The sequence below is a fragment of the Mirounga angustirostris genome, unplaced genomic scaffold (genome assembly GCF_029215605.1).
Source record: "Mirounga angustirostris isolate CCGP_5_RB_7025 unplaced genomic scaffold, mMirAng1.0.hap1 SCAF_3, whole genome shotgun sequence".
Classification (NCBI taxonomy): domain Eukaryota; kingdom Metazoa; phylum Chordata; class Mammalia; order Carnivora; family Phocidae; genus Mirounga; species Mirounga angustirostris.
The window spans coordinates 171,776,113-171,848,201 of record NW_026991711.1 but is presented as its reverse complement, the minus strand read 5'-3'; positions in this window follow the sequence as shown (position 1 = coordinate 171,848,201).

The following is a 72,089-nucleotide window of genomic DNA, read 5'->3' as shown; positions in this document are numbered from 1 at the left end:
AGCCTGAGGCGGCTGGATCCAACATGGAGATCACAACCTGAGCCAAAATCAAGAGTCGAACGTTCAACTGACTGAGCCACCTGGATGCCCTGAGCCTAGACTATAAATGACATTTGCAATGTAATCTTGTCAGCTCTTTAAAAAATAATAACTTAAATTAGTAAATGCTTGTGATTCATTTCTAATGAAAAATAAAGCATAAGAATGAAGATATATTTTGTTTCAATCATATCTAAATAATTCTAAGAGTTATAATTATCATTCCTATTTTGTTTAGAAATCAAGGTCTGGATAGAGTAAATAGCCTGTGAAAACACATCCTAATTGACTAAGTTAAATTTTGCCTGAAACACTTTAGAGATATTTGATGAGAAGTATATATAAAGGAGATAGATAATAAATGTAGCCTTAATGAAATATTAACCCAAGATTCATCTATTTACTTTTTGTGTATGGTAGCAAGAGGATGGGACTTGGAGAGAAATATGAAAACGAAGAATACTGAGAATGTTACAATGTTTGTAGCATAAAGATGACCAAATTTGGAGCTGGAAGTCCTACATTCAAATTCTGACTCTTCCACTTATTATTAACTCTCTGACCTTGGGCAAGTCACTTGATCTCTAAGTCTCTTATTCCTTTATCAAGTGGGAATAATGAGAACTTCTACGTTTACAAAGATAAGATATTAATATGAGTATTTTATAAATTAAAATTAATATACACATGTAAAGCAATAATAATAGTAATAATAATAATAATTACAATAATATAGAAAAGGGGGGAAGTCCTTATCTATAATGAAATAAAAAATCATGGAATTTGAGCCCATGTTATTTGCTTATTGTAGTTGTTTAATATCACAGTTTAGTTTTTCCTCATCCTTATGAAATACAAATTTATCAAAACATAAGATGTAAATTATTTCAAAAATTGTTTTTTGAAAAAAAGTATAAAAATCATTACTTATTTCTCCATCTTCGTGTCATTTTTACAAAAAGAGATAACACTTGCCTTATCTTGCTTGTTCTAAATTTAAAACTTCTTTCACACCTTAGAAAAGTAATTAATTTAATAAGATGGACAATGGCCTTTCAAATAAAGTGTTCCTTCAGGGGGAAAAAGAAAAAAAAGGGGGGTAGAAGGAAGAAAGGAAGAAAATAAGTCATTCAATTGGAAACCAGCTGATACCTGCCAGAACAATCCATGGAAATCACTCCATTGGTGTGTGTATTGTGTTTATGCTATAATTAAAAACAGATTAAAAAGAACTAGAGCATAGCACCTCTGATTGCTGTTCGCCTTCATACTCAAGAACAAGAAAGCCAGGGTATTAAATTTAGCCAGTGGCACTCAACTAAGCACAATCTGTCTAGCCTGGACTGTGGGCTAGGAATGCTTTGACAAATAGGTAGATGGTCCCAATAAAATGGGGGGAGGGGGCATTGATTTTTTTAAGCCAGAAATGTTACATGCAACTAGGAAACTTGAGACATTCCCTCCTCTCTCCGTCTTCTCTTAATGTGATGGCTTGAGCTTTAGAATTGGTAATTCTGACTATACTGGGTCTTTTCACGTACCTTATTGAGGTTTCAGATACTATATTCTCATTCTCTCAAAGAACATATGACACTGTACAGGGGCCCTGCGAACCCTTAAGTCCCAGGGAAGGTAAAACCTTTTCCCAGGCTATGAAGTGCTAGCTGCCTACCATTTTCCCTGAACGGGAAGTCTGCTTCTCTGTTCTTTGTCTTTTCCCTCTCCTCCTTTCAAAATGAGTTCCATTGTGTTTAACCAGAAATGGGGCTTTGTGGCAATTAAAAGATTCCAAAGTGGCAGAGGCTAACACACCAGTAGAGCAGGATTCCAGCTTTCCATGGTAACACCCAACTTCCCTTCTCTAACCGCCTCCTCCTCTAGTCCACCCAGACAATTCTAATCCTACTTCTGTGGTTACTCTGAAAAGGCATCCAGTTCGCTTATCAGAAAGGATCTTTCTTAAACAAATATTTACCAATGTCTGTTTTACTCTTTTGGGGAGTGAGCAAAGGAATGGCCTGAGTCCCTTAATCCCTTTGGATCATGAATTACGTAGATGATGATAGAATGTAGTCAGGGCTACAAGCACTTGGAGCCCAAACTGTGCAGAGACTGACACTTCATTGCCTTCATGATTGTAAACCTTAAGTGGCTTGGTTAGCTACTCATCACATGAGTGACTCTTATTCCTTATTGCCATCCACTGCAAGTTCCTTCCTCTGTATGGCAGAAATCCAGGAACATTCCATGAGAGTTATGGCATTTTCCTTTTACAATAGTGGGCCTTACCTTTCTCTTGGTTTCATGAACTCTGTAAATGTCAAAGTGATTCAGACGGGAGGAAATGATCCTATAGTCCTCATTGAAAAGTTCAAAGATAACAAGATATTTTCTCTCAAGTAATGGTGCAATGCTTATCTTTATGGTAATAATGCACTGTATGCTTATTAACAACACCTTATCAATCTACATGTAGTCAAGCAGTCTGTTGGATAAAAAGGCATAAGGAATGTATAATATTGGGAGAAAATTATTTTCACACGTTTCCTACCTGTTTCAGGATCCCCTGAACTGTTGTGAAGAACATCCCAAAAAAGAGTTAATTCTCTGTGTCCTTATGTTGTTGGATATATCATTAACCATGTCTTAATTTGAGGATAGTTTGCAGCAGTATCAGACCAAAAGCAATTTGCCTTTCACACAGTCTAAGTACATTTCCCATAAACATTAATGAAAGTTGAAAAGGTGAAAGTTCATTCCTTTGAGATGCTCACACTAATTCTGAACTATATTTTGAATTGCCCCTTTTACAAAGGAACAAGTTGGAATATATAGACACATACAAGAGAATAGTGAGACATTAAAATCTCAAGAAAGAATTGGGGTGCCTGCCTGGCTCAGTTGGTAGAGCATGTGACTCTTGATCTCAAAGTTGTGAGTTCAAGCCCCACGTTTGGTGTAGAGATTACTTAAAAATGAAATATTTTATTTGAGAGATAGAGAGAATGAGTGGTGGGGAGGGGCTGAGGGGGGAGAGAAAGAGAGAGAGAAGCGACTTCCTGCTGAGCAGGAAGCCTGATGTGGGGCTCAATCCCTGAGATCATGACCTAAGCTAAAGGCAGACACTTAACCGACTGAGCCACCCAGGTACCCCAAAATAAAATCTTAAAAAAAAAAAAAATCCTGAGAAAAGAACGTACTAAACATTTTAAAATTTATTCACAACTATTTATTGAGAGTCTTCTCTGCTATTACTGTCTGGTCTCCAAACAGGGGCCAACTCTCCCACCTAGGACCTACAGCCTATCGCCTGTTACCTCCTCAGGGATATCATCCCAGTGGTTGTTCTCTCTCTTGCCTGTATCACCAATTTTTCCCTCTGTTCTGGATCTTTTTTATCTGCATACAAACAGGCTGTTATTCTCTCACCTTAAGAAGCTCTTTTTGGACCTGATGTACCCCATCTAATGTCCCATTTCTCTCCTTCCTTTTTTAGACAAAGTCCTTGGAAGTGTTGAATACACGTGCAGCCTCTAACTTCTCCCCCTCTCGAACTTACTCTAACCAGTCTTTTGCCCCCACCACTAGAAGGAAATGACTACTCTTGTCAAAGTTACTAACAATCTTCATGTTGCTAAATCCAAAGATCTATTCTCAATCCTCACTTTAACTTTTACTTTTTAAATATTTACTTTTACCTTAACATTATTGGTTTTAAAATTTATCTGAGTTGAAACTGTGGTGCACTTTTTCTAGGATCCACAGCTTCAGCTGGCTAATGACCCCAAATCTATTTCTCCAATCCAGACCTCCTATTTGATGGAGGTATGGCTGGATGAATAAATTATTTTTCTACATTTCATCTTAGGTGTTCTACTAATAGTATCATTAAATATAAGGGAAAAATAGAGCATACAGTTATGCCTTTGCTTAACTACTTTCAGAAATATTTCCTTGCTAAAGCTTATTGATAAGATTCTGAAATGTGGTCTTCTTATGAGTGAAGTTCCTTTATTGGTTATAACAATACACTACAACTTATCCTTATATTTCAGGAAGAATGAAAGTTATATCTGTATAGTTTGTCATACCAAGTCTATAATTTTTTAATCTATGAAAAGAATGAACTCTGAGGCCAATCATCACAAATACATTTTCAGTTTATGCCACAAGATGTTTAATTAATGTAAATTATTAATCTAGGCTATTTCATACATAGTGATAAAAATTTATCGTGTTTAAAACTTGTATCTGTGGCTTCATGAAAGAGTCACGAATAAAATATTTTTCTCATGCATTTGCTTTCCAACTTGGCCCTGACCTCTCCCACTCATTCATCCTGCTGTGGGCCCAGCGCTGAGCTCCTACGATTGGCTTGTATTCTTACAACCAGGAAGCATGATGCCCAGAGATTCTTAGCCTGTCTGATCCTGCCCCAATGCTTTGTAACCAAGTCCTGCTTTACTGATTGTGGTCTATTTTACCATGCTTCCTGGTTCCTGATCCTGGCTACAAACTGGTTTTTAAAATATTCCTAATAAATTTTTGATTTAAGAAGTGAACTTACTGTAATAAGAGGATCCTGACTGTAAGATTTTTATTTCCTTATTAATGTAGAAGTTAAACTTCTGTCCAGAGTTGCAGTATGGATTCTTCCTCTGGCTATAAATGTATATATCAGTAACACAGTATCCTATGTCTTTTATCATAATAAACCCCTCTTTACTCTATGGAATTTATAATGGCCTAGAGTGACTTAGATTGACATTGATAGTCGCTGCATTATAGGAGAATTATTATCTGTGTCATAATGTACTTGTTTCTTGGTTAAGAATGAGACAGCAGGGAGAGTATGAGTAGGGATGTGACGGAAGGAATCTATATTACTATATACAGAGTAATTTATAATAATGTGGTAGTTTGATATGACAACCACTTTTATAAAGGTAATGAGATCCTCTGTCTTAATAAGCAATAAGACCAAAAAGGAAGAAGAGATGAGGAGGAGAAACAGAAGGAGGAGAAAGAAAAGGAAGAAAGGAAGGAAGGAAAAAAAGAAGGAAGGGAGGGGGAGATGGAGAGAGAGAAAAAGACAAAAATTATTCTCTTTCCATAGGACCCATTAATCAAATATTTCAGATAATTTAAAAATTTATTTAGAGACTTTAGTATTCTCCCTGTAGAGATTGTTTAATTCTAGAGGGTCCTAATGCAGTGTCAAATAAAAATTAACTTGTATTGCATAGAATATAGAGAGGCTTAAATGGGAGAAATTGATTAAGCTCCTAAGAACTCTTAATATGATAAAGAAATATCAGGCCTGGAGTTGAAGTCCTATTCATGACTCTTTTCAAAAGGGTATGATTTACTGTGGTCAGTTTAAAATAATAGGGTAGGCATTTTTTTCTACTGGTTCTGCCTCTGGTAAACCATATGACCTTAAGTCATCTATCTGTGTTCTTATTTCCACTTATGAAAAACAGAAATCCTGTATTTTATCAAAATTTGGGGTACTTTATAAATTATAAATGCTAATTTATAAATATCAATGCCAATAATACCAGAAAAGTTGCTCATTTAAAGAAAAGTAATAGTTCTACTAGTGTCTACTAACCAGACCTGCACATTAAAAAAACTATCATTGTATATAGCATTTGTTTATGCCCATATATCAGAATTCTCAGAAGACAAGCCAACATTTGACTCAGCAGAAAGGTTGATCCCTATTGCTGGATCCTCCCCTTTGGAAAAATGTTCCAGACAGTTTGTACTACCACTCCCTGTGCTGAATCAATATATGAACTCTGTTTTAATCACACATCAATCTTTCCTTATGTGAAATTCCCAGATATGTAGGATAGAAAGTCTTTGAGAGTTATTTTAGAAGAATCAAGGATTAGTCCTTATAGCTTAAATTTTGGAAAGCTGTCCTTTTGCCTAGCGTTTCACATTGACAGCTTAACATGAACGGACAGCTGATGGTATAAAAGAAACTTAAAGCAAAGAAATATTTGTCAAAAATAGGCCTAAACTATACTTGTTGCAGGTTTTGAGCTTCCACTTGCTAGGATTGATTTAAGCATGAAGATGGGGAGAAATATTAGCAGGTAGGGGTTAATTAAAGTTGACATTTCCAGTGCTATAAAAATATAGAAAAATCAAAGGGTCAAACATTTTTGCTACTGAATTCTCGAGTATGCACATGTGTGTGTTCATGCACGTGTGTGAGTTGATGACATTGGAATCTGAATCAGCGGACTTTTTGTGTAAATTATTTCTGTGAGTTACATTCATATTGATTCTCCCTCATCAATCTTGGAATAATTCCCCATAGTATTTAAGAAAAGTATACCTAGATTCTTAATACTTGATTGCTCTAGCATGTGGTGACCCTTGTTTTAATAGACTCAAATATGCACTACATGATTTTTATGTCTCTATTGTCTTTCACGGTATTTTTGGATTCCCTACTAAAACCGAGTGCTTCTAAAATAGATCATCAGGAATCACGGGCCTGGTTTAATCTGTCATCACAGCATCAACACTCTTTATAGCAAAAAGTTTAGGAACTCAGTTTTCCTTGCTTTTGAGCAACCCATTGGCTCCAGGAAAGAAAGGCAGGCAAGCTTAAGCCCCGAGGTCACATATTTCTGAGAAAGAAATGCAGGTTTATCAGATAAACTAAAATCAGAGAAAGTTAAAATTATTTATAAAGAAATACATCTTGGAAAGTTTCTGTAAGAATAACACAGAGCTCTGTCATCAACAAGGTGTAAGTCATTCATAATTAGGATTCTGTGAGAGATGACTCATGTCTCTTGGATAAATGAACATAAAAGCAATTAGCAGGATGTGAGTTATTTGGTTTCTAAATGGTCTGACAGTTATGACAATCAAATTTAGATTTTTATCTACCCGATGCTGGTTCAATGTATTCAGCATTAAATTAACTCTTTTTTTTCTCTTAGACTCAGTGAAAAACTTTTTAAAACAAACAAAAGTACATAGGATTTCACTTCCTGTTTTAGGAAAAAGAACATGACAAAATGATGTGATTCCGAGAAGAAGCCACCAAATTGGATGTGTCATTCCAGTCAGCATGCCCAGTCCAATATAATGTGAAACCTCAAGTCTCATGATGGACAGCCAAGCACCTGCTGTGTGCATACCATGCACATAAAAAATCGAGAGAGCGGGCAAACTTAATTGTTCTGAATTCTGCAAAGGACACTTCACATACTCAAGGTTGTCTCATTTCCTTGCTCAAGTGAAATTTATAACCTAAGATGAACACATTGACACAGGAATACAGATCTGAGGACCATGAAGAGATTAAGAAATTAATCATATCCTGGTGATTTATTTCTTGGGTTTATCTGAGTGTTTACATAACAGCATAGGAGGCGGATAGACTACTGCTTAAAAATAGTCTTGGAAATATGACTGAGAAAGGTCCAAATACTGGCCTTATAAATTTCTAGCTGGATAACCTCAGTTAAGGTTAACCTAATTAAGTTGGGTTAACTTAATACTTCCCTCCCATGCCTCACTTTCCTACCAGTTAGGGTTATTGTGAGGATTAAAAGCAGCAATGCGTACTAGATTACAAACTTCTTGAAAAGAACATCTATGTTCAACAGTATTATTCACTGTTGAATCTGTACATAGCATAGTATCTAGAGCATAGCAGATGCTCAATAAATGTTAGGTGAATAATTATATAAAATGTTTACCATAGTCCCTGGTACAAAGTAAGTAAATATGATGATAGTGATAATGGTCACATTTAAGAATCCCTTTAATGGTTTCCCATTATTAGAATACTTTCAATAACTTCCAATTTTTTTAGGCCATATATGATTTGACTCATTTCTATCTTTCCAATCTCATCTTGAATTAATCTTTTACTCTTTTTTCTATTTCCAACTCCACTGCTCTTCTTCACTGTCTTAAATAAGCCAAAAACTGTTTTCCTACCTTGGGAATTTTACACACACTTTTTTCATTGTGTTCTTGCCTTTTCCCCTTCTGTGTCAAGTTCTTCCCAACTCTTGCCACTACTGATCAAGAGCTATGCCAGGCCCACCACCAGATGCTTTGTTGTGAAAGTACAAAAGCAATGGCCATAAAGGACCACAAACCTCCCACGGATGTTTGCACCAGCCTACTTTGTGGTCCACAGCAGCAGGTGGGCATGCCTCCTAAAAACTCAATTGGTTCACTCATGCCAGGGGTATTCAGTGACATTTTTTCTGGTCTTTTGCAGACCTTTATTCCTCAGCTTCTTCCACAACGTATAAGGTGTAATTACTATAATAAATTTTTATCTGTAATATCAAAGTTGTTCTGCTTCCCTAATTACACATTAAATGCTGAAGTCATTGGTTATGAAAACTTTAAGGTTCCAGGGCAACAGAACTCTAAAGATGAGTATCTAGAATTGGTTCTCTGATCTTACTGGATTTAAAGGCATCAGTGTTCGCGAAGGCCCGCGGCAGGTGTTGATGCGATGTGATTTCTGTCCAGTGTTCTAAATGTCAAAGTGAAGAAATTCAATGAAACGTGGGTAAACAGTGGGAGTAACTGACTCTCTTAAGAGAGCCAAATGCCTCATCGTCTAATTAGTGACGTGTATGAATGGATGAACAAGATTCCCACTATCCCTACCTACTATCCAGTGAAACCACAGCCAAGGGAATGGGTTTGGCAGAATCAGTGGGAAAGACGACCCTGTTGAGCTTGACTCTAGTCTGGCACAGTGAAGAGACATGAGAGGTGTAGAATAAGTGGGAGGACCCCGGCGCCCCTCCATCCCCATGAGGGGGTGGGGTGGGGTCCGTGGGCCTTGCCATTTAGAATGGATGGAGAGATGCAGAGCTTCCAGGACCAGCAGAAACTGAAAGAATATGTGACCACTAAGCCGGCCCTGCAAGAAATATTAAGGGGGTTCTATAAAAAGAGAAAGATGCCAAGAGTGATATAGAACAGAAATTTACAGAGACAATCTATAGAAACAAGGACTTCACAGGCAACATGATGACAATAAATTCATATCTTTCAATAATCACTCTCAACGTGAATGGCCTAAATGCTCCCATAAAATGGCACAGGGTTGCAGACTGGATAAAAAGACAGGACCCATCCATATGCTGTCTACAAGAGACTCATTTTGAACCTAAAGATACATCCAAACTGAAGGTGAAGGAATGGAGATCCATCTTCCATGCCAACGGACCTCAAAAGAAAGCTGGGGTAGCAATTCTCATATCAGAAAAATTAGATTTTAAACTAAAGACTGTAGTTAGAGACACAGAAGGACACTATATCATTCTTAAAGGGTCTATCCAACAAGAAGATCTAACAATTGTAAATATCTATGCTCCCAACATGGGAGCACCCAACTACACAAGCCAACTGTTAACCAAAATAAAGAGTCATATTGATAATATGTTAATTGTAGGAGACCTCAATACTTCACTCTCAGCAATAGACAGATCATCTAAGCAGAAAATCAACAAAGAAACAAGAGCTTTGAATGACACACTGGACCAGATGGACCTCATAGATATATAGAGAACATTCCACCCTAAAAAAACAGAAAACTCATTCTTCTTGAGCGCACATGGAACTTTCTCCAGAATAGACCACATACTGGGTCACAAATCAGGTTTCAACCAACACCAAAAGATTGAGATTATTCCCTGCATTTTCTCAGACCATAATGTTTTAAAACTGGAACTCAATCACAAGAAAAAATTTGGAAGAAATTCAAACACTTGGAAGCCAAAGACCACTCTGCTTAAGAATGTTTGGGTCAACCAGAAAATCAAAGAAGAACTTAAACAATTCATGGAAACCAATGAGAATGAAAACACATTGATCCAAAACCTATGGGATACTGCAAAGGCGGTCCTACGGGGGAAATACATAGCCATCCAAGCCTCACTCAAAAAAATAGAAAAATGCCAAATTTATCAACTATCTTTACAACTTAAAGAACTGGAGAAAAAACAACAAATGATGCCTAAGTCACGCATTAGAAGAGAAATAATTAAGATTAGAGCAGAGATCAATGAATTAGAAACCAGAAATACAGTAGAGCAGATCAATGAAACTAGAAACTGGTTCTTTGAAAGAATTAATAAGATCAATAAACCACGGGCCAGACTTATCCAAAAGAAAAGAGAAAGGACCCAAATTAATAAAATTATGAATGAAAGGGGAGAGATCACGACTAACACCAAGGAAATAGAAAAAATTATTAGAAATTATTATCAACAACTATATGCCAATAAATTAAGCAACCTGGAAGAAATGGATGCCTTCCTGGAAACCTATAAACTACCAAGACTGAAACAGGAAGAAATAGACAACCTGAATAGACCAATAACCAGTAATGAGATTGAAGCAGTGATCAAAAACCTCCCCAAAAATAGGAGTCCAGAGCCTGATGGATTCCATGAGGAATTCCACCAAACATTCAAAGAAGAAATAATACCTATTCTCCTGAAGCTGTTTCAAAAAACAGAAACAGAAGGAAAGCTTCCAGACTCATTCTATGAGGCCAGCATTACCTTAATCCCCAAACCAGGCAAAGAGCCCATCAAAAAGGAGAATTTCAGACCAATATCCCTGATTAATATGGATTACAAAATCCTCAACAAAATCCTAGCTAATAGGATCCAACAATACATTAAAAGGATCATCCACCATGACCAAGTGGGATCTATCCCTGGGATGCAAGGGTGGTTCAACATACGCAAATCAATCAGTGTGATAGAACACATTAATAAGAGGAGAGAGAAGAATCATATGGTCCTCTCAATTGATGCAGAAAAAGCATTTGACAAAATACAGCATCCTTTCCTGATTAAAACTCTTCAGAGTATAGGAATAGAAGGAACAGTCCTCAAGTTCATAAAATCCATCTATGAAAAACCCACAGCGAATATCATCATTAATGGGGAAAAGCTGAGAGCCTTTCCCTTAAGATCAGGAACACATCAAGGATGCCCACTCTCGCCACTATTGTTCAACATAGTACTAGAAGTCCTAACAACAGCAATCAGACAACAAAAAGAAATAAAAGGTATTCAAATTGGCAAAGAAGAAGTCAAACTCTCTCTTCACAGATGACATAATACTTTATGTGGAAAACCCAAAAGACTCCACCCCCAAACTACTAGAACTCATGCAGCAATTCAGTAATATGGCAGGATACAAAATCAATGCACAGAAATCAGTTGCTTTCTTATACACTAACAATGTAACTGTAGAAAGAGAAATTAGAGAATCTATTCCACTTACAATAGCACCAAAAACCATAAGATACCTTGGAACAAACCTAACCAAAAAGGTAAAGGATCTATACTTTAGGAACTACAGAAAACTCATGAAAGAAATTGAAGAAGACACAAAAAGATGGAAAAGCATTCCATATTCATGGATCGGAAGAATAAGCATTGTTAAAATGTCTATGCTCCCCAGAGCAATCTATACCTTCAATGCCATCCCGATCAAAATTCCAATGACATTTTTCAAAATGCTGGAACAAACAATCCTAAAATTTGTATGGAATCAGAAAAGACCCCAAATTGCCAAAGAAATGTTGAAAAAGAAAAACAAAGCTGGGGGCATCACGTTGCCTCATTTCAAGCTATATTACAAAGCCGTGATCACCAAGACAGCATGGTACTGGCACAAAAACAGACATATAGACCAATGGAACAGAATAGAGAGCTCAGATAGGGACCCTCAACTCTATGGTCAAATAATCTTTGACAAAGCAGGAAAAAATATGCAATGGAAAAAAGACAGTCTCTTCAATAAATGGTGCTGGGAAAATTGGACAGCCACATGCAGAAGAATGAAACTCGACTATTCTCTAACACCATACACAAAGATAAACTCAAAATGGATGATAGACCTCAATGTGAGACAGGAATCCATCAAAATCCTAGAAGAGAACATAGGCAGTAACCTCTTCGACATCAGCCACAGCAACTTCTTTCAAGACACGTCCCCAAAGGCAAGGGAAACAAAAGGGAAAATGAACTTTTGGGACTTCATCAAGATAAAAAGCTTCTGCACAGCAAAGGAAACAGTCAACAAAACAAAGAGGCAACCAAAGAATGGGAGAAGAGTTTTGCAAATGACACTACAGATAAAGGGCTGGTATCCAAGATCTATAAAGAACTTCTCAAACTCAACACCCAAAAAACAAATAATCAAGTCAAAGAACGGGCAGAAGACATGAACAGACACTTCTCCAAAGAAGACATACAAATGGCTAACAGACACATGAAAAAATGTTCATCATCATTAGCCATCAGGGAAATTCAAATCAAAACCACACTGAGATGCTACCTTATACCAGTTAGAATGACAAAAATTGACAAGGCAAGAAACAACAAATGTTGGAGAGGTTGTGGAGAAAGGGGGACCCTCTTACACTGTTGGTGGGAATGCAAGTAGGTACAGCCACTTTGGAAAACAGTGTGGAGGTGCCTCAAAAAATTAAAAATAGAGCTACCCTATGACCCGGCAATTGCACTACTGGGTATTTACCCCAAAGACACAGATGTAGTGAAAAGAAGGGCCATATGCATCCCAGTGTTCATAGCAGCAATGTCCGCAATAGCCAAACTGTGGAAAGAGCTGAGATGCCCTTCAACAGATGAATGGATAAAGAAGATGTGGTCTATATATACAGTGGAATATTACTCAACCATCAGAAAGGATGAATACCCAACTTTTGCATCAACATGGATGGGACTGGAGGAGATTATGCTAAGTGAAGTAAGTCAAGCAGAGAAAGTCAATTACCGTATGGTTTCACTTATTTGTGGAACATAAGGAATAGCATGGAGGATATTAGGAGAAGGAAGGGGAAAATGAAGGGGGGGAAATTGGAGGGGGAGATGAACCATGAGAGCCTATGGACTCCGAGAAACAAACTGACGGTTTTAGAGGGGAGGGGAGTGGGGAGATGGGTTAGCCTGGTGATGGGTATTAAGGAGGGCATGTACTGCATGGAGCACTGGGTGTTATACACAAACAATGAATCATGGAACACTACATCAAAAACTAATGATGTGCTGTATGGTAACTAACATAGCATAATAAAATAAAATTAAAACAAATAAATAAAGGCATCAGTGTTACTGTGGGCTTTTACTAAAAGGAATGACAGTAATCCATTGACAAACAGTTATTTAAATGTTCACTTTTGACATCTATAGTCAAGTGGCTATAGGAGGCAAGGCTTTATGGTGATCAAGTTTCTGCTATGGAATATGTTAGTGAAAATGAGGTACATAATGGGATAGAGTGCTTGCTCTTAAGTGCAGTGCAAAACTTGGAAAAAGAAAATGATGTGGTTGAAATTTTAAGTTCCCAGCTAAGCAAATTGGATTAGGGTAGAAGGAAATACTATTGAATCAAGCTGAATTTGTTGCTAAGAGCGTACTGTGTAAGAAATTCTGGGTTCATGGTTATACCTTGAACAGTGAAGATGGAGTCTAACAATTGGGTTAATTGGTTGACTGAAAACTAGACCCAAAGTTAACTTACACTAAATAAAATTGTAATACTAGAGCTTTCTTTGTGAACTGTAGAGAAAGATACTAAACGCTTAGGAAGATTGGAAAGCTAAAATGAATTTATTATATAAGACCTCCTCATACACCCCTTAACTTGGGAAGGTACAGAGGACACTCCCTCTATCAAGGTTGTCCAAGGCTGCAATTATACTCATGAGAAGAGCTCTGGAATCCATGAAGAGCTCTGTGTTGGATATTCTCTATAGGCCAGGAATGATAAGGGAATTCTCGCAATAAAACTGAACTTCTGGAATTCGGTGGAGATAATGGGAGTTCCTAGATGGCAACAGGTAAGTGGCAACATAATCATCAAAGACAGTGTGGATATGATGATCATAATGGGTAGCAGAGCTAGGGTAGTAATTACGATGACTTAACCAACAGAGGTCTTTGGCATTGACTAGATGATGATAATGTTCCTAGGACTGAAATCAATTGGAAGTTTACTAAAGTCTTACTTAATAAAGTGGAAAAGCTCTAAATATTGTGACCAAAAGTCTGACTTGAGTCACCACAAGAGGGAAGAATGATTAACCCTTCAGCCAATTCCCAGATTTGAGCTGATTAAGACTCATTATCTTGAACAAAGGGAGGATTAGATCCCCTAAAGGAAGAACCACTGCTATACAGCCAAAATTTATAGGATGTTCAGCCTCCTAGCCTTCCCTAAAGGGAACTAAGGATACTTACTTGTATGAATATTCACTGGAGAAGGGTAAATAATCAGATTGTTTGGGGATTACTAGACACTGTCTCTGAAATGACATTAATTCCAGGAAACCCAATGTTCTATCACTCAGAATAGGGATTTAGGGAAGTCAGGTAATTGATAGAGTATTGGCTTGGGCTCACAGTGTCCCTAGTGCAATGAGCCCAGCATTTTAACCCATTTACTGAGAAACCTAAAAAGCTTCTCTCAAATGCTCCCTGTGAGGTTTCCTCCCAGGTTCAGAATATATAGTCAGAATGGATATACTCAGCAACCTTTGGAATCCTTATATTGGCTATGAAGGCAAGAAAGGCCATGTGGAAGCCATTGCAACTGGCTCTGTATAAAAAGATAGTAAACCAAAAGCAATATTGCATTCTTGGAGAGATTGCAGAGATTAGTGACACCACCAGGTACTTGAAAGATGCAGAGGTGGTGATTCCTACCATATCCCCATTCAACTTGTCTTATGCAGAAGACAGATATATCTGGAGGAATCAGTGGATTATAACAAATTTAATTAGCTGGTGACCCCAATGGTAGCTGCTGTTGGAGCAAGCATTCACATCCCCTGGCACCTATATATAGATATCAATCAGGCAAATGCTATATTCTCTGAAGATACATTTTGCTACCATCAGAATGAAGCAGTTTGCATTCAATGGGCATAGCCAACAATACACTGTTACCGTCCTATCTTAGGGCTGTATCAACTCTATAATTCTTGTTCATAACTTCACCGTCAGACTTTGATTAGCTTTCAATTCTAGGAGATATAATACTATTCATTACATTGAGAATATCACACTGTTAGGACCTGGAAAGTATGAAGTACTTAAGATGCTTTGCATGAGCTATTTATGACCCCTTGGTAAGACACATGTGTGCCAGAACATGGGAAATCCTACAAAAATTCAAAACCCTGCCATCTTGGAGAAATTTCTAGGGATCCGTTGGTCTGGAGCATATCCATATATCCATCTCAAGGTGAAGGACAGTTGCTATATTTAGCATCTCCTACCAATAAGAAAGAGGTACAATATCTGGTAGGCCTATTTGGGTATGTTACTTTAACCCATTTAGTAAGAAACCTGAAAGGTTGCCAGTTTTGAATGGGGTGCAGAACAAAAGAAGTATTTGCCATGTGTCCAGGATACTGTGTGAGCTGTTCTGTGACTTGGTCTATCTGACCAGCAGATCCAGTGGTGTCTGAAATGTCTGTGGCAGGTATGGTCTTTAGTAAGCCTGTATAGATGTATCATAGTGCAGACCTTTAGGATTTTGGAAGAAAGGTGTACCACCCTCTGTAGATAGATATTCTTTTGAGAAACAACTTCTAGTTTGATTTGAGCCTTAGTAGAGACTGGACATTTGAGCCACTTAGAGGACCAAGAGCCACTAAGTCACCATATAAACTAAACTGTGTGTTTTGTGACTCAGCCAGCAAGCACTCACTTGAGTGTGTACAGTAGCACACATCATGATATAGAGGTGATATATACAATATAAGCCTCAAGTAGGTCCTGACTGAATAAATTGCATGAGTAAGTGGTAGATGCCCATGGCCCCTACACTGGCTACATTGCCTTTCCTCTCAATTTACACCTATGATCTCATGTGGAGTTCCCTATGACCAGTTGACAAAGAAAGAAAAGTGAAGACCAGTTTACAGATGGTTCTATACAATATACTAGAATTCTCTGAAAATGGATAGCTGGAGCACTACTGCCTTGTCTGGGATGAACTGTGAAGGACAGTAGAGAAGAGAAATCCTCCCAGTGGGCTGAGCACTGACCAGTGTTCCTGGTTGTTAATTTTGCCTAGAAGGAGAGATAGCCAGAGATGTGGATCAACATTGCTTCATGAATAGAGGCCAATATTTTAGTTGAATGGTCATGGATTTGGAAGGAATACAATGCAAGAACTTTGAAAACTGGAGATTAGGAGGACTGGGAAAAGTATATGTGGATAGACTTCTCTGAATGGGCACAAGGTGTGAAGATATTTATGTCAAATGAGAATGCTCACCAATGAGCAGCGTTCCAGAGGACGGTGGACAAAATGACTTGTTCTGTAAATATCAGTCAGCCTCTTTCCAGCCATCTCTATCCTTGCCCAGTGGGCTCATGAACAAAGTGACCACAGCAGCAGGATGAATGCTATGCATGGACTCAGCAACATGAACTTCCATTCACCAAGGCTAATCTGGCTGTTGTCACTGCTAAATGTCCAGCCAGCCAAGAGCAGAAACCAATATTGAGCTTTGACATGGCATCATTCCTCAGAGAAATCATCCAGTCACATGGTAGCAGGTAGATTACACTGGATTACTTCCATTATGGAATGGAATATCCACTTCTCTAGATATGGATTTACCTTTCCTGTCTCCAGTACTTCAGCTAAAACCACCATCCATGTACTTACAGGATGCATAAATTATAACCATGACATTTCACACAGCATTGCTTCTTACCAAAAACCTCGTTTTATACTAAATGAAGTGCAGCAATGGGTTCATGCCTTACCATGTTCCCAATCACCCTGAAGCAGCTGACTTGATAGAATGGTAGAGAGGTCTTTTGATGGCTCAGCTATACCACCAGCTAATGGCACACCGTGAGGCTATGGAAATGTCTTTCAAGGTGTAGTATATATTCTAAATCACTGAAAAATATTGCTACTTCTCCCATAGCCAGGATTCTTGGCTTTGGGAACTAAGGGGTAGAAAGGGAAATAGCTCCTCTCACTCTTACTCTAATGATTCACTAGCAGAATTTTTGCTCCATCTCCACAACCTTGGGGTTTGTTGGTCTAGAGATCTTTGTTCCCAAGGGAGAAATGCTTTCACTAGGGAATGGAGAAATGTTTTCATTACATTAGAAGTTGAACATGTCATTTTTCTATCTTGGAATTTTCATGTCAGTGAACAAAAAAGCAAAAAAATCTGGTTTTTCTCTCCTGGCTGGAGGGACTGATCATGACTATCAAGGGAAAGTGGGCTGTGGCTACACAAGGTGGGTAAGGAGAATGTCTGGAATTCAGGAGATCCCTTGTGGAGTCCTTTAGCACTTCCATTCTATGATAAAAAATTAATGAAAAAATATAGCAACCCATAATACAAACAAGACTGCTCATAGCCCAGACCCACCTCCCCTCTCATTTCCCTACCAAATAAGATATGTTAATATGATTTAACACTATATATCAGTTTATCAATTTAAAGCACAAGATATCAAAACCAAAAGACAGCTGACAGAATGGGAGAAGATATTTATAAATGACATATCAGATAAAGGGCTAGTATCCAAAATCTATAAAGAACTTATCAAACTCAACACCCAAAGAACGAATAATCCAGTCAAGAAATGGGCAGAAGACATGAACAGACACTTCTGCAAAGAAGACATCCAAATGGCCAACAGACACATGAAAAAGTGCTCAATATCACTTGGCATCAGGGAAATACAAATCAAAACCACAATGAGATACCACCTCACACCAGTCAGAATGGCTAAAATTAACGTCAGGAAACGATAGATGTTGGCGAGGATGCAGAGAAAGGGGAACCCTCCTACACTGTTGGTGGGAATGCAAGCTGGGGCAGCCACTCTGGAAAACAGTATAGAGGTTCCTCAGAAAGTTGAAAATAGAGCTAACCTATGCCTAGCAATTGCACTACTGGGTATTTACCCCAAAGATACAAATGTAGTGATCTGAAGGGGCACCTGCACCCCAATGTTTATAGCAGCAATGTCCACAATAGCCAACTATGGAAAGAGCCCAGATTTCCATCGACCAATGAATGGATAAAAATGTGGAGTACTACGCAGCCATCAAAAATGAAATCTTGACATTGGCAACAATGTGGATAGAACTAGAGGGTATTATGCTAAGCAAAAAAAGTTATCATATGATCTCACTGATATGTGGAATTTAAGAAACAAGGCAGAGGATCATAGGGGAAGAGAGGAAAAAATGAAACAAGACAAAACCAGAGAAGGAGACAAACCATAAGAGACTCTTAACTATAGGACACAAACTGAGGGATGCTGGAGGGGAGGGGGTTGGGGGGATGGGGTGGTTGGATGATGGACATTGGGGAGGGTGTGTGTTGTGGTGAGTGATGTGTACTGTGTAAGACTGATGAATTACAGACCTGTACCCTTGAAACAAATAATACATTATATGTTAATAATAAAAAATAAATAAAATTTAAAAAAATTAAAAAAGTATCTTTTCTATATTTCTCAGATTAAGATTGGTTACTAGATAGACATTTTGTGTGAAATTTGGTTGGCAGCAGTGAAGCAGCTATTATACTCCTTAGGTCATTGCTTAAATGCAAAAAAGAACAGATGCAGAGATGCTAGGAGGTTCCAGGTTGTCCTTACCTTGCCCCACTCAGATTCTCTTTCTTCTTCCCAAATGCCTATTTTATTCCTAGGCACAGATTTAAGAATAGGGTAAACTCCTCTAGGACAAGATCTAGGTGTTATTCATTGTTAGATCACAGGGCTAGGCAGTTAGTAAATGTTTGTTGATTTTTTTTTAATTATTTTTGTATTTTTCCTTTCTATTGTCTACTAATGTGCTAAAAGTGCAATTAATTTGGGGCTGGAAAGAATCAGAGATTTTAATTCTCTTATTTTACAGATAAGCAGAGATTTAGTACTTACTCATATTTAAACAATTAGTTTATGGAAGAAAAAAATAATAGAATTCAAGCCTCTTGGCTCCTAGCCCCCTGCCTTGTCTTCTTTAGTATATATGGCTTCATTGCAATGAAAATAACTTGCCTTTGTAAAGTAATTTATACACTGAAACATGTCACATATGTTATCTTAAGTAATCTTTTCAATAACTCTCTGAGGTAATCAGGGTGATTATTTCATTTTTTAAATAAAGTAGAGAAAAAATAAATCAGGTTACTTGTCCAAAGTATATATTTTTATATATGAATAAAACAATTTTTCCATTTATGCTTTTTAAAAGATATTATAAAAACTAATTTTGATTTGTCTTGCACATGGCTGAATTTGTAAAATGTATGAATTAATGCATCTGTGAAGAATAGATTAAGAATCACTTATTTCACTATTTTCATGATGAATATGTATTTTCACAGAATCCATCTAACTCTAGTGGCCAGTGTAGATGGTGAAAGGATTATTACTGTGAAAGACTTGATATGGGCAAGAAAAAGATTACCGAGTGTCCTTTCAGTAGAATACTGAGAGTTATCTTGCAGGCTCTCTGGAAATTGTCTGATTCTAAGGAAGTGTGAACATTTGATGGTCTTTTGTCGGTCTATGCAACAGTTTTGTAGAGATGGGCATTAGCTTGTGGAAGGCTGATGATGATGCAGATGTTTCATGGCCATGTTGAAGCAAAAGAGTCCTGTTCATTGCTACAAAGCAAATGGATTTTGTCTAGTAGAGAATTTAAGTCTCATATCAGCACATAGGTTATATGAGGGCAGGGAATCTTGATCAATGGTGCCATCAGATGATCAAATGGGGAAGAGAAAACCCAAGCTGTTTTCCTAAAATATGTGGAATGAATGTTAGACAGCCAAAAGCAACCACACAAAACCAAGAAATATCCAACACAGCTGCCTAAAAACGTACAGCATAGCTATGGTTCAAAAACAATATAATGAAATTAAAATACAATTGACAGGAAGAAAATATTTTCAACATACACCTTATACACACACAGATATATACAATCCATAATTTATAAAGAGGCCCTTCAAATAAGAAACAAAAATCATCCACAACAACCAAAAAGTAGAAAAGGTAGCAAAGGATACAAAGAAGAAAAAATATAGAAATAAGAATCCTGTGATGGAAGACTTAATGTCACTACCAATCAGGTGGATGCAAATTAAATGACAATTTTTTTTGCCATTAGATTACAAACATTAAAAAGGATGACATCCTCACTTTCATTGCAGCATTATTCACAATAGCCAAGGTATGAAAGCAACCTAAATGTCCATCAACAAATAAATGCATAAAGAAAATGTAACATAATATGTATATGTTACACACACATATATACACACACAATGTAAATACATATATATATATATATATACACACACACAAAATGGAATATTAAATAAGACAAGACAAATACTGCATGGTATTACTGATATGTGGAATTTAAAAAAAAAAAAAGTTGAACCCAAAAACAGAGAGTTAAAAAGTGGTTGCCAGGACTGGAAAACGGGGAAAATAGGGAGAGGCTGAATAAAAGGGTACAAACCTTCAGTTATAAGATTAATAAGGTCTGAGGATCTCATTATAACATGGAGACTATATTTTTCTGTATCATATATTTGAAATTTGCTTAAATGTTCTCACCAAAAAAAAAAAAAGAGGTAAATATGTGATGTGATGGATGTGTTATTTAACTAGATGGGGGGATCCTTTCATAGTGCATATGTATATCAAATCATCACATCATACACTTTAAATATCTTACACATTTATTTGTCCCTTATACCTCAATAAAGCTGGGGAAAAAAAGGATGATAGTCACATGCAAGAGGCAGTATAAAGTGGTACATACTTTTGGGAGGGCAATTTTAGTATTCAATATGTACAAAAATATTGATGTGCAGTTTTAAACTTAGACATCTATTGTGCAGTAATTCTTATGTATGTGCACAAAAAATATGAACAAAAAGATATTTGTTATGGGACTGTTTATAATATCAAGAAATTGTAAAATAAAATTAACACATAAAATGAACTTTTGGAGTAATCTGCACCAAAGAGTGTTTACCTGTTCATGAAGCTTACCAGTGTTTACCTGTGGTGAAGAAAGTAGTCCAGGTAAGACAACTATGTTTTTCTCACATTCTTTTCCATTGTTTGAATTTATTACCAAAAAATCAGGTATATATTTATGACTTCTATAATATATAAATTTAAAAAGGGGAAAATAAAACTGACTGTTCCAAGCCCAAATCTTACACAAAGAAAATTTTCAATTCTACTCATAATACTTAACCGATATGATTATTTCCATGTTTTTCCGTTTGGGGGAAAGAAAAGAGCAGAAAAACTCAGAAGGAGTTATTTCTTACTAAAGTGTTAGTTCTGGAGCTTTTTAAAAATTTTGAAGTAGGGACACTCTTATACCCAAATTGCCATTATTTTTTAGGTTGAAAAGAGCTGGGTAACTCTGGGCAAGTGGCTTAAATACAAAAACCTATGTTAAGAGGTGCTGTTTCTCTACTGGAGACTCTTGTATGGGACAGCTAACAAAACCAACAGCTTCCTCAAATGTTTCATTTTTAAAAATGGCTACATGAAAATGATAGGCAGTGTGATATAAGGAAAGGAGTTTTGAGAGACCTGAGCCCTGCTCCTGCCCCCATGTTCCCCTAGCTACATGACCTTGTGAAATACACTTAGCCTTAGAGTCTCTGGTCCTTCATCTAGGCAGTGATGTTAATAACCACTCTCCCTTCTTCACAGGGTTGTCCTTTGTACTTAATGAGATTTCACATGGGAAGGCATTTCATAAACTGCATAAAAATGAAAGATGATACCATATCGGGTCCTTAAAGATCTTATTTATTTATTTTTGAGAGAGAGAGCAAAAGAGCACACCAGCAGGGTGGGAGGAGAGGCAGAGGGAGAAGCAGACTCCCCGCTGAGCAGGGAGCCCTACGTGGGACTCGATCCCAGAACTCTGGTATCATGACCTGGGCCAAAGGCAGACACGTAACCGACTGAGCCACCCAGGCACCCTGGGTCCTGTTTTATATATTTTCTTCTCACCCAGTACTTTCCTCTCTTAGACCTTAATCCAACTCAAAAATAATGAACTGAGGTATATTTGTACAATGTTTGGTGTCTGCCTCAATCTCTGGGTTATAGACTTTAGGATAGCAGAGAACACATCTTCCTTTCTTCCTTCCTTCATTCCTTCCTTCTTTCCCTCCTTCCATTCCTCCCTCCCAAATCTCTTTCCTTCCTCCCACCCTTCCTCCCTCCTTTCCTTTCCCTCCCTTCCTTTCCTTCCTCCCTCCCTCCCTTCCTTCCTCCCTCCCTCCCTCCCTCCCTCCCTCCCTCCCTTCCTTCCTTCCTTCCTTCCTCCCTTCCATGTGTTGTCTATTATCTAGCAAAGTACCTGACACTTAGTATTGGTTCAAAAAATAGTTGACTAAGTGAATGAATGAATGAATGAATAAAATCAGGTTACTTTTACCTCTGTGTACCCTCATGCTTTTCTAGTAATGTACGAGTTAACTGAAATAGGTGAAAGAGTTTGTTTAGGAAAACAAAAATCATCATATTCCCTAGATTTCAGAGCAATAATTTCTTAGGGAGAGGGCGCAGAGAACACTTCCCTCACCCCCACTCAGCTCAGAGAAATTTCACTAGGGCGTTAAGACCATAATCCACCAAAGCCACCATACTTCTGCTGTGCAGTAAAACACTTACAGGATTAGCTCAGTCCTGTAGCCTAATGGATTTCTGAAGAGTTAGGAGCACCTACTTCAGAATTTTTTATTTAGGTTTGGCCAGAGAATTTAGAAAAGCTCTTGACTTTAAAGGGACAGAACACCAAGCAAAAAGCCTCTTTTGAAGCACAGACATCATTGTTCTTTTACTGTAACAACAAATACTTAAGTACCAATAGGAGAATGAGACAAGTTGCACTAACAACCAAATCAAACCAAACCAAAACCGAAAAGGTTTTTCTTACCCTTGCTTCATGTTGATAGAATAGAATTTGTGGTGAACTTACCTATGCTGTACTCATGACTGTACTTGGCATGTTTGAAAAGTAGTTTGATCCTCAGTTAATTATTTCTCCAACAGCCTTTCATTACCTTTCTTTGACTTTATAAGCATCTTTCTTTATACTTCGTTAAGGATATATAGGCAATCTAAAATTAAATAATAAAGAGGCTATGAACCAAGTTCTAGCTCCAGGTGGTAAAATCTTAAAACACTTAATTTTTTTCTTTTTTTAACAAAGGGGAAATAATGACTTCTTGAGTTCTAAGAGATAGTGAAGGCATCTTGAGATGTATTCCAAGCTTAAAGGCTCACTCAAAATGTATTTACTTCTCTTGCAAAAAAGTAAACAAATCTGATTTTTCTTCACTTGGATATTCCATAAGTCTGGTGATAGGAAGAAAGTTAATTTGGAAGACAGTTAGAATTAAATGTGAGAGTGCCAGAGAGAGAAAACAGGAGGGAGTGTAACTGCCTTTACCTTGATTCCCTGCTTCCTCCTCCCTCATCTTTGGGTATGGAATTCATGCAGATTTAATCAGCCCTATCTGCGGTTTTTATTCATTCTGTCAACAGATGGTGCCTCACTATATGATGGGTCTGTGTGTAGCTCTTCTCTCTGGCAATCAGGGAGCTGTGGTCTTAACTAGAACTCAGTTAAGAGCATGACAGAGCTACTAAGTAGAAGGTGGGCTTTCATTTCCCGTCAGCCTGTCTATATTTATGCCTCTGCTTGCAATGTAGTGTTGTATTTTTCTCAGTCCTCTAAGGCAGTTAGTTACCTTTTATTTTGTCTCAGTCATCATTACATATTACGCTGTGATAAAAAATAGTTTAACAATTTTGGTTTCTTTTTTCAAATTGTAATGTGTCTTCTCTGATTTTTTGCACCCTGCTAATTTATGGTTTAATAGGAAATGCAAAAGTGAAACTTATGCCATATTAGATGTGTTATGGGAATTCTGATAATCTCTACCTCTGTAGATATTAAGGATAAATATGGGAAAATGAAACTTGCATAAAATAATGACATATCAGAGTTTATTAGAACTGGCAATACTTTCTTTAAGAAGTCACTATACCAGTAATTTTTGTTGCTCTCATAGAATATAGGGTACACTCCTTAGGGGAAATATAAGTACAATATATTAAAATTAAACAAAACAAACCAATATTTATTTTGTAAAGTAAATTGCAAAGGGAATATTCCAAACCAAATAAATTGTGGGATTTTGATGTAAGATCTCTCTTAACACACATAAGAAAAAAAATACTACATAAAGGGACACTTTGGCCTCTGAACTATGGTAGTCTAATATTCTGATGATTTTGTCAAAGCTATATGAGTATTCTTATTTCAGATATTATGCTCCATAGTCTCTTAAGCATATACACTTGTAATAAGTAAGCCATCTGTCCCCATCTTATTTTTCATCCAAAAGCCTCCTGATGAACCCTTTTCCTTTACTGCTTTACATCTTCTCTTGTTCTCTTCCTTTTTTAAGCAAAGATCCTGTATACCTGCTAAAGCACAGTTCTTGAATTTCTACTTATCATAACTGATTTATCTGACTACACAGTTTTTTTTTCCCTTTGCCTTTCATAATCATAAAATATTCTTTTAAAAGTTTATGACAATAGCTTAGGTTGTGTTAGAACTTCCCTGTCTTAACACAGATTAATGTACATTAAGAGCTAGTAGAGGAATCATTAAATCTTCAGAGTATTTTGATAATCCATAGCTATTGTCTGTCTTTCTTCTTACATTCCAGCAGCTGGACCCTGAGTCCTCAATCTAATCCCCTTGTGAACACCTTGGTCTAGTGGCTACATTTTGATATAATTTCTGTTTATAGTAATCCAAATTTCAATAAAATCTGAATTTGCAAAAGATAGGAAATATCAGTTTGGTAGCTCTTTTTGTGAAAACTTATAACACTGGGTCCATGTAGAGAAAAATAGATATGATGCAAGAAATAGTAATTACCTCCTTTGGGAGGAGGGTGGTTCCTATGAGGAAGCATTATCTTTGAAGGTCACAATATTCTAAGATAACCTGTATAGTAGTGGTTTAGGTAGTTAAGAATGTCTCTTTAATACAGATTAAACTTTGAATATTTACTAGGTGATGATTATATTGCCAAGGTTTCATTTAACTGTGAGGTAAAAATGAATTAAAAAACTCTTTCAGGATACATTATTTTTAATCTTTCTCAATTAAATAAAAGGGAAAGAGAAAACTTGATGAAGTTGCCTATGAATTAACTTAAAAGTACCAAGAGTAAATGTGTTTGATAGTATTAAATAATGTACAAAAATCACTCATGTAGGAAAATAATTATAACAAATAATTTAACTGGGCTTAAAGGATTAAACAGTTTTATAAGCATTAATGGCATAAGTAACCTGTTGGTGATAGAGACAAAACGAAAAGATATAGAGGCCATATGTTCCATTATGAGTTACTTTCATTTTGACATATTTCTAGGATATGTGTGTATATGGTGCTCTTCCAACAGAGGAAAGAATTTTGAGAACCTTAGTGTCATTAAATAGTAGCTTTTCTTATGAGTTCATCAATGAAGGCCCACTTAGACCAAAGGAGGTCATATGAGGCGGTACCATGGGGAGAGGCACCGAAGGATTAGATATCCAAATAACTTATTACCAAATTGTCACTTGCAACTTGGCTTATCAGTGAATAAGGCAATAGTCCTATAATAAGTATAAATAAATCATCATTTTCGAACAGATAGCAGATTCCAACCCCAGTTAAATTTCACCAAACTGGATTACTGAGGAAACAAGGGATGAGTTGAGATTGCTGCTAGTATAGTTCAAGAACTAGTTTCAAGATTTCCTAGTGACTCAGACTTTATCTGGTGAATAGTTAAAAAAAAAAAAAAGGCTAGATGCTTGCTGATCTAACTTCTATTTGATCACTCCATTTTCAAAAATATGTTTCTTTTCTTGCTTTGAAGATATATCATAAGAATGAGGGTTTTTTTGCATCCAAAGATCACGTTTTTCTGGCACATTTTTAGAGGTGCTATTGCTTACATGGATATATGAATATTTCTTAAGTAAAATATGCACGCTAGAAGGTATCTTATATGTGTGCATATAAGGTTTCAAAAGTCATATTATAAACTACTGAGTTCATAATAAAAAGAGCAGAACCCTGACACATCCATTCCTATTCTATTTCCCTGTACTCTAAGGCAACTATCAGCAACATTTTTAGCTATATATTCTGGTATTTAATTCTATATTTCCAAGTAACATGCTTTATTACTATTCTTGATTTTTAAATTTTAGACACTATCTATGAACTTCCTGTTACAAAAGACAAGAATTTAGCTCTGTACACCCCTATTCTGTCACACTTGCCACCCTTCCTCCAATTCATATTTACACCTTCTTCACTTTTTCCTGTTCTTCAATTGAGATATTTCACCATTTGGAGTTAAATAAATATTCAGAGCTCATATTATCAAAATTATTATTATATAAATATAATTTAGAGATGATCAATATAGTGATAATTGCATTTTTATAGAACTTTTTATTTTTCCTGAAGTTTATATTTGCCTTTGTGTTTACTTTTCTATATACCGACCATTAATTTATCTCCTAACTTTCTAACAAAGCTAAATTCTCCACTTAACATATTGTAAAAATGAAATATCATTTTATTCTTTAATTTATACCTTTTGGACACTTGTTTTATCCAGTTACAATCTGGACTTTACATCTCTAGGCCTTCAATGACAGTAGCATCCCAAGGCTTCCCTTAAAGAACATCCTCATACATTCCTTCACCTTTTTCTTGGTTGTCACTCTCATTTTGGTGGAAAATACCATCCAATAACTTCCTGAGAATTATTCATGAGATAAATGTCTTGAGTTCATGTCTAAAAAATGCTTTTATTCTACTCTCATCCTTGATTAATAGTTGGTGTGAGTATAGATTTACAGATAGGAGATAATTTTTCCTCAAAACATTGAAGAGATTGTGCTATTACCTTCCAATTTTCAATGTTGCTGTTACTAAGTTTTATGTTCATATGTTCTGATTTTTTTTTCTGTCTCCAAAAGTTTTTAAGATTTTCTCTTTATCCATGATTTTCTGACATTACACAGGAATCCCTTAGTATAAATCTTTTCTAAATCATTTTGTGGAATCTTGAAAGTGATTTCAATCTGGGAATTGGCATTATTTAGCTCTGGGAAATTTTGTACAGTTTTAATTTATTCTCTCTCATCAAAATTCCCAGTTTTGAAACTTATGTCTCCTAGACTTCCTATACAATTGTCTCACTTTTCCCCCAACTTTATTTTCATGAAATTTGAATTTCTGCTTTTATATATATATTTCTCTCTTTTTGTTAATTAACATATAATGTGTTATTTGTTTCAGGGGTACAGGTCTGTGATTCATCAGTCTTACACAATTCACAGCACTCACCATAGCACATACCCTCCCCAATGTCCATCACCCAGCCATCCCATCCCTCCCACCCCCCTCCACTCCAGCAACCCTCAGTTTGTTTCCTGAGACTGAGTCTCTTATGGTTTGTCTCCCTGTTTTTTTCATTTTCAATATTTATTTTATGATCTCTGGTTTTGCTTTTAAAAAATTATAGGTCTTATTCTCATTTCCTGAATGTAATAGCTAATAATTTTTTCTATATGTTTTGTTTTGATTCTGTTTTATCTGTTTTTTTTTTTTTTTTTCTTTTTGTTTTGGACTTTTTTGAGACTTTTCTCAAAGGTCTAATGATCCTTTGGTATTTGTTTGTGTTAAGTTGATTCATATGAAATTGCTATTTTTGTAGGTTAGAAATGGTTGAATATTGGTAATTTCATAAGGTTTATTAAAAGTAAGCTCTGGGTGCCTGGGTGGCTCAGTCAGTTAAGTATCTTCCTTCAGCTCAGGTCATGATCCTGGGGTCCTAGGATTGAGCCCCACGTTAGGATCCCTGCTCAGTGGGGAGTCTGCTTCTTGCTCTCCCTCTGCCCTTTCCCCTGCATGTTCTCTCTCTCTCTTGCTTTCTCTCTCAAATAAATGAAATCTTTAAAAAAAAGTAAGCTCTTAAAAAGCTGAAAGCCCTACATTTAGAGTGGAGGGGGTGTTGAGAGTTTGATCATTTAGTATGTAGCTTTTATTTAATATTTTTTGTCACCTTACTTCCACCCTTAGTGTCTGATTCATTGAATACAGATCCTGTCTTGTGCAACTTTTCCAGAAAGCAAATCTCAAGTCTACTGTTGGACTAAAACTGGGTTAGTAGCCTGAGAATATAAACAAAGGAAGGAAGGAAGAGGACCAGAGATGTAACTATTTAAAAATGTCAACCAATCCTATTTTCCAGTATACCCTGTAGTTTTAGAAGGACCTGAAGTGGGAAATTCCTAAGCCTTTCCAACATTCTGCAAGGGGTATCAGCTTACTTCTTGTTCACCTTGACTGTCCCCTCCTTGTATTTTGCTAAGTCAATTACCATTCATCCATTCACTTCCCAAAATTTTGACTTCTGATGTTTTCTATACTTTCTTCTCCTGTATTATATGAGGGCATATGCCTACTTCATATCATTCATTTTGGGGAAAAAGCAGAAATAAATGAATGTACTCAATCCCCAAGGTTTAACCCAAAGTTTTAGATTAAAAATTGAGAATATTTGGTTTCACCATTTATTTTGTAAGAACACAAAATCCCAGAAAAATAGTTTGGCCACGTCATTGTAAGTTCAGTTACAGAATTAGGACTAGACTCCAAATCACTAATTCTCAGTGTTATTTCTGCTACACAATTATCTCTCATTACAGACCATTATTCTTTTCTCTTCGTTACACAAATGACCATATTTTTACTCAAGGGACTTAACTGTACTTCTTTAAATAATTCAGTAGCCACAAGACTATAGCAAATTCATTCCCTAGTTCACTATTTGTATAAAGTGTTTTACAATTATTGTCCCAATATCTGTATGCCCCACTAGTGAATGATGAAGTATTTAAATTTTCACAAGTAGTGAAAATAAAAGTAGACCGTTATTATTTTTACATATGGAATTAATATGTATAACCTAGAAAAAAAGATTTGTTCTGGGTTGGAGATGACAAGTCTTCTTTTCTTTTAAACAATTTTAAGAACAGAACAAATGAATCAAATGAATGATATGATCTTCTCATTCCCATCCCCACTTCACCATTTTATCTTTTATTATAATAATGAATTTATAGTTTATTGAAATGATACAAATGCCATAATTTGAAATCAATCAATACAGAAAAGTATAAAGAAAAAGAGCAACAAGTCATTATACACGCCAAAACACAAATGTACTACTGTTACCATTTTGTAAACGAAATTCCAGGTATACCTCATGTATATATAGAGAAAGGAGATATATTGAGAGAAAGGAGATTTGTCAAAATAACTTTATAACAATGGAATATTTAAGTAAAATGTATTTGATTTAACTGTAATTGAAAGGAATTCAATTAAAAAAAGGAAATCAGATTAAAACTGTAGTAGTTATTGAACTTCAGATAAACATGGCTTTGTAAAGAAAGCATTAAGAAGGTCTTTTAAGATCATGCTTCAATTTCACTCAGTATAAATTGAATCCTTGTTTTAAAAGATTTTCATCCTTTTCAGAGACTAGCCCTTTGCATAATTAAAAGTTGTGAACTCTGAAATGCAATGCGAAATTAAAATTCTACCTTTATCACTCAAAGGTGTAAAAATTTGGGCACATTTCTTAAGCTCTCCATGCTTCAGTTTCCCCAACTGTATTATAAAGCAAGGATAATAACAGATACCTCAAAAGTGCTTTGTGAGGATTGAGTCCCTAGAAAGCTAAAGAAAAACTAGTGAGCAAGTGTTACATACTATAACTCACTTTTGCCCTTCAAAATCCTTTGATTTGACTCTTGCTGGTCATATTTTTTTTCATTTATCATATTTGTATCATTTTCATATTCTGTTTTGTAAACTTAATTTTACCAGTTTTTTAGCTTTGAGATCTACGTATAAATTAATTCAATATGCATAGCAAATTATTTTGCTATAGATTCTTTATTTCTAATTTTGATTTATTTTATAGAAGGCTAGTTGCTTTAAACCCCTTCATGGCTCATAATCCCTCTCCAACCTAAAGGATCAAATCCAATCTCAGGAAACTAATTCTTGGCAACATCTTTAGCCCCATGTCAACCTATGCTATCCTATCCAGTACTATCCATGTCTTCCATTTCTCCAATAATATAACCAACATGTTTTCTTTCCATGGATCTGCCAGGCTTTTTATAACCTTTACGCCTTGGCACGTGATGTTGTTTTTGTTTGGAATACCATTTTTCTCCAGACTGCTTAGCAAATATCTACTTAACTTGCAATACAAAGTTTTCCAATTTTAATAAGTGACATCATAGTTCTTCTAATCATTCAACCCCTAAACCTAGGAGTTATCCTCTACTTCTCTCTCTATGTCATACTCCATATCTAATCCTTCAGTAAGTCACCTCACCTCCAAACTGTATCTTAAATCCAACCACTTTTCATACTCTCCACTGTTAGGATCCTGGTCCAAGCCATCATCATGTCTTGCATGGGTGACCCCATGAAATTCCTAAATTGTCTCCCTTCCTCTAATTTGGCCCTTTATAGTGTCTGCTCTTTATACAACCAGAACAATTCTCACCTCCCTTCTGTTGCAAACTTGTGTTGGTTTTATGAGAATCCTGAGGCTTTTCTAATGTTATTTTTGTTGGATGATGCCATAAAATATTTTTTAAAGTTATAATACCCAGTAAGTGTGCAATGAAAGTTAGAGATAATCTTAGAGATTGAATTTCTTCATTATCTAGCAAAAAGTCTTTGTTTTCTAATCAGGAAATATTATTGTCTTTTTTTTTTTTTTACACTAGAAGGCAACTTCACTACCTTTATTTCCAAAATTCAAGGTGCATTCTAAAAATGAATATGCATTTTCTTAGTAAATTTTGAAGATTTTGTAGCTTATGCATCAATGACTATGAGTTGGGAAATTCACTTTAGATTCTTAGATGTGTGAGTCATTTTACATAATTATATTTCTGAAGAATCCTTTGGTATTTAAAATTTGTCTTGTCTTTATTCTCTGTGAAACAGGTGCCATCTTTTTCTATCAGACCTAAGATTATTATATTATGAACTATAGCAGTTTTATTTCTGGTGTTTCAACTGATAAGAAAGGAATAAAGGAAGAAAAATAAAGAAGAAAGGAAGGAAAAAAGGTTGGAAGGAAGGAAGGAAGAAAGGAAGGAAGGGTGGGAGGGAAGGAGGGATAGGTGGATGGAGAGAGGAAAGAAATGAATGTATGTAAAAACTCCCCATCACTGAAACCAAAGTGAAAGATTAATACTTTACTGGTAATAATACTACCTTTCCCAGCATTAGTACCAATAATAATAACAGCAACAACAGCCATTTATTGAATACTCTATGTGCCAGGCTCACACCAAAACATTTTACAAGTATCTTCTCATTTAATATCCAAGGTCCAATTTAATACTAGTCCTACAAGATGTTAAGTAAATTGCTCTAGGTCACTCAGCTAGTAGATAGCATTGCCAAAACTTAAACCCAGGTCTCCTAACCTGATGCTCTGACACTATCTGATACTCTTTTACAGTATCCCTCATCATTAAATAATGAATAAAAATGCAAAAATATCCTTCAAGGTTGAGTTAAGAAACTGGAAATATTTGTGGTCATGGTTTTTGTTTCCTCCATTGAAAAATAGATTGTGTTTCACAGTTTTAAATCACAACAATTCCATTAGCATTCAGCTTTTGCTGTGAAAGAGCTTGGATCTTTGCCATAAAATGCCCTTTAAAGTGAAATTTGGCCAAACTGTAGCCTAGGAACAATAGTGGGGCAGAATTGATCTATTAAAATGAAATTGCCAGACTTGAGTGGTCTAGCAATCATAATGCATTATGCTGACTACATGGATTCCAAAGTGTTTTTTTAATGCCTTATAAAGCACTAATTTTTCATGTTCAGAGATGTTCACAAATAATTTACCTAATTTATTTCACTTATTTTGGAAGCATGCAATAATACCAGTTATAAACCACAGCTAGAAGATGCACTTCCCCCAATTCCCTACCCAACCCAAAGGCATAGGAATTTAGGGTAGGGAATAGGTAGCCTGAAATGTAGCTTACAGAATTATTGCCATATTTGTCATTTTAGTACTCCTGGTTGTAAGTGACAGAAATTCAAAAGAGTTTAAACACAAAATGAATTTATTAATTCCTGTAAATATAAATTTTGGGGAGTATTTGCCACTAGGTATGCCTGGATCCAGATGATCAATGCTGTTGTCAGGAACTTGCCTCATTTCAGCTCCCAGATTTGCTTTTTCTATGTTTTCTAAATTCTCAGGCAGACAACATTTAAATAGTGGCAATGACTGTAAATATTCTGTGTTTAATTTAGAAACATCATAAGAATAAAAGTGCCTCTGTCCTTGTCACTTCAGTTAAAGTTTCTGGAATGGCTACCATTGGCTCCTTTTATGCCATGTACCCATCCCTGAGTAATTACCAAGGCCAAGGCTATGGAGTGCTCTGAAAGACCACTTGAGTTTGGGCAAGTTCATTTCAATAGGTCAACTGTACTCCGCTATTGCCCCTAGGGTACAACTTGGCCAAATTTCATTTTAAAGGGCATCCATCCACTCCTGAGGCTGAGGACTTGAGTCATTTCCACTCTAAACTCATGGTGGGGAAGTAGAAGAGGTATTGTTCCTGTTACTAGAAGAAAGGGAGATAGAGGTTAGCCACACAGAAGAAAAGGAATATAGGTATCTGGACTTTTTTTTAAGTAACAGAGAAATACAGTAATCGCTCACCAACATCTCACTTTATTGGCATGAAATTCTATTTTATGCTAGTTTACTTCAGTTTAACTTTACCATATTTGGGCTTATTTAGGTCCTAACATAAGCCTGGATTTCCAGTCATTTCTCTTGGCAAGAATCAGAAAGAGAACTAAATATCAGCATAGAAAATGGAGACAAAGTGAGCTATAGAACAGGAATAGAACTGTTTAGGATAAACTCAGGAAACATAAGAAATGATAAATTCTGCATTAGAGATCTTCCAACTTCAGTTACACGTGGTGTGTCAAGAGGACGGATGATATCTGCCTTGGGGTGACTTTATCTTGGATAAAATCAACATCTTATGCCTCCCTATGTATTAAGAGAGAGTTGATAAATTTAGCAGCTCAACTAAGGTTCTTCCATCACAAGCATCAAAGTTACTCTGTCTCTGGGATTGTGGTGAAATGTAGGAGGTAAGAATAAATAATTATAAATCATAAAATCAGAAAAATATTAAACATTTAGTTGAAGGATTAGGTATAGAGAGTAAATTTTAGCTTTCATATTACAATAAGACAAAAAAGTTAATCAATGAGTGTCTGGTTGAAATTGCAGGGAAGAAAAAGTAAATTCTTAAATGTTTATCATGAAGAATAAAATGCAAATGAAAATTAACTGTACAGTGCTTATTATTATTATTAATAACCAGGAATAATAATAGCATCTCACTTGTAGGACTGCTGTGAAGATATAATGAGATGATGATGTGCAGTGCTAGGCTCAGAGGAAGTCCTCAATAATTGTTAGATAGTATATGGAACTTAAATAGCCGTTCATACTGTTTTATTTTAATTACAGTAAAAAAAAAAAAACACTAACAGTTTTCATAACTTCATTTATGACCTTGTGGCCTGGCTTTAATTTTTCCTGAAGGTCTTTAGTTTCTCAGTCATGAATTTTCCAATGCAAGTAGTTTTCATGAACCAAGTCACTAAAGCCAATGGGGACAGTACATTGGACGTATTCCACAGACTTTAAAGGAAAATTGTAGCGAAGTCTGGGCTAAGAAGGCCTCAAAAGAAACTCCCTTCTCTGTATAGCCATGGACACCCAGGCGAAGGGGGAATAAGAGAGAGGGAGAGTTTTAGGCTCTCTGATGCTGCAATGAAGCTCAGATTCCAGTCTATAGCCTAGAAGACTTAGTCTGCCAGCCCCTGGGAAGCTTAAACTCACCCACAGAGTTGCAGTGCATGTATAGGGAAGCCTCTACATTCACAGAAAACACCCTGTTAGCAGTCTTCTAGTCTCTCAGCAGTCTTTTCGTCTCTCAGCCTCTAGTCTCCACTCCAATCCATTCTTAGGTCTGTAACCCCCTCTCTTTAAGATGCATTTTCTGTTAGTCTTGATTCATGTACTGCCTAAACATTGGCATTTAAGGCGAGTCTAGGTTTTTCTTTCTCCCTATTTATCACTCTCCATACCCATTAGACCTGTTAATTTTTTCTCATGACTATTCTAAGCATCTGTCATCCTGGTTTCCACAACCCAGGTGTAGACTCTGTCTTCCCCTGAGACTATGATGTGGGCATTTATAATTTTGTTTCTTTTCTCTTCCTTTTCAAAGTCTTCCTGCATAGAGCAATAGGAAGTACTCTTCATCAAAGGTAAATTTGGCATTTTACTTCCCAGTTCAACATTCTTCAACAACCTTTCACCTACAGGACAAAATCTATAATCCTTCATAAGATTCTCAAGGATCTTGATGATGTCTTCTGCCAACTACCCAACCTAAATTCCTTAGCTCCAGGCCCTCCCAGTAGTTTGGATCTTTAACCTCCAGCCATCTAAATGATGTGTGGTTTCCTGAACTTGCCATGCTCTCTACCCTCTGAATCTGTACCTGTTTTCCCTTCTTCTTAGGATCCTCTCCTTCTACATTCCCATAAAACTCTTGCTTTTCTCAAGTTTCAGTTCAAATGTTATTTTTTTCTGTGAAAACTTCCCTGACATCGAAGGTCTTTAATTCATTTACTTACTCAATCATTTATGCTTTTTTTTAAAGATGTTATTTATTCATTTGACAGAGACACAGCAAGAGAGGGAACACAAGCAGGGGGAGAGGGTTCAATATTTATTGGGTCCCTAATATGCACTGGCCCTTAAATACTCCTTCTGTTATGTTTCCACTGAACTTCTCTAAGAAGAGTTCTTATTGTGTCATATGTGTGTGTACATATATATATATATAATTTTTTATTTTTAGTTTTTTTAGAGAGAGTGCAAGCTGGGAGGGGTAGAAGGAGAGGGAGAGAGAGAATCTTAAGCAGGCTCCACACCCAGTGTAGAGCCCGATGCAGGGCTCCATCTCACGACCCTGAGATCATGACCTGAGCCTAAATCAAGAGGTGGACGCTTAACTGACCAAGCCACCCAGGCGCCCCTGTGCCATATTATTTGCTGTTGTTTTCTGACTCTTTCTAAGAACACTTGAAGACTCAAAAGAACAAGAGTTATGCATTTTAATCCAATCCCTACAGCATAGAATGGTATATAGCACATAACAGGTGCACACTCAAATAACTGCTGAATGAAAACTTACTTGGAAGAGTAGGCAAATTAAAGAGGAAGATGTGTTGGGACAGTAAAATGGGAATCACCCTACTGGGAGTTATCTAAACTGTGATCCTTGCCTATCCCTCTTCAGAGGAGCACAGGGCAATCATCCTGGGTAGCTGTTGTTTTTGTGCTGCTCCCTTCCTCCTGTTTTCTCTCCTGCTTCTGCATGAGATAGCTGTTCACTCCAATGCACTGGGCCCACCCACTTAATGCTCTGAATAGTGAATGGGCTAATTTTGTAGAACCCCTACTAATGAAGATAAAATTGAGATAAAATAATGTCAGGACATAATGAGTAATAGTGCACAGACCCAAAGAAACTCTGAGAGCAATTTATTCTCTTCTCATTCCAGGGAAAATAAAACTTAAGCTACATTTTGTATTATTACTTTGTCCCTCCACAGCCCATAAGGAGGCAACTTGTTGCCATGAGGAGTAACTATTTTCCTGATTAATTGGACCCTCTAGGAGATGGGCATGCTAATGCACAATGAAAAACTTGAAATGTATTACAGACTCCTGTTTCCAAAATATTCTGTTGGTTTGCTTTCTTTATTTTTAAGGAATCTCATGGAATACTGAAGCACACATGGAATTTTACATGGTGGTTTCATTCATTTTACAGCTACAATTTTGCACTTTTGTATTTGTGGTAATATTGAGATGGTTCCAACATGATTCCTATACTACATTTTAAAGTTTTGACTCCAGAACGAATTTGAAAAATACCGGTATCTGATGCCATTTGTGTAACTTCTAATATGCTATTATTATGGCATTATGGATAATAAAAAACATTGAATTCATGAATGTAGGCAAAAGAATAAAATTATTTTTTTACTATCATACTATTTTAAAGATCACCTTTGTTCAAGTTTTACTTTGGGTTTAATAGTAACAATCCCTCAGTCCATGACTATTTTGGAGTGCTCACTGTGTACCAGGCATTGTATCAGGCACTCAAAGTAGGAAGGACATAAATTTTTACTGATTGACCACCATGGGCCAAGCACCATGCCAGGGACATAATATATACTAACTCGTTTACCCCTTAAAACAAGTGCCATTCTCTGTAATTTACACAATAGGTAGTATTATCTCTATTCCAAAAATGAAGAAACTGAGCTCAAAGAGGATTGAAAAGATAAATATGACCTATTTCTTCCTCTCAAATGCTTCCTAATTCTTATGACCAGAAATTACAACTTTGGGAGATTCTTGGAAAATGGCATGCTTTTCTTGAAACATGGCATATCTCACCATTCCCATTCTCCCCTTCTGAGCCAAACTAATGGTGAGGCTTATAGGTCTGCAGAGGTGGTCTTCACAGTGCAATTGAGGCTGCAGTCCATCAGTGTTCTGACAGAACTAATGGTGTACTTTCACTGCTAGAGGCTGGATGGGGGCCTGGAGATTGGCCTGCAAGAATATATTGGATTCTGAGGAGGAGCTGGGCTGCAGGGTTCTGAGAACTCCTGAGATGAAATTTGATATCAACTTGTTTGAGTGAGTGTGGTCTCCTGAAATGTCATGGAATTGGGGACCAGCTAAACAAGTGACTGAGTTCACATTCTCCCTTGGGTCAGGAGGGCATGAAGATACTGGGAAGCTGTGCATCTTCTTCCTAGTGTCTCAGTGGGGGATCAGCAACCTTTTTGGCTACACTGTGGGCCCATGAGGGCAGCAACAATTGTGTTTTAGACAATACACGGGATTGGAGCATCTGAAAGTTCTCCAAAGCTTGCTTGAGCCCCCATGAGCAGACACACGGACATAAAAAAATGCCTATGGGAACCCAGATTCCAGGGATGAGAAGAATGAGAGAAACTTAGGATAGGTGTCTTGATGAAAACTCTTGGGGAAAAAAAATGATAGAAAGGACGAATAGCAATGTGAACAATTATAAAGCACACAACAGCATTTAAGGAGATTAATACAGTATAATGAAGGCTTTCCACTTAAAAAAAAAGATAGGCAACCTAAAAAAAAATATATATATATATATATATCTCAGTGCAGGATCTGAAGAACATTGAAATCTAAATTTGTGACCTTGAAGATCAAAGGTGAGAAATATCATAAAGCACAGAGCAAAAAATTCTGATTAAAATCATGAGGAAAAAGATTGCTGGGATAAAAAGCAAAATCATTATAGAACTGCTACTAGTGATTCCCTCATTAAATAATGGTCATTATAGAAAGAGAAGTAGAAAAGGAAGGAAAGATGCAGTTTAGAGGAGGATGGAGCAGTGCACAGGTAGAGATGAGAGAGTGGGAGAGTGGGTGAAGGACAAAGAAAAAGACTGCCTTGGAAAGTGGTATGATAAATCCTACTCAAAGATCATTTAATATGTGACTGCATGTGAGTGTATACTATTTTGTGTATATGTATTATTTAATAGAAAAAGTTAATTTCTATAGCGTTTGGGGGTGGCCATAAGTGGAAAAAAAAGAACACCTAGGGTAACATGTAGAATATGATGCTATTTTGATTTAAAAAGAGAAAAATCTGAACTTTTGGGACTTCATCAAGATAAAAAGCTTCTGCACAGCAAAGGAAACAATCAACAAAACAAAGAGGCAACCCACAGAATGGGAGAAGATATTTGCAAATGACACTACAGATAAAGGGTTGGTATCCAAGATCTATAAAGAACTTCTCAAACTCAACACCCAAAAAACAAATAATCAAGTCAAAAAGTGGGCAGAAGATATGAAAAGACACTTCTCTGAAGGAGACATATAAATGGCTAACAGACACATGAAAAAATGTTCATCATCATTAGCCGTCAGGGAAATTCAAATCAAAACCACATTGAGATACCACCTTACACCAGTTAGAATGGCAAAAATGGACAGGGAAAGAAACAACAAATGTTGGAGGGGTTGTGGAGAAAGGGGAACCCTCTTACACCGTTGGTGGGAATGCAAGTTGGTACAGCCACTTTGGAAAACAGTGTGGAGATTCCTCAAAAAATTAAAAATAGAGCTACCCTATGACCCAGCAATTGCACTACTGGGTATTTACCCCAAAGACAGAGATGTAGTGAAAAGAAGGGCCATATGCACCCCAATGTTCATAGCAGCAATGTCCGCAATAGCCAAACTCTGGAAAGAGCTGAGATGCCCTTCAACAGATGAATGGATAAAGAAGATGTGGTCCCTATATACAATGGAATATTACTCAACCATCAGAAAGGATGAATACCCAACTTTTGCATCAACATGGATGGGACTGGAGGAGATTATGCTAAGTGAAATAAGTCAAGCAGAGAAAGTCAATTATCATATGGTTTCACTTATTTGTGGAACATAAGGAATACCTAGGAGATGGAAGGGAAAAATGAAGGGGAGGGGGAATTGGAGGGAGAGATGAACCATGAGAGACTATGGACTCTGAGAAACAAACAGGGTTTTAGAGGGGACCGGGAAGGGGGGATTGGTTAGCCTGGTGATGGGTATTAAGGAGGGCAGGTACTGCCTGAAGCACTGGGTGTTATACGAAAACAATGGATAGTGGATCACCACATCAAAAACTAATGAGGTATTGTATGGTGACTAACATAACATAATAAAATTAAAAAAACAAAACAAAACAAAAAACAACCTGCCACTTAACCTAGGGGTTGCTATTTGTCAAAAAAATAAAATAAAATAAAAAATAAAAAGAGAAAAATCAAAGCCCTGTGTGTACGTGTGATATACGTGTGTGTATGGGAGTGTGTGCATTTATGTAAGTGGGTGCGTGTGTCTATATATAGGACAGGAAATTAAATAAGAGAACAGAGAAATTATCTTTATATTGTTTAACTTGTTACCAGAGTTGTGTATTGCTTCTGCAATTTGGAAAACATCAAGTTAATAAATTACAATAAGAAGGTTTAAGGTGCTAATATCTGGGGAATTTAACAATTGGAATGAGGTTCAATGTATAATAAGGATGACCTTTTGGTGATATCAAATCAATGATTTTAATCCTCAGAAATCTCTGCCTGCAATTATCCAGTGGGTTTCCATATCAAGAGCCATACCTGGAAATTATCGGTGGTTCTTTTTATGGTGAGAGAGAAGCAGATACCCCTCCACAATGACCACTGCACCATAAGCCTTGCTTCTTAAGTGAGGAAGGAGGATATGATGCAGAGAAGTAATTCTTATGAGGTAGAACATCACCCCTGAGGGGGCATTTTGGAAAACTGTGGGGCTCTTTCGTTACTGTTGTCACACAATGCTTGGAGGCAGCATCTTATATATATAATGAGTAGAGTCCAGGGATTCTAGACAGCTAGAGTGAGTGGCCCAATCCTTTGAAATAAAGTAGTACCCTAAGCCACAGACAGACATTCGTGTGGGTAGAACACTTGTTTAAAGTCATCTTGAGCCTGGAACCTAATTCCATCTGACATTAAAGACAAAGTATTTTTTGTGCTATTTTAATACATACTGAACTTTCTTTTTTTTTTTTTAAAGATTTTATTTATTTATTTGAGAGAGAGAATGAGAGAGAGCATGAGAGGGGGGAGGGTCAGAGGGAGAAGCAGACTCCCTGCCGAGCAGGGAGCCCGATGCGGGACTCGATCCCGGGACCCCAGGATCATGACCTGAGCCGAAGGCAGTCGCTTAACCAACTGAGCCACCCAGGCGCCCCATACTGAACTTTCTAAAAGTGTTACAACCTAAAGAAAAAGTAGGAAAAATCATACTTTGTTTCACTTGCAACTTTACTGTGACTTGGTCAGTGTTTCAGAATATCATCAACAAAGTTCTCATGGAATTTGAGTCTCCAGTACAGAATTTATAATAATCACATGCAGGTGATTCTGCATATAGACTGAACCAATGGACTGATTCAGTAGGTCTTTCCTTGTAATTATGACTAAGCACTTGTTCACATTTTGAAATACATAGAGGATAAACTACTTTTGCTTTATTTCTCTTTTTATTATAGTTAGGATATAATATTGATTTCTTTGAAGTTATGTGAAGAGAGTTACATTATCTATGATTTTCATTTCAGAAGAGCAAAGGCAGTGGCACAAATTATTTATTATTGAAAGGGTATATTGCATCTGATTGGATGAGAATGACTGCAGCCCTTGGAGCCTGGGTATGAGAAAGCAGCACAGAGTAAGGAAGCAGATGCCAGATAGAGTCCTTGGTTTCCCTCCACTTTGGGGCTCACGTTTTCAGCCCAGTGTGTCATAGAAACATCCAGATGGGTGGGGGAGCTTCACATCACTGTGTCAGTGGCATGCTTCCCTGAGTTGCCAATATCTAGGAGAATCCTCACACCCAGCATGGCCCAGTAGCTAGGGAGCTGAAACGGTGGTAGGAGATAGAGAAGCCCGAGGCAGCATTTAGGCTTCTTCATTTTCTACGTTCAGAAGTTTCTACATTCTCAACTGAGAAACCACAGAGCTTCCAAGAGGGCTGATGAATCTGCAGAGGGCTAATCTTAGAGCAAAGAGAAGCAACAGGCTGGAAAGTTGAGACAGAGAGGCGAGCAGTGGGTACCGCCTGTCACCCCCACCAAGAAGAGGCAGACAGGTCTTTGAAACTGAACAATCACCAATCCAAGAAACAGAATAAATTAATTACTCTGAAGTCAGAACTTGTGAAAATGCAGAAGAAAATGCAGAAGAGATCGGGCATCTCTTCCCCTCTTCTGGCATGGGGTCATACACATCTACACACCAAAAGGGAGGAAAATATGACACTGGGCATTTTACCTAGAGATGCTAAGTATTTATGTGCAAATACTTATTGAAGATACTGGGTTCACTTGAGCTTCCTGAACTGGATTAAGTCTAATATTTTTCCTTGCTATCCAGTGGAAGAGCAGATCAGTTACTAGGAAAATTCAAAATTTGTATAGTTTTTACTACTTAAATGCAGTAAAAGTGAAATGACAACCTGCTGCAAATGTACATATCGTAAGACATGTTTTTATTTTTTGATAGAGGGAAGATTTCAGAAGTAAGAGTTTACTGGGCACTTGAGGTCAAAGGGGGATATCTCCAAGTTGGGAGATAGCAGAGAAAGGGGAATTTCCAGACACAGGCCAAGTGTTTTCACTTGACAGTTTTGCCTTGGGCCTATCCCATTTGCCTTTATCTAGGCTCAGATAACTAGAAGCTGAGGCCAAAGGCTTGTCCTTTGTTCTGCATGACAGGGCACAGTCCAGTCTAAGCAAGAGTTATATTAGAATCTATTACAGAGAAAGGGGAGGAAGAGAGAGGACACAGCTTTTAGAAGTGTTTTTCTTCTAAAATTCTTCTGCATGATTTTGTTTCCCAAACACAATTCTAAGATGTGTATGAGTTCCTTTAATTTTTTTCTTCTTTTATTATCTGTTTTTTCTTCTTTCCTGCTCTAAGCATTCTTATTTTTATTGATTTTGGACTTCAACCACGGTGCATTTTGTGGGAAATGGAAAGAGTTTTAAGAGTGAGTCAATAAATTTAGTGCTAGGACAGAGGAAACACATTCAATAGAGGGTTATGGCCAACCTATTTGCCGAAATTCTCAATTTACTGTGCTAGGGATTTGGTTTAAGTTGTGGATAAAGATGTTTAATGATTTTAGGAAAGCATATGCAGATGATGATCACAGGAATTCAGACATCAAAAGAAGGGTTTTATTTAGTCATTCAACAAATATTTATTGCACAATAAATACTGCTAGCGGCTGGTGATACAGCGGTGAAAAGAAAAAAACAGATACTGTTCCTGTTCTCATGTGGCTTTAATTTTATGTGGGGAAGAGAAACAATAAGCAAATAAGCAAACAAACAAATAATATGTGCCTCTCCAGTGGCACTAAGCTCTATAAAGAAAAATACAGGAGGTTAGTGGATTAATAGTGATTGCCAAGAAGGGGAAGAGCATGTAGCCATTTTTAAGATGTCCTCTTCTAAGAATATGACATTTGGGAAGAGACCTAAATGAAATAGGGAGCCAGTCACTCTGATGTTTAGAGAGTATCTTTTCAGAGAGAGAGACCAGCAAGTACAAAGGTCCTGAGGCAAGAGTGTGCCTGGCATATTCAACGACAGTAAGGAGTCTATGTGGCTGGAGCAGAGTGACCAAAGAAGGGAGTGGTGACTAATTTGGCAATAAACAAATCAGGGTAGTGCCTTAGAAATCACTGAAAGGATGGTCCCTGCCCCCCCCCCCCCCCCGCCGAGTAATTATAGGATGCCATGGAGTTTTGTTGAGCAAAGCAGTGAAATAATCTGATTGATGATTTAACCAAATCAATTTGGCTGCTGTATTGAGAATATCAGGAAAAACACAGAAGTTAGGAGGACATTGATATGGGAGCAGGATGGAAATAGCTATCTTAGATGCTGACAATATAAAATGTGTAGAGAAGGAAGCAGTGGTCAACTATGTTAAATGCTGCTACGAAGGCAAGTAAGTTTGTCCACTGGATTTGGCAACATGGAAAAACATGGTGTTGACAAGGACTGTTTCCACAGAGCTGGGGTAGAAAGACTGCTTGGAGTGCTTTCAGGACAGACTGGGAGGGGAGGAAGTGGAGACATTAATATAGACAAATTTTTTTTTATCAGTTTTGTGTAAAAGAGCAGAAATGAAAAAGTGAATGGAGAAATAGAAATGGGATCTAAAATAGAAATAAAATCAAGGAAAGTTTGCTTTGATTTGTTTGTTTTAAGATGGGAGTTAGAGCATGTTCGTGTATTGATTACCCCATTAGATAAGGGGTAAGTGATGATTCAAGAGAGGCTGGGGACATTTATAAAACAAAGCCCTTGAGTAAGGCAAGTGGGAATGGGGTCTAGTGCATACACCCTGGCAAGGTTGTATGGAGGAGTTGACTTTATCTTTTTTTTCAGCTTTATTGGGGTATAATTGACAAATAAAAATTGTATATATTTCAGGTGTACAACTTAATGTTTTGATATATTTAGACACTGTGAAATGATCACCACAATCAAGCTGGTTAACATATCTATCACCTCACATAGTTATTGTTGTTCTGTGTGTAATAAGAACACTTAAGATCTACTCTCTTGGCAAATTTCAAGCATACAATATAGTATTAACAATATAGTATTATTAACTATAGTCACCATACTGTATATAAGGTCTGTAAAACTTATTCATCTTTCACCATCAAAACTTTGTACCCTTTGACCAACATCTCCCATTTCCCCCAACTCCTGGAAACCACCATCTACTCTGTTTGTATGAGTTCAATTATTTTAGATTCTATGTGTAAGTGAGATCCTGCAGTATTTGTCTTTTGTGTCTGGCTTATTTCACTTAGCATAATGTCCTCCAGGTTCATCCAGGCTATCACAAATGTCAAGATTTCTTTCCTTTTTTAATGGCTGATGATGTGTGTGTGTGTGTGTGTGTGTGTAACTTTTTTTTATCCATTCATCTGTAGACAGACACTTAAATGGTTTCCATATCTTGGCTATTGGGAATAATGTTGCAATGAACAAAGGGTACATACAGCTCTTTGAATTAACTACTTTTATTTCTTTTGGATACACACCCAGAGTGGAATTGCTGGATCATATGGTAGTTCTATTTTTAACATTTTGAGTAATTTACATACTGTTTGCCATAATGGCTGTCCCAATTTACATTCTCATCAACAGTACACAAGTGTTCCCTTTTCTCCACATGCTCTCCAACACTGTTAATCACTTGTCTTTTTGATAACAGCCATTCTAACAGGTATGAGATGATTGGTTGACATTAGATAGGAGTACATTCATTTCAACAGAAAGGAAGGCAAAGTACCTGGTAGAAAAAGTGAAGTATACATTGGGTGGTGGAAACATGCAGATATTCTTTTCTGATTGCTGCTATTTTAGCAAGGAAATATGTAGTAAGGGCAACATCTGAAGTAAAGAAGAGCAGAGAGGGTGTTATAGATACCAAGGAGAAAGGATAAATGATGAAATAATCATTTTGTTAAGTGGGAAGGTAAACTGAATTGGGACAGGTAATCCTATTATAAAGGATTGCTAGGAGCAGCATGGGTGCACTGTGGGTGGTAGTCATACATTTTAAGTGAGACAGGTTATGTTTTGTCAAATCATGTCCAGTTTCTCAGAGTGAAACACAGAATAGGCAAAAGTTGGATTTAGCCAGGGTAGAGTTTTGTCAGAGTTTTACTGTATAGTTATACAGTAAAGGAAGAGAGGAAACAATGTTGTCAAGGGATTATGTGAGGAGTGATTATAATCATGGCCCATATCTTTTATTCTGGGTAAGGAGGGAAGAGAGGATGTGAAGAAGATGAAAGATGGGCAAAAGTTGATAGGATCATCAGCAAAACTAAAAGGCAACCTACCAAATGGGAGAAGATATTTGCAAGTGACATAACAGATAAAGGGCTAGTGTCCAAGATCTATAAAGAACTTCTCGGGGTGCCTGGGTGGCTCAGTTGTTAAGCATCTGCCTTCGGCTCAGGTCATGATCCCAGGGTCCTGGGATCGAGCCCCATATTGGGCTCCCTGCTCGGCAGGAAGCCTGCTTCTCCCTCTTCCACTCCCCCTGCTTGTGTTCCCTCTCTCTCTGTGTCTCTCTCTGTCAAATAAATAAATAAAATCTTTAGGAAAAAAAAAAAAGAACTTCTCAAACTCAACACCCAAAGAACAAATAATCCAGTCAAGAAATGGGCAGAAGACATGAACAGACACTTCTCTAAAGAAGACATTCAAATGGTCAACAGACACATGGAAAAGTGCTCAACATCACTCGGCACCAGGGAAATACAAATCAAAACCACAATGAGATACCACCTCACACCAGTCAGAATGGCTAAAATTAACAAGTCAGGAAATGACAGACGGTGAGGATGTGGAGAAAGGGAACCCTCCTACACTGTTGGTGGGAATGCAAGCTGGTGCAGTCACTCTGGAAAACAGTATGGAGGTTCCTCAAAAAGTTGAAAATAGAGCTACCCTGTGACCCAGGAATTGCACTACTGGGCATTTACCCCAAAGATACAGATGTAGTGATCCAAAGGGGCACCTGCACCCCAATGTTCATGGCAGCAATGTCCACAATAGCCAAACTGTGGAAGGAGCCAAGATGTCCTTCAACAGATGAATGGATAAAGAGAATGTGGTTCATATATACAATGGAATATTACTCAGCCATCAGAAAGGATGAATACCTACCATTTACATCAACATGGATGGAACTGGAAGGTATTATGCTAAGTGAAATAAGTCAATCAGAGAAAGACAATTATCGTATGATTTCACTCACATGTGGAATATAAGAAATAGTGCAGAGGATGGTAGGGTAAGGGAAGTAACACTGAATGGGAAGAAATCAGAGAGGGAGATAAACCATGAGAGAGTCTTGACTCCAGGAAACAAACTGAGGGTTGTGGAAAGGGAGATGGGTGGGGGATGGGGTAACTGGGTAATGGGCATTAAGGAGGGCATGTGATGTGATGAGCACTGGATGTTACACGCAACTAATGAATCATTGAACACTACATTAAAAGCTAATGATGTACTATATCTTGGCTAATTGAATTTAAATTTTTAAAAAAGTTGATAAGATCAACCCACCCCCACCCCCACCCCATGGAACTGAAGAATCTCTGTATGGTATATGAAAGGAATTAACTGAAAATGTGATCACAAAGTGGGGTATTTCAAATGGAAGTTTTTGAGATCTGTGGTTGATGGCCACAACAGGACCTGGGATATGAGCTGGTTGTGGGTGGCTGAGGGAGGTGAGAACAAGATCACTGGGCATGAGGAGATCAAGGTACAGAGAGCCAAGATATTGAGAGGATTTTCCACAGTATGAGTTAGATGGATATTAAAATCACCAAGGATGATTGAAGAGTAGTGGTGGACACTCAGTGAGCTATTTACTAAATTTTCACTGAATGAGGAGGAATGACCTTGGTGTCTGCACAAGACTGGAACAGGAAGGGGGCTATGACAGGAGGTTGTCATATGGCATGAACTTCAAAGAAGCTGGAATTTTTGTTTTGTTTTGATTTGTTTTGAAGGAAAGAGGTAGTGCTGGCTTGAAAGTACCAGCAGGAAACAAAGGAGAACATCTACCCCACCCTCTAGATTCATGGAATGTAGGAGGAAAAAAAAATTGGCTTTTTGGAGGCTACAGGGACTATAGTATCTGCAAGGGCAATCACATTTTAGTTAGAGCAGCAAAGTGAAAGAAACATTTAAAGAATTTGAGAATCCTGAAGATTAAGTTGATGAGTTATCAGGAATTCCAGAGGGCACACTGGAAGGACTTGAGAGAAAAGAGAGGAGTAGAAGATTGCTCTGGATTAGAGTACGTCAAAATCCATGAGGATGAGAGTTCAAGTATAATGAGAAATGACTTGTGGTCCAGAAACAAGATTTTGTTATCTGCAGAAAGGATTATTCAGCCCCCTCAATATTTTGGGAAGTAGTCAAAAAAGGTGAAAAGAGGGATTTAAGAGTTTGTGATAGAAATGCCAAACAAGAAAAATTTAGATTTACTCAACATGCCTGATGACTTAGAGAGCTGCATTTTCAGTACTACTATTTACTAGTAGAATCTTGTAGTGAGTGGCAAACAAACAACCCTAAAAAACAAAATCAAAAATAAACAAAACAAGACTATACCAGAATTATGATGACCACTGCATTATCAGCAATTACTGAGTACTACTATTTAATTTTATAAACAACACTGTAAGTAGGTCTAAATTTTATAAACAACACTGTAAGTAAGTCTAATAATCTCCATTTCACAGTTAAACAAAACAAAACAAAAACAAGGGTCAAGAAAGATTTGAACTTAGAGTTCTCTGACTCCAAAGTTAATGTTGAAGTTAATGGTGAGGGTATGATTTTTGGTGCTATTGTAAATGGAATCATTTCTCTAATTTCTCTTTCTACAGTTGCATTGTTAGTGTATAAGAAAGCAACTGATTTCTGTGCATTGATTTTGTATCCTGCCACATTACTGAATTGCTGCATGAGTTCTAGTAATTTGGGGGTGGAATCTTTTGGGTTTTCCACATGAAGTATCATGTCGTCTGCAAAAAGAGAGAGTGTGACTTCTTCTTTGCCAATTTGAATACCTTTTATATCTTTTTGTTGTCTGATTGCTGTTGTTAGGACTTCTAGTACTATGTTGAACAATAGTGGCGAGAGTGGGCATCCTTGATGTGTTCCTGATCTTAAGGGAAAGGCTCTCAGCTTTTCCCCATTGACGATGATATTCGCTGTGGGTTTTTCACAGATGGATTTTATGAACTTGAGGAATGTTCCCTCTATCCCTATATTCTGAAGAGTTTTAATCAGGAAAGGATGCTGTATTTTGTCAAATGCTTTTTCTGCATCAATTGAGAGGACCATATGGTTCTTCTCCCTCCTCTTATTAATGTGTTCTATCACACTGATTGATTTGCGTATATTGAACCACCCTTGCATCCCAGGGATAAATTCCACTTGGTCGTGGTGGATTTTAATGTATTGTTGGATCCTATTAGCTAGGATTTTGTTGAGGATTTTGTAATCCATATTAATCAGGGATATTGGTCTGAAATTCTCCTTTTTGATGGGCTCTTTGCCTGGTTTGGGGATTAAGGTAATGCTGGCCTCAGAGAATGAGTCTGGAAGCTTTCCTTCTGTTTCTATTTTTTGAAACAGCTTCAGGAGAGGTATTATTTCTTCTTTGAATGTTTGGTAGAATTCCCCAGGGAATCCATCAGGCCCTGGACTCTTGTCTTTTGGGGAGGTTTTTGATCACTGCTTCAATCTCGTTACTGGTTATTGGTCTGTTCAGGTTGTCAATTTCTACCAAAAACCATGAGATACCTCGGAATAAACCTAACCAAAGAGGTAAAGGATCTATACTCTAGGAACTACAGAATGCTCATGAAAGAAATTGAAGAAAACACAAAAAGATGGAAAAACATTCCATGCTCATGGATCGGAAGAATAAACATTGTTAAAATGTCTATGCTCCCCAGAGCAATCTATATCTTCAATGCCATCCTGATCAAAATTCCAATGACATTTTTCAAAATGCTGGAACAAACAATCCTAAAATTTGTATGGAATCAGAAAAGACCCCAAATCGCCAAAGAAATGTTGAAAAAGAAAAACAAAGCTGGGGGCATCACATTGTCTCATTTCAAGCTATATTACAAAGCTGTGATCACCAAGACAGCATGGTACTGGCACAAAAACAGACATATAGACCAATGGAACAGAATAGAGAGCCCAGATAGGGACCTTCAACTCTATGGTCAAATAATCTTCGACAAAGCAGGAAAAAATATGCAATGGAAAAAAGACAGTCTCTTCAATAAATGGTGCTGGGAAAATTGGACAGCCACATGCAGAAGAATGAAACTCGACCATTCTCTAACACCATACACAAAGATAAACTCAAAATGGATGATAGACCTCAATGTGAGACAGGAATCCATCAAAATCCTAGAGGAGAACATAGGCAGTAACCTCTTCGACATCGGCCATGGCAACTTCTTTCAAGATACATCTACAAAGGCAAGTGAGACAAAAGGGAAAATGAACTTTTGGGACTTCATCAAGATAAAAAGCTTCTGCACAGCAAAGGAAACAGCCAACAAAACAAAGAGGCAACCCACAGAATGGGAGAAGATATTTGCAAATGACACTACAGATAAAGGGCTGGTATCCAAGATCTATAAAGAACTTTTCAAACTCAACACCCAAAAAACAAATAATCAAGTCAAAGAATGGGCAGAAGGCATGAACAGACACTTCTCCAAAGAAGACATACAAATGGCTAACAGACACATGAAAAAATGTTCATCATCATTAGCCATCAGGGAAATTCAAATCAAAACCACATTGAGATACCACCTTATACCAGTTAGAATGACAAAAATTGACAAGGCAAGAAACAACAAATGTTGGAGAGGTTATGGAGAAAGGGGAACCCTCTTACACCGTTGGTGGGAATGCAAGTTGGTACAGCCACTTTGGAAAACAGTGTGGAGGTGCCTCAAAATTTAAAAATAGAGCTACCCTATGACCCAGCAATTGTACTACTGGGTATTTACCCCAAAGACACAGATGTAGTGAAAAGAAGGGCCATATGCACCCCAATGTTCATAGCAGCAATGTCCGTAATAGCCAAACTGTGGAAAGAGCTGAGATGCCCTTCAACAGATGAATGGATAAAGAAGATGTGGTCCATATCACAATGGAATATTACTCAACCATCAGAAAGGATGAATACCCAACTTTTGCATCCACATGAACGGGACTGGAGGAGATTATGCTAAGTGAAATAAGTCAAGCAGAGAAAGTCAATTATCATATGGTTTCACTTATTTGTGGAACATAAGGAATAGCATGGAGGATATTAGGAGAAGGAAGGGAAAAATGAAGGGGAGGGAATCGGAGGGAGAGATGAACCATGAGAGACTATGGACTCTGAGAAACAAACTTGGGGTTTTAGAGGGGAGAGGGGTGGGCGGATGGGTTAGCCCAGTGATGGGTATTAAGGAGGGCACATACTGCATGGAGCACTGGGTGTTGTATGAAAACAATGAATCATGGATCACTGCATGGAAAACTGGTGATGTATTGTATGGTGACTGACATAACATATTAAAATTTTTTAAAAAGGTGATGGTATGGGGCGCCTGGGTGGCTCAGTTGTTAAGCATCTGCCTTCAGCTCAGGTCATAATCCCAGGGTCCTGGGATTGAGCCCCGCATCAGGCTCCCCGCTCCGCGGAAGCCTGCTTCTCCCTCTCCCACTCCCCCTGCTTGTGTTCCCTCTCTCGCTGTATCTCTCTCTGTCAAATAAATAAAACCTTTAAAAAAAAAAAAAGGTGATGGTATGAAAATTTGGAAGATTCGAGAGTAAAGGTGGACTGAATGAAAGTTTGTTTCCACAAACTCAACTTCACAAATATCAAGTATCCATACTTTAGCATGTACCCAGTCCTGGGGCATTAATAAAACTTGATCTTTGTCCTAGATGAGCTCAAAACCTACTGGGCAAAACTTGTAAACCAAAATTACAGTCTATTATGACAAGTGCAAAGATAAAAAAGCCTGTATCTAGATATGGTAGTACAAAAAAGGAAATTACTAATCCTGTATCAAAAGGATTCTAAGGGACAAATCAGAATTTTCCAGACAAAGGATGTAGCACATTCTAGAAGGGGCCAATGTGACTAAAGACACAGATTAGTCACGCCTGAATTGGAAGAGAGATCCAACATTTTCTGAGATTGTGAGGAAAAAATATAAGGATTAGTGAACATATAGTCACATGTAAGATGGGGTAGGGCCAATGAGAAAGTTAGCTAAAGAAAGACTACACCCTGGAATTATATAAGTTGTACACTTTTTCTCAGAAGAACAAACACTCTGAAAGAAAAAATAAATAAAATTTCTGGCCAGAGCTTCTCTTATCTTTAATAATCACAAGTATGTTTTATCACCATTATACAGATGAGGAGAAATGAGACAGAAGTCCAAATCTATTTGACTCCAAAGTCCATGTGCTCTACACCTCCAACAAAGGGGAATCCCCAAATATATCATAACATTTATAAGTCATTTGACCAAGTTGGAACCAGTGCCAAAAAGGAAGAAACTGGGAAAGAAAAAAACAAAAGAAACAAATTACATAGTAATATAGGATTTTACAGGTTAAAAATACAGATTACAGACAAATTTCATTCATCATTATAAACATCAGCCTAATTTCTGTAAGTGCCAAGAATAAAAAAAGGCTAGAACATCATCTATATTTTGTGTTAGGATCGGCATATATACATGAAAATAGTTTGTTTATGCATTCATTATTTCACCCAAAATTTATTTGTTTGTTTGTTTATGAATGAATTATATGTCTAGGACAATTTGCTGGTTCATAAAAATTTCATACAAAAATGAATAAGACAGTCTCTGCCTTGCAGAAACTCATAGTCAAGTAAAGAAGACACAAACAAGGAATTGATGTGTGGAAAATGAGCTAAAAGAACATGAGAGAAACCCTTAGCTTGAGGGTTACTCTGTACTAGAAAATAAATGGGAGTTATCCAGCATAAAATAGATACTCTAAAAGACTGTAAGTGTTGCCCTATAGTTATGTGAGTGGAAGGGTGAGTGGAAGGGAGAGTCTTTTTTGTTTCTGAGCTTTGGCCTATTCGGCTAGAATGTCAAGGAGACAGGATCTGGGTATATTTGTGTTTAACAATTGCCAGGTGATTCCTCAGAAGAGACAAATTTGGGAACCTGAGTTTAGGCAGTGGTTTTTAACTACAGGTTAGAATCATCTGGGGAGCTTGAAAAAGATTGTTGCCTGGGCTCCATTCCAGTCCCACTGAACTAGAATCACTGGAGGTGGGTCTCATGCATTAGTATTTTTAAAACAATGCCCAGGTGATTCTACTGGTCATCCAGGATTGAAAACCATCGAGTTTAGGGATTGGCACAGATGGGACAGCCTAAAAAGGAGGCTGAGAGAGCAGAAGTGAAAGAACAATGCTAGAGATAGAAAGTGCAAGAAAAAGTCACATTGCAGGATTATAGGGGCCTCTCGAACAGGAGCCAAGATGTGGTCAACTGTTACACGTCACACAGACATTAACATGACCACCAAATTTGATTACGATGAGGTGCTACTGACACTGGTGAGGGGTCTCAGAGAACTGAGGCACAGAAACCAGATTATAGTGGATTGAGAACTGAATGCAGGAGAGAAACTGAAGAGAGAGACAGGGAGAGAAAACAGATTATTCTTTCAAGAAACTTATTTGAAAGGAAGTGGGGAGGGTAAAGGTGTGAGGGGGATTGAGAGTTGGTCCAGGAAAGGATAACTGGTGAAGACGAGACCTAGAGCATAGGATAAGTTATTAGGAGAAAATAAAGGTCTTAAAGATTGGTGTGAATATAGATGTTGGGGGCAGGAGGGAAAGTTGAAGGAATTCCTACCAAAGGAACTCATTCATGCTGATTAAGTAAAAAAGCTGAGGCGGGGGGCGGGGAGAGTGATATAGAACAAGTGGATAATTTAAAGAAGTTGGGGAGGATGGGACTGACTTAAGGGAGAGGTACAAAGGCCTGCTCAGCACATTAAGAACATTGCCTTGGTAGGAGATGTTAAAATGAACCAATTATGCAACTTTATTCAGCAAAGTTCTGAAGTCTGGGTATAGAAACCAATATTGGATAAAAGAATGAATTCAGGATAGGTACATTATTTAACCAGCAGAGCAGGCCGATATTAATACTATCAGCATTTCTTCCCTCATAATGATACCAGAAGTGGCCTTCCCAGAGTCAATGCAAGAAGGGATGGCTTCCTAGAAAAACATTATATAGAGGAAGGGGGAGTTATTAAATATTAGACCTAAGAAAGAGAATGAAGAGTGTCAAGAGAAGGGTTGAATTGCGATGGTGCTGAGACCACAAACATGGCGGTTAAGGTGGCAACAGTGCCCAGTTTGACTGGAGTAGATTTATGAGTGTAGAAGAGAAATAGGCAAGGCACAGTAGTGAGGGTCTTGAATGCTGAGATAAGGAGATACAGACTGAATCCTGTCAGTGGTGAAAAGCCACTGTTTGCTTCTGATCTTTGAAAATGGCATGCAAAGCTGCACTTAAGGGGGTCAACTTGGCAGCCACCTGTATAGTGCACTTGGATTTTAGATGTTGATCTCCTAAGTTTCTTTCAGTTTTCACTATTGAGCTTCTTTAGTAATTTACTCTCCCATTCCTTGCAACCATTATCATTTAGCTCCTTGTGCTCTTGCTTTCACCACTATCATCATAGATTTTTGTCAAACCTCATTCTCTTTGCCCTCTCTGCTTCATTCCACAACTATTTAAATTTCCTCCTCCCTTGGCGTCTGTCCTGCTTCCGTTCCTATTTATCAGGCTGTTCTTTTTCTTTCCTTTTTAAACTCTCTTTCTTCCTCTGTCCTCCTAATGCAGGTATCAATCTGGACCCTCTGCTCCTGTTTGTCTTCTTCTGAGGACACTTCCCCTTTATGGCTCAACCATTTCTGTGTAGATGACACAAATCTATACCTCCAGCCATCACTGCTATCCTGAGTTCCAGACCTGAAATTTCAATTTCTTGTTATAAATCTTCACGTGGGGTCCCTCCTATACCTCCAACTCAGTGTTTCTAAAACAGAATTATATTTCCCACAAAAGAAAAGTTTCTTTCCATGTCCACAGAACTTCTGAGTTTGTTGTTGACGTTATTTTTATAATTTTGTACCCCCTAATAACATCATACTGGGTTGTCATAGCAGTTTCTTAATTGGTTTGTTGGATTCTGGTTTTTTGTTCCTTTGATTTGAGCTTTGCACATTGACAGATAAAGCTTTCTGAAAAGGAGTTTTATTCATATTCTCCAAATGGCCACATTCCTTAGCCTTCCTGGCCCTGCAAGGAAGGTTAATGAACCCTCCATTGTCCATGGATTGAAGTCCAAAAGCTTAAACTTTTTTGCTTCTGCTATCTATCAATGTTTATCGTGCAAATCATTTGCTCTGTAGCGGCAATAATATTTCTGTTGATCTTTATGGTTTTCTGTACTATTTCTGTTTCCTAAATTGAATTCTATTCAACCCTCGTCTTTGTTTTATTTCCCCTTTTATTTAATAAGAAAGCATTTTCCAATATTTTCTGACAGGAGGTAAGTGTATCACACTTGATAATTACCTGCTCTACATTTTTCCCTTCTACCCCAAACACAAGGTGTTCTGTACTTAACTCCCAAATGTGATTGTTTCCTGAAGGTGAATGTGACCTTGCTAATAAAAGTGCACTACTTCTCACTTATAAAAATATTTTCATAAGAAAATATTATCTACTAGTACCTTCTGGTCTGCTGTTTTTTTTTTTTTTTTTTCCTATTTAAAATAGGCTTTCTAGATGAGTAATCTTTGAGGCAGACATCCATCCATGTTACTACCTTATTATACAAATTTTTGCACACATAGTGAATGGTGTACTCTGGGGACTCTCCTGGTCCCTTAGCCTTTATGGTGGCACAATAGTTCAGTTTCTACTTACTTAAGTGAGAAAAGGACCTCTTTATGTGTACCTCCATTTGATACCTAAGGTCCTATTCTTTAGTTAGTATTTCAAAGCTGCTTGTGCTTCTGTGTTATGTGAAGAAATGATTAAAGATGCACCCATGGGGTTTTTGTACTCTGCAGGGTCCATAGAGAAAGGAGGCTCTGATCGAAGCCCTCCTGGTTCCGGACACTTCTCTTTGTACCAAGGCTGTGTTCCTCCACAAGTATTACACTGAACTTTCTTTTATTTAGCACCCTTGGTTGTTTTTCTAATCATCTGAGTTTTAATACATACGATTTCCATTGTTTCTTCTGCCTGTAAAATATATTTTTAACAACTGCTTGTTGTATAACTTAAATATTTATTTAGGCCTATTTTTTTTTTCTGCCAGACTTTAAACATTGTTTTCGGTATCACCTTTTCTAGAAGTCACACGTTGCTTCTTGAAGGTTTTAAAAAAAGAATCAGAACATGGGAAATATGGATTGATTTGCAGAATACTAAGTTAATATTGTAACTTTTTCACCACTAAATAATTTTTTTCCATCCTAAGATGATTATAAGTTTCATGTAACTAATATTCAATCATAATGCATAGTTCTTTGTAGCCATCACCAGCACCTAACAGCGCCATGTGGATAGTAAACACTTAGGAAATATTTGTTGGCTTTTTTTGGTTCAAGAACACAATCTACCAGTGTTGAAAAGTGACTTTTCATAACCAGCAACTTCAAATCAATCATGCTAATTTACTGAATTTAGAATTTAACCAAACCTCAATTAAAAAAACACAACTTTTTTTTGTAGAACAAACTCTTGTTGGTTTCTCTCCACCTCTCCCAATATGTGAGGAATTCTGGTTTGATCTTGGCTGTTATCTAGATCTCTGTGTGTTAATAGGGAAGGAGTGTTGACTTGTCCTGCTTATTATTAAAAATGATTTCATCTAGGACCATACAGCAAGGAAATCAAGAATAGTCTTGTTCCTTGAATTTATACTAAATAGATTAAAACAATTCCAATCTGCATATCTATAATTTTGGGAGATTATACTGAAGCTGTAGGCTCTTTAGGGTGTGTGTGTGTATACTTTTAAACTTTTTAATTACGGAGCTTACTCAAAACAACTTATCCTTTTGTTAATAAATAAAAGTGTAATAATGGATCCTAGAAGAAAGTAGTAGAAACTTCTTTGGAATGCTGTATTCGAGTATGCACTTGAATTTTAAGTTAATAATTTAGGTAGTATTATGATAAAGTACTTGAAAAGTGATTAAAATCACATGAAATCTATGTAAAATAATTGTTACAAAATAGAAAAATATATAAATACACATGATTCTTCAGAATCTGAAGACAGTTTTTAAAAAGCAAAAAAAGCTTCTAGTTATGGATTTAGAAATTTAGAAAATATTTTATACTAAAATTTTACTTTAAATTTGAAATCAGTATGGGAAGGTACTGGTTGCAAATAAATCATCAAATCATAAATATTTTAAAGCCTCTGCTAACCCTGTGCTTGCTGCCATGAAGTACACATGAAAAATAAAAGAAAAAGAAAAAGAAAAAGCTTTGTTCTCATAGTTTATTCCCAGTAGAGAAAAAAAATTAAAAGGATAAAATGTTAAAAAATAAAAATCTTATTTAAAAATTACTTTGAGATTAAAAACAGAAAAGACAACACGGCGTTATTTATTCAGCAACATATTCTTTGGTCTAGTTCTGTGTTTAAACATGCATCCTTCCCTTTCCACTCCCGCCCTTCTCTCCCAAAGCATGGCTGAGCATCTTCTGCGTGTCAGGCCCTGTGCTGGGTATAAGGTTACAAAGAAGAATAAAGCACAGTTTCTGTCCTTGAATGAGAAGCATAGTTGGAATCTTCAGGAATCATCATTTGACAGCTCAAACATCAGAGAGCTGAAGGGGAGGAGTGTCTCTGTCATACCCACAGTCTTTGGGTTCTCAGAAGGCTTTCAGCCCCACCCATGGTGTCTCCTAGTCATAAGAGCTGTTGAGTAGGGATTGTAGCCTGCCCTATACAACTATACTGGGGCATCTTATGGAATCTAGTCAATTTTTCTAATCCAGTCTGAGCTTCAGAACGGGGATAGTATCTACTTTAACTATATGGGAGGCAACAGGGAACCTATAACATTATTAAATATGACTAGGAGGTGAAATTAGGACTCTAACTCCAGGCTATGTTGACTTCAAGTCCTTTTCATTAGGTTCTAATGTATTCTGAACTTCACCAATCACCAATTGTTGTTACTCCTGAACATTTGAAGAACAATGTGGATAAGCAGAGGTTTAGAATTGGGTGAAGGAAAGCCTACTGCAGATAAGGAATGTGCAGCTTAAGGGAAACAAGGGCACTCCCTAAATTACCATGACCTATAAGTAAAGAAATCATAAAGTCCCTGGAATATAATAAATGAATCAAAGAAGTTATTGTTAAGGGAAAATCTATCAAAATGATGTATAGCTTTTAGAGGACAGCTCTGGAGAACACTATCAAAAATATTCCTATCCCAGTGTATGTGGCTCAGTCAGAGGAGGATGTTAGGTGTCCCCTTATTCCCACAAATAGGTCAGAGTTTGTATATGTGAAGGGGAAGGGTAGCAAGAGATTACTGTTAAATTTTCTGACTTTTATTTTAGGTATGGCTATGTCTGGTTTCCTTGCTTATCTTGGCCCTTCTGGTTCTGGTATTAATTCCAAACACCAGATGTGGGGACTCTGCTTCTCCTCACTACCTTTTTCTTTTTTTTAAGACTTTATTTATTTATTTGAGAGAGAGAGCAGAGGGAGAGGGGAAGAGGCAGAGTGGGGGGGAGGGAGAAGCAGGCTCCCCATTGATCAGGGACCTGGACGCTGGGCTTGATCCCAGGATTCTGAGATCAAGACCTGAGCCAAAGGCAAATGCTTAATCCACCGAGTCACCCAGGTTTCCCCTCACTACCTTAATAGAAAGATTTACTAGGTTTTCTCACTAAGAGTATGGTGATATACCAAGCAGGCTAAAAGACTTAGCTTGTTTCCCTCATTCAAAATGTTTTCAACTCTCTCATCAGATCCAGAGTTTTAGACCACATGCATGAGAATTTGGGCATGGGTACTGGAACCTTGGGTATTTCCATCCTTCTAATTTTAGTTTCGGAAATCTTATAGGATTGATGAAATTATAGTGTTTTCTGAGCCTCTCCTAGGAGAAACTCTTAAGGCTCCATCAAATCCTATGCTAAAATAATTAAAGACTCAAGACAAAGGATGTCAGCCTGGTTCAATGCTCAAATAGGAAGCTCATATTTGAGCCTGTCTCAAAAGGGGAGTAAACTTAGTGCTTGTGACTTTAAATTCTGAGGATGCTTAGGAGGAGTGTGGAAATCTCCTTGAAACTGTTAGTTTGTTTATTCCTTATAAAAACATTAGGTGTCAGGGCAAGGGCTCAAAGGAAATGACTCTCACACATTCCTTTAAGTAGGGAGAATAGATATGCTGGTTCCTTCTACACCATATTAGGAATATGCTAAGGGTCCCCGGGAAGGAGAAAGGAGTCATACAAAATGCAAAGGACTCTCATCTCAGCTCAGAAAGTGCATTAATTTGAGTGAGAAAGGGTTGGGAGAAAAAACTTAAATCTGTCAATCAGGAAAGGCTTGGGGAAAAAAGGGAGGGGCACTTTACCTAAGAATCTGAGACTCAGCAGCTGAGTGGTAAAGGGAATTGGCAGGAGAAAGGCCAACTTTGAGGGTGGGGAAGTGGATAATTAAGAATTCTTTAAGGATCCAAATCTGGAAAATGACTTTTTTCTCTACTCTGGAGCATTTGCCCTGATGTGTCTTTGGGCAGGTGCTGGATTTCTTCAGCAAATTGTGTTAATTCTGGATTTGTGAGGTGGGGCTTAAAAACTATTAAAGTTTGGGTGGAGCATCTAAAGAAACATATTTCTTTAAGTTATGTAATTCAAGTAATTTTGCTTGTTCTTTCAGTGAGAGACAAAAATAGAGACTACTTCCCAGGTGTTTATGTCTGCCAGTCCTATTCATGTTTTTATTTCCATTCCAACGATTTGGATTTATTTAGGTTTTAATATTATAAATGACCCCAACACATTTGAGGAAGTGGCAGGTAAATACAATTCGGTAAGCATGATTTTTATTTTGTGTGTGTGCTGATAAGTTGTGTGGTGCCATAACTACCCTGAAAGTTAAACAGACTTACTGTGAGGAAACAAAACTAAGATTATATGGTAATCACTTAGTCAATGTTCTGGTTGCTCACGCAAAAAACTTAGTCATTCCTGCCTCCTTCCTTTTCCTTACAGCATTCAATCCAGCAGCCAAGCCTGAGGCTTTCTTTAACCCCCCCAAATCTCTCAAATCAATCTCTTCGCCTCACCTCCATCAAAACTATCTTTGCCCAAATCTGGAAAGGCAGCTTGGATTTGCAACCATCTCCTAACTTGTTTCCCCTGTTCTATCCTGCCTCCTTCCTGTTTTCAACCCAGCAGCAGAATGGTCCTTTTATTTTATTTTTATTTCATTTTTAAAAGATTTTATTTATTTATTTTGACAGAATGGTCCTTTTAAAACCTAAATGATACCATATCATTTCCCCAGGTATTTAATTTCATTTGCAATAAAAACCAAAGACCTTACTATGGACCACAAGGCAAGGGCTATCACTCCAGGTTACTTTGAGCTATCTAGCAACCACTCCCCAACTCAATTCTTGCTCCTTGCTACTCATTGAATATGACAGCATGCTTTTACCTTGGAACTTTAGTATTTCACACTTTCTCCCCGAATGCTTACAGGGCTTGGTCCTTCCCCTCCTTTAGTTCTGTGCTAAATATAATTTCCATTATGCCTTCCATGATCATCTCTTATAACCATACTCTTCTCCCCGCCTTCCCCCAAACCACTTAGCCTACTTTAAATTTCTCCATAGCCCTTATCAGAGCTTCACTATATTTATTTGTTAGTCTCTCCACTAACAATGTTTATAGAGGACTTTTTCACTGATTTATCCCCAGAGCCTAGATCAGCACCTGACACACTGTATGTTTCAACAAACATTTGCTGACTAAACACTGAGTAAAATAGTAATCGTGGTTGGTCTTTTACATAGGTGAAGTAGACGGCACTAGCCATTACCACTGGAGGCTCAAAAGTCATGCTTCTCTTCTCTTTTTACTTATACAACTGTTTTCCCCAAATCTTATTAATAGGGGTTTGTATCCCACATTAAAAAGGAAGAATTAAAATATACTAGTTAGCCATGTTTACTCTTCAGGAAGGAGATACGTTAGGACAGCCATGGACATCTATGCAGGTCGTGACCTGCATACAAGGGTTGGCTGAGGGGGCATAAGTGAAATCCTGCCAGGGTTAGCTAGATAAGTTCTAACTTGGGGTTGCATTGTCCTGGAGCTCATCCCAAAGGGTTTTTCTACTTTTCACAAAGGAACTAAAGTGATCAAATCAGAAGTGTGGGAGAGAGGAGGACAGGCTGGGCATTTGGGGTTAGGTGTGGGAGGAAGACTGAATTTTTACTAAAAAGGCTTTTATTCTCTTTGACATTGTTGGCTTCTTTTATTTTTTATGTATATCCATTAGATATTTTTAAGAAAGGAAAAAGATATATGAGACATCTTCAACCTATTGACATAATTTACCCTAAAATATAATAGATGGATCAATAGCAGAGCCTTCCTTAACAATGAGTCTGTTGGATATCTCCCATTTGTCCTCCAGATCTATTTTTTACACTCTGCACCCTGTTCTGTGCCCTGTGAGGTTCATTTATATGAACCACATCAACAAGCCTCCTTTTTTCTGGTGTCCAGTTGGATTCGTCCAAGGTAGAGCCCCAGCAGGATACCAGAAGGCAGATGTATGAGTTTTGGTTATCTATTTCCTTGATTCCAAAGTCAAGCTTTTCTTAAAGTGGCCATCTCTACACATCTTTCTCCTTTTGGATCCTGATAACTACTCTTTCATCCAAGAAACTGTAGCACGTCACCTGTATACCTTCCTTACACCTTTGTTCCTAGTCCCTTTACTAAATCTTTTTGGGTTATCTTTGAAAAAAAAAAAGAAAGTGCCATATGTTTCCTGCTAGAACTCTGACTGATACACATTTCATGAGAAGAGAACTGTAAGGAGACTGTAAAGAAGGAGCAGAAGCATGGGGTCAGAGATAGGTCAGAAATCAGATCCCAGTGGACACCAAGATAAACCAACCATCCCAAATATGGACTTCTAGAGTTAGAGACTTTGCATTTGTTTAGCCCATGTCCTTCATTTTATTATCTGAGGGAAACTGAGACTGAGAGAGATTTAGTGACCTCGTTCAAGGTCATGTGACCAGTTGGTAACAGAACCACAATTTGTATTCAGATCTGTAACATAAACTTATTAGTCTGTCACAGTCAACAGTTTTGCCTAGGGCCAGCCATGGAAAAAATATGCCCTTTTGTATACCTAAGTGCTGGCCTCTTTCTTTTTCTAATGCATCGAAAGGTGTGAATATATACATACCCTGTTCCTGGGATTGTACTCGCTGAGATCATACCCAATAGGACAGATAAAATCTTTCTCCAATTGTGGCTATGGTAATTGCTCCTTTTCCTAGCCACATCATTTTTGACTTCTGGTTTGCTGACTCATTTCCTGTGTTTCATATTGTTCTTTTCTATGATGCTTTCTCACATCATGGAGTTTTACTTTAAAGAATATTCTTATTTGCATATGGTTGACCACTAGAAGTTCAGATTGTAAATGCAGAGCTATCTCTAATGACTATTGCTATAGATTCAGTGATGTGTCTTCTAAATTGCCCAAACTTTGAAGTTTTTCAAAAACATCAGTGCTTTGTCTTTCCTTATCTATGAAGCGGTAATAATAATGTCTACCTAATAGGTCTGGAGTGAGATTTAAATTAGATAATACATACAGAGCTCTTAGAACAGTAGCTGGCCTACAGCACATCATCAATTAAGGTTAATTACTATTGCTTACTTCGGTAGTAAGGTGACACTTTATGCTACAAATTTCAGATCGGTGTTCTCAGTTTCTCTCTTCTGTATTTTGGGACGTGTGTGTATGGGAGGATGGGTGAGACTTTACTCTGCCTTTTGGCTGGAAAAGCAGTGTCTGGATTAAATTCAATCACCAAAATGATTCATTCTTTGGACAATTATCATTTTCATGATGTTTCTCTTGTAACACTATTGAATAGAGGGCTCACAATGAGTGCTATCTTGAGTCTTTTGGGATTTTCCATTTTAAACATTTTACATTTCTGTCTGGTAGGCTGCATCTGCTTAAGGGATTCAGTTTAGCTCCACAAATGTTTACTGAGCAAATACTATTGACTACATGCTGTAGAAACAATGGTGATTTTAAACAACACCCTCACCCCAGAAAGCTTACAGTCTTCTGGGGATGTTTTGCTCTTGGCCACATCTTTGCTCAAACCTGTGACCCAGGAGACCACATCAGTCTAATGTGGATAACTAAGTGCCAGCTCATTGCTGGGTTTGGCCCCAAATCAGCAATCTGTCTTTATCTAATCCCGTATAGTTCCCAGTCACATTAGTGGGAATTTTGAGAGTATATCTGAGAAGAATTTTATTTACTCTTTGCATTCTTTCTAAGTTTAAGCACATGTCCCAGGAAGTTTGATGCTTATTTGCTCTTCCTCAGGCTTTGACATACCAGTCACCTACTGTTGTGGAACTGGTAAGCACATTTGAGACACATGGTTCCTCAGAATGTGGTAAGGGTCTAGAAAAAAGTTCTCAGTTATCAGATCTAAAAGGAACCCATGGGGATTATCCAGCAGCCAAATTCTAGAATCTAACCTAAACCATGCATTTCAATGATGAGGTTACATTGACAAAGTTATGATAGATTACTGAAAGAGGCTCTGTGATGTCCCAAGGGTCACCCAGCTGGTTGTTTTAGACAATACTAAGAATTGAATCTTCTTTTAATGTTGTTTCCTGAAATTGCGGGGTGTCTGGTTATTTTAGTTTTCAACTTTTGTGATGCCATGAGCCATTATTATATCTGTCTGGAAGGTCTCAGCATTGGCGATTTGATTTTCTTAAATGCCAGACAGAGTTTATAAAGAACTGAGAAAATGATTTAATTAGCCATGAAGATATGTGACTGTTACCACTTCTTAGGTAATTCCTTTCCCTTATTAGCTTTCACAAATGCAAAAAGCATCCATTGCTCAGATGCACTGTGTGTAGGTATTTGGAAATTAGTTCTTTTGAGTTCTATGTCATTGTCCCAGGTCTCTCCATATAGTCCTGTTCTTGGTGGGAGAGGGAGGTGGTGGGAGTTAAGAACAGTCAGCAGGTGAAGAACTACTTCTTTTGAAATGAACATTCAAAACGGTAAGATGGAGTTTTTCTTGTTTTATATTTTGCCCAGTAAACTACATATATGCCCAAATGAAATAGCCCAATAGAACCTATAGAATTTTTTCTAGCAAGAAAAGAACCTTCAAGATCATTAAGTCAAAAGCTGGGAGAAAGGAGGCTAACTGAAAAGCATCCCCTTAGGAAGATAAGATGCTAATTTTTAGAGGCACTCAGCAGTTAGAAAATCAATTTTTCTTAACATTGAGAATTATTGAGTGGCTGGAAAAGCATCTTACTCTATGAAATATAGTCACTGTTTAGTGCCTTTCCATTTTATTTACTATTTAAAGCACACAACAGCTAGTTAACCACCTACTTATAAAATATATTTAATGTTTAGAGGCACTCAGTGTGGTTACAAAATGATTTTAAGGGTATACAAATATGGTACGTTAACCGCATTTCATGAACTATGGTTCCCTCTGGAAAAACAAAAACATTTTCCCTGGCATCCTGCGGCATTTCATCCTGAAGTTTGTAAATGACCCATACTGCTCAAACCGGCTGCCTCACTGGCTTTTGATGCCAACCACTTTAGAGCACACACGAGAAAGATCAATATAACCCCTACATAAGTGATAGAGCACCGAGCACTCAAAGGCTGTTAGACTCTCCGATAAAGAATGGCTTGACAGACGCAGTGAAATTAAGCAGCATGCACAAAACCCCAGTAAAGAGGTTGTAGGGCTGCAGTCTTCTCTCTGTGCATGGCGGATTGATGGGTGCACTATGACACAGATTCACTGAGATGAGACTTGGTCCTTGCCACTTATATGCATTAGTGAGTTTATGGCCTATGGAAGCACAGGGAGAGTCTAACAAAGTATGGGAAAAGAATGGAGCCCTTTTCAAAGGAACCTGCTACAGAGAATTATGACAAGTGAGACATAAGGGGGCCTAGCATAAACTTAACAGTGAGAAAATATTCAACCACATTTATTTTCAAGCAATATCCCTGAAAACACTCTATATATCACAGTGTGTTAATCTCCCTCTTTCATTATTGAAACTCCATGACATCGATTATTGAGGAAATGTGATGGAAATGTTGCTCTTAATTTCCCATACATGTAATAAAGCTGAATGCGTGACGTTGTTCACTTTGTCTTGTTTACTTTGCCATCCTGCAGCATGTATCCTGACAGAAGGGTTTCTAACCCAAGATGATAATCACACTTAAGCTGGGGGAAGGGTGCAAAGACAGAGATTGAGAGCAGGCTGGGATAAATCCCTACTTTGTCTCATCATACAGGGGGTAGTATTTCTAGCAAGGGTAATCACTAGTAAAATTCTAACCAAGGATAGTTGATATGGAAGTATACCAATTTTTTAACCAAATGATGAAAGAATTTATTAATGATGAAAGGAGATAGTGTTAGAGAATAAAACATTACACAAGAAAATTGTGAGAGACTCTTTAGTGAGGACTCTAGCTTACACTGCAATATGATTCAGTTCTCTGAGACATTTTAAAGTGTGCTAGACCAGACTTCTGGTTCTTGGTCCAGCATATAAGGAGGGAGTTTGGAAGTCATCACTCCATTCTAACAAGGAAGAAACTAAACAACCTGAAAATCAACAAATCGTCTTAGATTTGTTAGAGAATTGAGGCCATAGGACAAACCACTATTCCCAGAATTGGAAAGACAGGCAGAACAAAGAATCATCACTTACTGGAGCAGAAACCCACAGCAGGAAACTCTGTAGAAACCAGTGCTAGGTTAGGAAAACCTAAACTATAATTGACAAATTGCTAGAAGCTCATTATGGACAACTCTAAAAGCTAAAAACTCTAGGAGAGTCCCCACACTTTATTGAGTTTTTACCTCCTGGAGCCCTACTAGGGTGTCACAGTGAAGATGAGAGAAAAATCCTCTCATGGTTCTGGCAAGGAGAAGGGGAAAGTAGTAATATTGAAAGATGCCCAGATCATTCTGTCCTTAATGAGGCCTGCCTTCAAGAGAAACTGCCTTACCAGATTCTGATCTACTGGGTGTTTTCCAGAGCCCAACCAATGTGGCAGAGGGAAATATTCAATTCCAGCTCCCTCTAGTCATTTTATCCCATCTAAGGGGGGAAAACTGAAAAGCATTTATGAAGATCACAGTCCAGGGCCTCAGGCTCAATAAAAGATTAGTCATAAAACCATAGAATAGCTTCCTCCCCAACACTCCAGCCTCCCAATGTATCCCAGGCTATTTTATCACAGTTCCTTTTAAACAATATCTTATGTCCAGCTTTCAACAAAAAATTACAATGTATACTAAAAGGGAAAAAAACGCAAGGACAGAGCCAGCATTAGAACTAGACTCAGATATTTGGCAGGGATGTTGGAATTCTTAGACCAGGAATTTAAAATAACTATGATTAATATGCTAAGGGCGCTAAAGGAAAAAAACAGACAACATGTAAGAACAGATGGGTAATATAAGCAGAGAGATGAAAATTTCAAGAAAGAATAAAAAAGAATTGTAGGAATAAAAAATACTGTAACCAAAATGAAGAATGCCTTTGATGGGCTCATTAGTAGACTGACATGGCTGAGGGAAGAATCAGTGAGCTTGAGGATATGTCAACAGAAATTCCAGAACTAAAACAAAAGAGAGAAAAGGCTGAAAAAAAAAAAAAAACTAGCAGAATATCCAAGAACTGTGGACAACTGCAGAAAGTTTGATATGGGCATAATGGGAATACTAGAGGAGCAGAAAGAAACAAGAGAAATATTTGGAGCGATAAAGACTGAGAATTTTCTCAAATTAATGTTAGACTCTAAACCACAGATTGAGGCAGCACAGAGAATATCAAGCAAGATAAATTACAAAAACAAAACAAACAAAAAGCTATAGCTAGGCATGCATATCATACTCAAGCTGCAGAAAATAAAAGATAAGGAAAAAAGTCTCGAAAGAAGCCCGAGACAACACCTTACCTAGAGACGAGTGAGGATAAGAATTACATCAAATTTCTCTTCAGAAATCATGCAAACAAGAAGAGAGTGAAGTGAAATACATAAAGTGTTGGGAGGAAAACAAATAAAAATCAAAAACTAACCTAAAATTCTGTATCCTATAAAATTATCTTTTAAAGTGAAGGAGACATACTTTCTCAAACAAACAATAGTTGAGGGAATTTATTGCCAGTAGACTTACTTTGCAGATATGTTGAGGAAGTTTTCCAGAGAAAAGGAAAATGATACATCAGAAACTCAATCTATATAAAGAAGAGCATAAGAGAAGGAATAAGTGAAAGTAAAATAAAAACTTTTTATTGTTTTATTCATAGTTGACTGAACATATAACAATTCGTTCAAAATAATAATAGTAACAATGTGTTTGACATGTACAGTTAACCTTGCACTACCCAAGAAGCAGTACAGCATTATCTGAAAGTAAATTTGGATCAATTGTGATGTATCCTGAAAACACTAGAGCAGCCACTTAAAAAAGTATAAAACAAAAAAAGAGAAGTAATATTAATGTTAAGAAAGGTAAAAAAAAATAGAGTCCACAAAATATGCAATTAAAGCCACAGAGAAACAGGAAAAGAGTGGAAGACAAAAACAGGAACAAAGAACAGGGCAATAAATACAAAAAAGTTACAAATATGGTAGGTATTAATCAGATTATATAAATAATCACATTAGATGTCAATGGTCTAAATACACAAATTAAAAGACAGATCATCAGAATGGATCAAAACACACAACTATATATTATGTACAAGAAATCCATTTTATATATAAAGACACATGGGTGGCTCAGTTGGTTAAGCGACTGCCTTCGGCTCAGGTCATGATCCTGGAGTCCAGGGATCGAGTCCCACATTGGGTTCCCTGCTCAGCGGGGAGTCTGCTTCTCCCTCTGACCCTCCCCCCTCTCATGCTCTCTCTCTCTCTCATTCTCTCTTTCAAATAAATAAAATCTTTTTTAAAAAAAGTAAAGGGGTGGAGAAATATATATCATGCCAACTCTAAAGAAAGCTGATATCAAAGCAAGGAAAATTATCAGGAATAAAGATAGATATTACATAACGATAAAGGGCCAATTCTCTAAGAAGATCTACCAACCCTTAATATGTATGCACCTAACAAGGGAGCATCAAAATACAGGAGGCAAAATCTGATAGAACTGCAAGGAGAGACAGATGAATTTACCATTATAGTTGGAGACTTCAACACCTTCTTTCAGTAATGGACAGATCCAGCAATTAAAAATCAGTAAGGACATAGTTCAATTCCACAGCACCATCAAATAACTGCATATAAATGACATCTATAGGTCACCTGGGTGGCTCATTCAGTTAAGCATCTGCCTTTGGCTCAGGTCATGATCCCAGGGTCCTGGGATTGAGCCCCACATCCAGCTCCCTGCTCAGTAGGGTGTCTGCTTCTCCCTCTCCTCTGCCTCTCCCCCTGGCTTGTGCTCTCTCTCTCTCACTCACTTACTCTCTCTCTCAATTAAATAAATAAAATCTTAAAAAAAAATTTAAAATAAATGACATCTATAGGATACTTCATCCAAGAACAGAACAAAATCTTTTCAAGCTCACATGGAACATATACCAAGACAGACCACATTCTGGGCCATAAAATATACCTTAACAAATTTGAAAGAATACAAATCATACAATGTCTGCTCTCACACTACAACAGAACTACTCTAGACATCAATAACAGAAAGATACTAGCAAAATCCCCAAATACTTGGAGATTAAACATCACATTTCTAAATAACATGTGTGTCCAAGAAGAAATCTCAAGAAAAATTTTAAAAATATTTTAACTAAATGAAAATAAAAATACAAATTATCAAAATTTGTGGGATGCAGTGAAAATAGTGCTTAAAGGGAGATTCATAGCATTGATTATAAATATTAGGAAAGAAAGAACATCTAAAAATCAATAATCTAAGCTTCCAGCTTAGAGAATGAGAAAAAAAAAAGGAAATTAAATCTATAGTAAGCAGAAGAAAAGAAATAATAAAAATTAGAGCGTAAATCAAAGAAATTGAAAACAGGAAAATCCATTGAGCACATCAATGAAACCAAAGAACCAAAAGCTGGTTCTTTGAAAGATCAGTAACAGCCAGGAAGACTAAGAGAAGAAGAGAGATGATGCAAATTACTAATATCAAAAATGAAAGAGAGGATATTACTACAGATTTCATGGACATTAAAAGAATAATAATTAAGGAACATTATGAGCCACTCTATGCCCACACATTTGTTACTCTAGGTAAAATGGGCAAATCCTTGAAAGACACTATTTGCCAAAGCTCATAAAGAAGAAATAGAGAACTTGGGGCCCCGCTCCTCAGTGAGCCCCCAAAGAGGAGCAGCCAGTCACTCCCGTCTCCCCGGTCTCCGGCCGCACTCCGTGCTCACCGGCCTGTGGCCGCGCGTTTCTATCTCTGGCGCCCGACCCAGCGTGGAGTCTCCAAACGCAGCAGATCCGTGCGGTGCACTCCCGCGCCGCTCCTCCCGGGGGAGGAAGAGTTGAAGGTCCACAGCAGCATCCTCCCCGGCAGGAAACACCAACTCCTTCAGAACGTGGAGGAAAGAGGGCGTGCTCGAGAACTGCCATCCGAGTCTGGATTGGGGCTTCACTGCTTTCTTTGCCCTGTGCTTTTTGGCAAGCTTGGTGAACGCCTAACATTAAGGAAACGGGAGAGAGGAACAAATGGAAGGAGCCAGATATCTTCTACCCCCACATCATTTCTTTTAACTCTGTAAGACCTGGAGAACCAGAAGCAAGCTTCAAACCTTCCCACTAAGATCCACAACAAATTGTGAATCCTGAGCCAAAAGGATTCTAATGATGGCTAGAAACCAAGAAGGCCAGATGCATTTTTTCTGGTCTTGTAATGAAGAGACAAATGATACATCCGTCCAGCGTATGATTTCATGAACTAGCGGAATACTTGGCCTTCAGTAAGAGGTCACAAAAGCCAGAAGCAGAGAAACCAGCAGAGGAAAGCAATTTTATTTTTTACATCCACTGATGAATTTGAAGTTGAAAGGAAAACCTGTCATAATAATTATGTTCAGTAAAGTTGTGATAATTAACTAGGCTACTTTCCTAACAAGCTGAGGAAGGGGACTGATTTAATATGCTGTTCTTTTAAAGGTAGGAGACTGATAAGCAAAGGAGTTAGCTTTCCCAAAGTTACCTTTACAAGCTCCAGCCTAGAACAATGCATATTCATTCAGCTCCAGCAGTCTTCCCCTCACTGCTTAGAAAGCTGCAGTACCTCCTTCTCTCCTGGGCTGCATTGGCCTGACCACACCTGGCTCTAACCCATGTCTCTAATTGGATGTCCCACTTTTAACTCTTTGTTTTCTCTCCAAGTTCTATATACCTAAGCCACATCGGTTTGCTCACTCTTCTCCCAGGATACTAGGAATTCTCCAGACACTGGACTCTGCTCATGTTTTTCCTCTAGAATTGGAATGTCCCATCTCCATCTCAAACGTTATGTGGAAGTTTACCTTCCCTTGAGGAAGCAGATTAAATGCCATGACCTGCATAGAGCTTTCTCTAGTTGGCCCGTTTAGTCTAAAATCTAGCAGAGTGAGTAAGGAAACAGGCTCCAGCTAGCCAGGCCCAGGGTCAAGTTCTTTTTCCTTTACTGACTGGGTGACCCTGGCAAGGTACTTAACCTCTCTCTCAGCATCTCAGCCCCTCATCTGTAAAAAGGATAATAAATTTAGAACCAAAAAATGGCCTTAATAAAATTGAGATGAACTCAACAACTATCATTTCATGAGTTTAAATTCCAGCAATAAAAAGGAACATAAAATCATCCATGAAGTTAGATATTTATCTTTTTAGTTTATTCCAAAGAAAAATTTTAGGCCTCTGAGAATAATTTCATAGCAGTTCCATTTAGTTCTATTTGTTTGTACATTGATTTAACAACCATTTATTTAGCAGCTAGTATATACCATAAATAGGACTAGGCACCAGGGATATAGCAATAGATAACATACAATTTATTCTTTCGTGTGGTTTATAGTTTAGTGAGTAGCACATACACTGAATAAAATGCCAGATATTATGCAAGAGAAGTGCAAAGTATTTGAGAATAACAGAAGGGGGAGCTGACTATCTTGGGTTTGGGTTATGAAAATAACCTCCACGCTGGCCTTTCTTCTTCTAGTTTTTATTATTTTATTTTTATTTTTTTTAAGATTTTATTTATTTGAGAGAGAGAAGACATGGCAAGAGGGGAAACACAGGCAGGGGGAGTGGGAGAGGGAGAAGCAGGCTTCCCGCCAAGCAGGGAGCCCGATGCAGGACTCGATCCCAGGACCCCAAGATCATGTCCGGAGCCGAAGGCAGACGCTTAACGACTGAGCCACCCAGGCGCCCCCTAGTTTTTATTATTATTAATTATTATTATTTTAGAGCTACACTGAAGCCAGGGTGATCCTTCTCAAGGTAAATCTACTTTATAACACCTCCCCCTCCAAATCCGCCTATGGTTCCCTAATACTTTTGCAAAGCTGTTTTTGAACAAGACATACCACAGAAGTTTCTTCTGCTTTCCTCAGACAAGCCATCTTTCCTGTTTTTCTGCTGATCGACCTGACTGGCAGAGGAGAAAAACTGCCTGTTCTTGGGGGCTGGAGGCACAGCCAGCCCTAAGCATTCCACTATAAATTCTACATTTCATTGAAATCCTTGAAAAGTTATGCAAATATTATAGTCCATTCCACAATATCTGAGTTTATTGTAATAGGAAAATAATGGTGTACGTTGCCACACCTGTTGTTGAGTAAACTATGCTTTTTTAAAAAGAAAAAAAAAAAAGAAGAAATAGACAATCTGAATAGGTATATATATTTATTAAAGGAATTGAATCAATAACTAATAACCTTCCAAAACAGATTCACTGGTTAATTCTACCAAACATTTAAGGGAAAAATTATACCAATTATCTATAATTTCTTCTGGAAGACAGAAACAAAGGGAATAATTCCTAACTCATTCAATGAGTCCAGCATTACTCTTATACCAAAAGCAGGTAAAGACATTACAAGAAAAGAAAGTTACAGACCAGTATCTTTCAAGAACATAGATGCAATAATCCTCAAGAAAAAAAATAAGCAAATCAAATCCAACAATGTATAAAAAGAATTATATACTATGACCAAGTGACATTTATTCCAGATATACAAAGCTGGTTCAACATTCAAAAATCAAATTAATATAATCCATCACATTAACAAACTACAGAAGAAAAATCACATATTTATATCAATAGATGAAGAAAATGCCTTTGACAAAATCCAACCCCAATTCATGATAAAAACTTAGGAACCAGAAATCAAGGGGAATGTTGATTAAAAAAACATACAAAAACCTACAGCTAACATCTTACTTCATGATGAGAAACTATAAGCTTTCTTACTAGATCAAGAAGAAGTCAAGAGTGTCCTCTCTCTACTTCTTTTCAACATTATACTGGAAGACCTAGCTAATGTAATAAAACAAGAAAAGGAAATAGAAGGTATACAGTTGGGAAGGAAGAAATAAAACTGTACTTGTTAGCAGATGACATGACTGTCCATGTAGAAAATCTACATAGAATCAACAAAAATACTCCTGGAAGCAGTAGTGATTATAATGAGGTTTTATATGTTTACAAGGTAAACATATAAAAGTCAACTGCTTTTCTATATACCAGCAATGAATAACTGGGATGTGAAATAAAAAATGCAATGCCATTTAATTAGCATCCACCAAAATGAAATAGGTATAAATCTAACAAAATATATACAAGAGGATATTATGTATATAAGGAAAATTACAAAATCCTGATGAAAGAAATCAAAGAACTAAATAAAGGGAGAGATATGACATGTTCATGGATAAAAAGACCCAATATTGTCAAGATGTCAATTTTCCCAACTTGATCTATAGATTCAGTGCAATCCCAATGAAAATCCCAGAAAGCTATTTGTAGATATTGACAAAATGA